Raw genomic sequence first — 72089 nt, forward strand, 5'->3', positions numbered from 1 at the left:
TTCAAACTGTGTTTTCAAACAAACCACTTCAAATCGTTTTACAAACTCTTTTACATGCAAAACTCTTTAACAAACTTATTTATATGAAAAACTCTTTATCACACTCTTTTAAACATTATACTTTTTCTAAAACATATCTATATAGATATAGTTATATAAGTAGGATTGAAAGGACTTAGGACTGACAACTCGCCTTACTTCATGTTCCTTGTCTGGTTGTGGACTTAGGGCATCGGTCGTTTGTCTGAAGGTCGTTTGAATCTTAGTTATATATTATGTATATGTATATAAGATATAAAAGTCTTTATTCGGTTCAGATCCTTTGGGTAGCAAAGGTGTTCAATCATGTTCATTCATACCAACAACATTGCTAGTAAACTATAATAGGTATAGTTTAGGAAGTCACTAATACTATTACTAGAACAATGAAACATACTAAGAGTCAGTTCATACATGAGTCAGTACATATTATAATGAGAAACAACACTTACTATAACGAGAAACAGATAGAGAATACTATAACGAGAATCAACACATACTAGAGAACATACTACATACTAGAGAACATACTACATACTAGACAGAGAGGATATTATACTAGAACATACTATAATACTAGAATACTATAACATTAATGTGAGATACTACTTCGTGGTGTGACATATACTGCGGTGACATGTTTTGTACCCAGAGTCTCCTAGAGGGAGAGCGTGAATTTGTGTATAGATCTATACGAGATTGACCATCCCACACCTTGCTGCTAGCTACAGTGGGACTTGCAGGTCTACGGGTGACGAATGTCATATCTTTTCGACGTCTCGAACGTCATGTTATACGGTTGATCGAGTATGGATACAATCATATCACAATTTACCTTAATTAAACTAACCAGTTTAAGGGTAGTTAGTACAATTAGTAGTACCGAGATAAAACTACTAGTACATCTTTATTTCCCATTTTTATTCATATTGTGATCTTCTCCATAAACGGTAATGGAAAACTATATTTTTGGTAATGATAGTCATACTTTGGGGAAAACTCACACTTTTACAAAAGAACAAACATAGAAAACAGTTGGGTCTTGGTAGAAGACCACTTTAGTAGAAAATATAGGATTTTCTAGGGAGTTACAAACATTTTCAACAAACTCTTACATCAAACATTTACAAATACTTTCTTCAACTTATACAAAAAATGACACTAAAATACTTATGAACTCACCAGCTTAAATGCTGATCTACACTTTTGAAATAACTTGTATTCTCAGGTCGTCAGTAGACAGGTACCGGTGATCAGGTTTTTGAGAATATGGAGCACATTTAAGACTCATCTTTCATTTTGTTTATACATTTTTGGTGTCATATAAACTACAGAACACACTTGTATTAGAACTATTACTATTAATGCAATGGATGATGTTGTTGCTTGTTTACTATTATGCATTGTTGTGATACTATACATGACGTCCTCCACCCCCGAACGTTCCACCATTTCGGTTTTGGGGTGTGACATATACTAGTTGTATGTTCAGTATTTTAAAAACGTTTTGAAAATTTTTGGCTATAGTTGTGGTTCTCCAAAGGAAAACCGGTATTCTTTATAACCTTCGACTCTGATACCATTTATGTCACACCCCGCTAAAGCAGAAACACGAGGTGTGGCAGTATAAAGGGTTTCATAGCAAAAGTTAAAAGACAACACCAACCATAGTATTAAAAATCTTTACAAATTTACAATGGGTTTGAACAACTTTTAAAATAAATTACAATGTAAATTGAAATACAACACATATGAATGCTCCTAAAAGTGATGTGTCCCCAAGTGTCACTTACTCGATGATTCCTGAAAAAGCATGTAAAATGAGCGCCAACTATAAAAATAGTTGGTGAGTTCACAAGTTAAAAAATAATATTGGTTTCATGAATCGAAATCAAAATTTTGATATAAGTTTCCATAGATAAAAATATATTGCTAAAATGACTAAATAAGTTTGTATAAACAAACTTCGTTGTCATCATGAGAAATAAACTATGTTGCCCAAAAGAGATGCAACGTCCATATCCTCATGGGAAATAAAGTTTGTTACTAAAATGAGTAAACAAGTTTCATTGCTACAAGGAGCAAACAAGTTTGTTACTATAAGGAGCAACCAAGTTCGTTGCTAAAACAAGTAAATAAGTATCTAGTAACAAAAGTTCGTTGTTATAATGAGATATAAAGTTTATTGCCATAATAAGTAACGAGTTTGTATGTGTATGAGCAAACAATGAGTTCCCAACCAAGCCTATGACTGATGCCCTATCAAGATCTATGCTTATCGTTCCATAGATTATATGGTATCATGCACTCCAGCAATCAGGCGAGTGAGGAGTTGTCAATTCCTAATAGCGCTATCCATAATGAACATTGGCTCAAAGAGTTAATGGTTGGAGTAAAGTGTAAAGGGAAGGGACTTAAGACGATAAGGCCTCATGTTTCGTGTTGCATACACATACATAGAGAAATATAGCAAAATATAGCAATCAAGTTTGATACAAATCAATTTAAATACAACGAACAATAAATAGTATTTTTGACATGCTTTTCCACCCCAAAACATAAAAACTGAAAATAGGGGAGTCATGAATACTCACAATGCATTGAGATGATGCAAATGGTGCCTTGAACTATGCTCCACTCGTACCACTATCGATTCCTACAATAATGGTATTCGCTAGTGAGTCTCTAATCGAAATCAACAGTAGTATAATTACTACTACTACAAAATTATGCCAATATTGTGTCAAAATTTAATATTGATAAGTTATAAACATTTTTCTGAAATGGTGAAATTTTATAACTCATGTGATTAAGACAATTTTGGATATTAATATCCAGATTTTTGTAATATTAATTGAGGGTATTTCAACACATTTAAATGTGTTTTAAGTTCTCAAAAAGCCAAAATATTATCAAACAGTTTCCAAAAATTGTCAAACTTTTCATTTTCATTCTAAATACAGTAGAGGTCTTCCATAAATTTTCCTTTGAATTTTTGATATGATTAACTATTTTTTACCATTTTGATTTCTTGAATAACCATAATATCATGAAAAATACTAAACAGTTAATAAAAATTACCAAACTTTAGATTTTGGTTCTAACTGCATTAAAAGACTTCCAAATAAATTTTCATAGATTATAGATATGTATAATCATTTTTCTTATATTTAATTCTCTAAATATATAAAAATTCATGAAAAATAGCAATCAGTTAAGAAAATTCCCCAAAACTTTTATAATACTGTCATTACACATAATTAAGCTGGTAAAAATAAAAAAAAATGATTTCTAAACTGTTTAACCCAAATTTTATGATTTTTGTGCATTTATTCTAATGAAAATGGTGATAAATAGAAAATAGTTTCCAAAATTACCCAAACTTTTTGTAATACTGTTATTAAACATTCTTAAGCTGGGAAAAATATAAAAATAGATTTCTAAATAGTTTAACCCAATTTTATGATTTTTGTGGATTTAAGTGTATTAAATCTTGGGAAAATAGAAGAAAAATAGTATACCGAAGATAAAAATCATCAACAATTTTATGTAGCATCCTAATATAGTATAAGGTGTTCTGGTAAATTTTTATGAATTTTGGATGAGCAAAACAGTTTTTCCTGTTTTTAGTCCATTATAAACACAAAAATCATGGAAAAATAGATATACATTTTGAAAAATTCCCAAAATATTTTTCTGAGTCTTCCACATAAGATAGAAGCTGCGAAAATTATTAGATAGCCTTTTTATATTCTATAAAGTGGTTTTATGATTTATTGGAGCTAAACAAAAAGAAAATTCAAAACCATACTAAACAGTAACAAAAATCGATGAAACTTCATGAGAGATGTTGATTAACTTAAAGGGTCATCCAAATTTTTCCAGAATTTATTTACAAGTATAAGTATTTTATATGCTTTAACACTCTATTTTCTTATTATTTTCATGTGAAAATAAAGAAAATATATATTGAGCTGAAAATTTCCAGAATGCATCTTCATACAATTTAATATCAATGAAAAATCGTTTTCTTATTTTTTTTGATGTCGAAAAACATGCCTAAAGGCTATATAAATTATAGAGAAAACTTGATACTTGTGATTTTGGTAAAGATTATTGATGTTACTTTGAGAATTTTTGCAACATGTTCTAAAGACTTTTGAATCAAGATCTTTTTGTACCTCTTAATACATGATGTTAAGTGCTCAAAGTAATTTTTTCCTAGATTTTTATTGAGGAATAAGACCTTTGAACATGCAATACAAAACTAGTATTCACAAAAAGGTGTTGATTGAACAATAGTTTTGTAAAAATTGCTAAAAATCGAAATATTTGAATTTTCTAGTGAGGTCAGATGGGTTTGAAAGCTAACTCGAAATATTATATTTCAGAAAAAGAATCTCGAATTTTAGTAAGAAATGAGTGAGATATGGCAGTTTAAAGTCAGGTAAAGAAATCTGGCAGATTGCATGCATGATGATTGGTTAGAAAAGTGAGTTTTCATCATTTCTTTGACTAAATCTTTTGAAATATTTTAAAGATATCATGATCCATGCATGTTATGGTCATGTTTCCAGAGATCAAAATATTAACACTTATCAAAATATATACATGCATTTATGAACAAAATTTTGTTTCTCAAAAACTCTTAACTTGAGTTTGATGTTTTAATCCTTAAAATCAATTTTTGCACTATGATCATGAACATGCAACCTTGTTTATCATACATGCATGGTGTTAAAACACATCCATGATTTTCTAAAAACCATTTTAACAAAAAGAAAACAAGTTTGAAGAAGATGAAGAAGTAGAAGAAGGAGAAGGTGTAAGAAAATAGCAAAACTTGAAGGAAAAGTGAAGTAGAATGAAAAAAAATATTGGGATTACCTTCAAGATTACTTCAAATGATGAAGATTTAGAGTTTAAGGAGTGTTTTTGGCTTCATTTTCTGGAAAATTTTCGTGGTTATAGAGAGAGGAAGAGAGAAAATGGTGTTAGGGGAATTGAAGAATGAGAGAGAGAGAGAGAGAGAGAGAGAGAGAGAGGTGAAGAAGATGGAGTGTGTAGGTTGAAGTGAATGATTGAATTTTTTGGGAAGAGGGTGCCTAGGAAAGATGGGGGACGAATTTTGAAGTGTAATACCCCCTTCTCATTCATTTTATTTTATAAAATTTAAATTCTTTTATAAAATATCTCAATTTTTATATAAAATGTGCACTAAAATCAAGTTTTTATTCATAAAACCTTGATTTTTGATTTATAATTTAAGGTTAAATGTTAATGAGTTAAATTTTATTTTCCTTGAATGCATTTTCATAATTTTAATTATTATAAGATAATATTATAAGTTTCATAATTATTTTTATTGAATTTTTAAGGTTAAATTTCATAAATTTAGGTTTTTAGGGCATTTAGGGTTTTTGAGAGTTTGTAAATCTTTGGATATCAATATAAATAGAATCTTTGATATTTCAATTTATGTTAGAGTTTCATAACTCTTTTCTAGTTAAAAATAATGTATGTAATTTATTTTTATCGATTTATTGGCATTCTATGTAGTGGTTTCGAGATTCAAGCGAAATTGAGGAATCGAGTATACTAGTCCTAGTCTTCAACTTTGACTTAAGTTTCTATGAGAGTTTGAACTAATTTCTACTTTTAAGTAAAGTGCATGATGTGTGTATATGATTCATGAAAAGGCGTTCGAGTCAAAGAGTGACCCGAATATGGATAGTCTCTACAGTTAAGTAGTTGTAGAATTCACATACCAATGTGAAATCTAAGTACACTATCCTTCGATCCTACTTGTTTCCAAGTTTCTAGTAGGTTATAACTTAGCTTCTAGTTGTTAAGTATAGTATGTGTCATGCCTATATGTGCAACTAAGTTTAGTCAAATCTAGAACCGACTCGAATTTTGACAGTTGTCACATGCACTGCTAGTGGTCATCTGCTTTTGGTGCAGAATAAATACAGGACATCATCCTGGGCACTAAACTTGTCTATTTGGGAAATGACCAGTGGTGTTTTGTCTCATTATAGACCGGAGATTCTGGTCAGGAATTGGACCTGGGAGCAAGAGCGCCAAGTGTAAGGGTCTTAGCACGTGGGCGAGGGCGAGAGTCTGGAGCTAGAACGGATTTGTGACTGTTAGCTTGGCCGTCCTAAAGATAATAATTATGTTATCTTTAACATATTCCTGGTAGGATACATTAACAAGTCCCCTAGGCTAGTAGACATATGCATTGGCCTGGCATAGTTGAGTTGTTCTAGCTTAGATCAAGATACGTGTTCCGTGAAGATGGCTCTGACATTCGCTGATGTAAGGGATCCTTCTTCACAGACGGTTTCATCATCGTAACTGATCGATTCTCCATCCTTGCATTTAAAACTTCCCTTATCAGGGACTGTTTTTCACTTTGCACTTCCCATTCTTCAACTGCTTCTACCCTTTCCTTGTTTACCCTCCCTTCATTTTTGCTCTTGCTCTCAGAGAACAATGTGGACACAACTAACTGGAATCGAGCCAACGCCGAGAGTTTGAGGCCTTGCAATCCCAATTAGAGTTATTGCCTGAACACAGGGTGAAGTATGCTAATAAGGAGCGATCATCGTCCACCAGAGGATAAGGTTGGAGTCCCCATTCTGATCTTCAAATCAGGCCTGAGAGTGCTGACAACTGACTTTTCTCACCAAGATCATGCCTCAATACGACTTCTTCGTGGATGATCTTACTCCCAAATCCGTTAACAATATCATAGTCTTTGAACTAGCCTCTCGAGCCCTTAGAGTGTTGCCTCAGTTCTGGGCGTTCAAAGCTTATTTAAACTCTTCCACCCATTCTAGCGTCCATACATTTTCTCAAAGGCGAGGCATTCATGCGTTCATCATTAACTAGAAAGCACCCAAGAAGAATGGGCAATATAAATGGTTTTGGGTGAATCGCAACATGGTTGGTTATGGCTATTTCCGGGTGATCGTTTACTCTGACCTTTCGCCCCAACTATGGGGTGCGAACCTGACTGTGGTACAGGCGTTGAGGGGTATCTGCTTCACCAAGGAAGACTGTGAGGATCATATCTTAGCTGCGGTAGGGATGAGTTCCGCTTGGAGGGCTTAAGGGATGATGCCTCAATACTTTGTGGAGAAGGACGGTAAGTTCTGTTGTCCTCCTCCCCCCCCCCCCCCCAAGGATATAATTTTTGGGGAAAGTGATTTACTCATTTCATTTAATTCTTGTATTTTCAGATATTGAGAGGATACTTCCCTTTGAAACAGTTTTGCGGGGAAAAATTAAGGGGAATCTCCACTACTGTGAGGTGCCTTTGGTGGAGATCTTCCTGCTGCCCGTTATCACTGATCGAGCCCAGGTGCTTGGTGCACCCCCTGTTGCTAGGAATGAAGAGTCTGGACCTCAATTTGATCTAGATTTAGTGAAGGCAGTCGTCGAGGATGTTTCTCACGATGACGCTAAACCTCAAAACTCTAAAGACGAGCCAGCGAAAGAAGTGGCGGTTGGCGGCGGCCGGTCAACCACCAAGCGATGGATAGCTTCGGTGGACTTATCACTTGTCGGAGACGTTGGTACAAATACTATTAATAAGTATTTTTGCAATAGACACAATGTGGAGTTCTTGCTGGTGGATTCCGATATTTTAATTACCATCCTCCGACTTTACTTCGTATCCATTAAGGGCCAATGTTGATATGGGTACTCCTCCTTCACCTCCAGTTACTTCTAGTGTCTTTCTCCCAGAGTGGACGCTCACTCTTGTGTCTCTACTTACGCAACATCTCGTTGCATATGAGTGAATTCTGTTGGATTAATGTCTAAGTCCATAACTATATTTGGTATGTACTTGACCCGACCCGGCATGGTCCATTTGGGTTGCACTTCACCGGCATAATTTATATGGATAGTCTTTTGAGAATAGTATATATATGATTTATATAAATATATTATAAGTTCTACTATATTAATATGGAATCATATTATTTAAATAGTATTGATCAAGAATTAATTTAGAATTAATTAAGTGATCAAAAAGAACTAATTAAATATGGACTCTTATATATATGGAATGGGCCAAGTTCATTTAGGTTGGGCTAAGCTTTCATGGATGGTCCATGGAGCTTTTAACCTATGGATCCTATGTAAATGACAGGTCATGGGTATTAGGGTTTACATGGATGTAACCCTAATCCTCCATAATATATAAAGGGGTCCTTGGCTCACAAAATTGGCACAAGTGTGTGAAAATAAGAGTGGGTCGATTTTAGTGTGCATACATATTCTCTCAAGTTCCTCCAAGGTGTTTTGGTGATTTGTGATTCCATTTGAGGCTTCCACACTATTGGGGCTAAGCTCTTAAAGCTTGAAGAAATCAAGCTACATCAAAAGGTATGTTATCTAACTAGAACTTTGTAGTATAGGTGCTTCATAATATGCTAGTTAGGATGAAACCTTGGAATAGTTAATATTTGCATGTATAATAGAGAAAACATAGATCCAAGGTTTATAGGGTTGCATGTACACCATAGGAGTGTTAGAATGCTCAAAACCCAACAGTGGTATCAGAGCCATGAGTTGTTTTCTGTTATATTGATGCAAATGTTTTATTTTCAAGTTGAAAAAAAAAGGAAAAAAAAACATGACGTTTGTCCAATTTTAAGATAATTACTTGTTTTTGTGAAAAACTAATTATTTGTAAAATTTGAATCATTTGCTATATGAGTTGAATTAGGTCAAATTTAGTAAAAGATAAAATGATATGATTATTTTATTAGTTTTAAAAGTTTGATCTAAAAAGTTTTTTGAAACCTCCATAAGTTATGGATATGAAAAGGTTTTTAAAAAAAATTGATTCAAAGCTTTTTATGGAGTTACAAAACTTGGTCTTAATGTTTTAAAGAATTCCATAACTTGTTCTTAAGTTATGGAACATGAAAAGTTTCATCATAAAACAAGTATTTAACTCCATAAGTTATGGAATCCAAAAGTTTTCAAGAGTTACAAAACTTGCCCTCAAGTTTTGGAATTTGGAAAAAGTTTTTTTATGATAAAAAAAAAGAATTGAATTCTAAAACTCTTGGGTTCATAACTTAAACAATTAATTAAATAGTTTTAATTTTGATTTTAATAATTGGAATTATGATGTTTTTATTGAATAATTCAATTAACTCTTATGGACTTTATTAATAGATAATTAAAGTGTTTAATTAAAAGAGAATTAATAATTTCATAATGACATGGTTTAAATTTAATTAAATTAAGAGTATAGTTTAATTAATAGATTAAACCACCAAGTATTTTAAATGTCTAAAATACACCCTTATACTATTATAATATTAAAAGTTTAATATATTATATGTATAAGAGCAAGTCGTCTTACCATTAGTAGGCCTCATTCATGAAGCCGGTCTATAAGGGGGGGTATAAGGTTATTGCCTATAAAATGGTAGTTTAATGGGTGTCCACTCTCACCCACCGCTTCCTTGACTGGTGGAGGGTCGTTAGCCGAACAGGTAGGACAAGGACTATAATTCTCCCTTCATTATAAGTATAATGATAAATACTAAGTAACTAAACACTTATAAATTCCCAATCTCAGTTACTTAGGAAAATGTGAATAAGGTGCTAATCCATGAAATTACACTTTGCACTTTGTTTAAGTTGTTAGTGGAGCGTGTGTGGTTAACCGGCACACTAACCTGGACTTAACAAGGTAGGCAAAGGGTAACTTAATGTTTATCATAGTATCGTTGGAGCGTGTGTGGTTAACCGGCACATCGATTGAGGGGTAAATATTATGGGTACCAAGTATATTTGCATGGTTACTTCACACCTTGTTTTGTGATCCTCGGCATCCCAGTCACAAAACCTGAAGGGCACACTCGAGATTGAAACATGCCATTGAAAAGTTCAATGAATCTCAAAAGAATCTAGGAGTTTCAAAACCAATTAAAACCTAATAATACATTACGTTTATCTTGGTGGAAATTGGTGAATCGTCATTCACCTACCTTCAAATATTTTATAGCTTGGATTACGGCATCCCTCTTCCAAGTTATAAAATAGTTTGTTGGGTCCTAGCCTTAATATATCATATTGGGTGTTATATTAAGGACTTAAATCAACTTTACGTGAATTTCTCCCATTGTTGATGTCTGGTTTAGACAACAATGATCTTCCCAAACCAAGCTTTCCTAATGAATATGACTTCCCGAGTTTGGCTCATGGAAGTCATACTTCTCTTCCTCCACCTCCTCCAATTATTCTCCCTAACCCACAAGTTCAAGGTCACTCAATCCCTAATGGCAAGCAAGGTCTATGTGTGATCACATCTTAGAGATGAAGTCACATATTGACAAGCCGGGAGAGTTGGGTGTCAAAGTCTTGAGAAAGTTGGATGTTCAATCACTTTCTAAGTCACATAGTGAGTTCCTTTGGGACTACTATGAAACAGACTATGACATGAACCTTAATGATCATATCTATTTGCTTGGTGCTGCTGAATCAGCAATGATTTGGAACGATAGTAAAGCAAATTTTATTAGAAGATCAACTTCCCAAAAACTTTATGGACAGTGACAATGGTGACACTGGAAATCCAGAAAAAGCATTCTCTTCCCAATGGAAAGGGATTGGCCATAGTCAACCCGGTTGACCAAATGGTAAAGAGAAAGGCTAAGTCTGAGATAGTCCCATTACCAAAGGGTCCATATGTTTATTTTGCCAAAGGAAGGGGCGTTGATTGCAAAGCTGCCAAATTTACCTAAGGATGTTAAAGTCAATAAGTTTGACTCTACATCAGGTAGAGCCCATTATCTAACTCTATTAAGTTCTATTCTGAGATCCTCATTACATGATGTGACTGGGTCACATGTTGATGTTTTAAGAATCAAAGAATACAGAGAAATCTTAAAGGAAGTATATGCTGATTCTGATCGTGAAGGTGGAAAATTGTGGAAGTATATGTTTTAAGAATCAAAGAATACAGAGAAATCTTAATTTTATTTATTTGAAGTATCCTTACAATGGCATTTGTGGAAAATTGTTGCTTATATGATTCCACTGACAGAAATATTGGAAAATGGATTTGATTCTTTCATTTGTGGTAGTGTCTAAATTTACTAAATCAGGAAAGTTCCTCATCGCCCAAGTTTCAATTGGACCGAAACTTGGAATCATGCAAGTTGAATAGTATGATGAATGAGAACTTTCAAGCATTCGAAAATCAAGACTAATTACTTGTTCACATGGATGTGTGAGTCAAGTGAAGGAGTAAAGGGATCGAGTACACATTCTTGTGCACTGGTCATGTCCACCACAAAGCTCGTTAAGACTATTTGATTTACTAAAGTTTAGTAAATATGGTTATACTTACAAGTTTAAGTATAATTCTGAAACATTGGAAAAATCTCAATGTATGGCAGAACGAATGGGAAGAATCAAATTAGGCAGAAAGATAAAAGTTTCTCAAATCTGAAAAGATGGGAGAGTACTTTAGTATCAGGTTTGTGATCATCTTAATGATTCAGAAATCATATCACAATTAGTCCTCTAAAGGTCATCTTAGTGCATTATTATGACTAAGAAGAGGAGTCATGAATTGTTGAAATGGTTAGATCAGGAAGATGAGTCATACTTCGTTCCAAAACAATTCTTAGAGTCATACTCCAAGATTGTAACTTGAGTGACATATCTTAAAGAAAGGTTTAAAACACTTGTCAAATGTAAGAGTAAAAGTGTCCTACTCTTGTACATTTGAAATTGGTAAGTTGTGATGTTTTGGATAAAACAAAGACCAACTAAGGCCAATTGTGTGAAGTGTTTGTTTTGATAAAGAATCCGCACTATATCTTGAATATTTGGCAAGATAGTCTTATATGTCAAGAGGATAGTGGGAGTCTTAAAGATCCTAAAAAGAATTTCAAGAACTAATCAAGAATAAAACCTGAGGTTCTTCACTAGCACACGACTTGAGGTTTATAACTTATCGTATTGACATATCCTGTGCCCATTCCAGTTAAAGTTGGCTTTGCATAGGAGTTCTGAAAGTTCTCAATTGGTTGCATAACAACTTGGAAGCAATGGCAGGCCCTGTACTGCCAAGTGGCAAGAAGTTAAGATTGCATAAGTTCAGTCCATATGAGTTTGGATTTGTCATTATCCTTGTCTTGTGACTATGGTTTTGACGATTCACATGGATAAGAACACATACACCATAAAATCTAAGGGTCATAAGGTTTCTCTCCGATTCATGAAAATGATGGTGAGGAAACACTTCCACCAAGTAGATTTGAAGCAGATGGCAAAAGGTCTAAACAATTGAGACTATGATTACGACATCCCTTTTCATAGTTCTGAAATTGTTTAGACACACATGCATGCTATCTAAGGAAAGGTGTATGATTTTGATAAAGTTTTATCAAAGCATCTCGTATCAGAAATCTGAACTTTGGTAAGAAAGTCAATAAAGTATTGATTTCTAGAAGTCCAGCTGATTTCTGAGTACATGTCAAAGCTAGTGGGAGCATAAGTGTTATGCTAATAATCATCATGTTAGTGGGAGCATGATAATTATTGTTAGTGTTGCAAGTTAGCAATGTTAATTATAGAAAACAAAAGTTTCAATTCGTGAGGCTGCAGGGATTGAAAAAGTTGTTTTGCTATAATTAAGGGAGAGGATATACTTCATTTCAGTTCTAAAGGCTTAGATTGAGACCTTAATCATCTTTAGTCAAGAATATATATATGAATTTCATGTTGGATTGGTTCAAATTAAGGAAATTCTATATATTGCGTTCTCAAAATTCGATTATGATTACCGCATCCCTCTTCATAGTCAAATTTTGAAAACATGGAAAATAAAAATATTGTAGCAAAAAACTGTTCTAGAATCATGTCTTTATGTGAGACATCATGAATCGTGTACCATTTGCTTTGGGTACAGGATCGATTGCATGTGCTATAATATTTGTCATTTCTAAATTTTTCCAAATGCCCAGAGGCATTAAGAAGGGAAAAGGTCTAGAATTGGATATGACTAAAATGATTAAGCAATTGTCGAGGACAATCTGAGGTTTACCAAAGATTAGTTGCTTAGGGACAGTTGGAAGTATAGTGCTAATTTTGGAAGGACCATATTGACATATTCTGAAAAAAGGCATCTCTTATTCAGAAGTGATAGTCAAAATGAGAATATGGAGTTGTCTCCATAGGTGGAAGTTATCTGTGTAAGATTAGAAAACTTAATGCAAGAAGCATATCCAAAGCAATGTACTTTTAATATGAGACTTAGTTTCCATGGAGTTGATCTCCATTGGAATACCTTATAATGAATGTTGACAAGTCTTTGTGACTTTGTACATATTCATTACAGGAGGGTCAGTGCATATAAGTTTAAAATCTAAACAGATTTCGATAAATGATAGAAATTTGAAATTCTCACATTTTTCGATAAGGATTTGGGAGTGTGAAATTAGAATCATTGAAATTATGTTCAATTGGTTTATTTCACAAAGTAAGGATCATAGACAAACATAGAGTGCTTACTTGGTGTATGGCAAACCTATTGTTTAAGAAAAACATAGTGTACATGCTTGGAGCATGGGACAACTAGTGTTTTTAATTCAAGTATAAAGTTGATAAAACCGAAACAATGAATAATGAGTAATCAGTATGGTGATAAATAAAAGTGTGTATTTATATTCATAGGGTTTGATACCATATTTGATTCATTTATTCCTGTGTTTCACTTTGCATGTTTTGACTTCCAGAATAACTAAGTCGCTCTTCCTGAATGATTAAGTTATTCAAATCATCCACAGTCGGTCATATGTTGGAAGTAGATATGAATCAAGACTGTCATGGGTTGGTTTGTAGAGGTCCAAGTTGGTGGACAAAGTGGTGCTACAACACTCATGAGTGCTCATAAGTTCTGAGTATTGGATTTAACCCGCGCTCATTTGAATCACTTCATGGATTTTATCACGAGTGATCATGAGACGATAATATCTTATATTCTTCAAACCTAGAGATATGAGTTGTTACTATGAGTTGTTTATACATTGATTGCACGAAAACGCATTTGGTAACTCGATGTTATAAAACGTGCCTTTGTGTATGATTCAACAAGTAGTAGAACAAGCCATATGAGTCGAAGTTTATCCATTCCTTTTACCTTCGGGATAAAAGCGATATCTGTGGGCCCCTCGATGATTTAGCGATGACACATGTGAGTGCTTGGCCAAGCCAGGACTGATTTGATTTGTTCAATCAGTCAGTCATCATAAATCGAAAATCGGGAAACAACAAATGGACAGAGAGAATGATTATAATCCATGTCTCAGTCCATATGATATCTAGAATGGAGGAATATATGATCCCTTATCTAATGGACAAGTCATTGACAAGGTCAGAGTTCGACAGCGGCTTTAAGAGCTACGATTGCCAGTTAGGTTTTGAAGTCATACTCAATAATAGTTTTAGACTTATCCAAGTGGGAGACTGTTGGATTAATGTCTAAGTCCATAACTATATTTGGTATGTACTTGACCCGACCCGACATTGTCCATTTGGGTTGCACTTCACCGGCACAATTTATATGGATAGTCTTTTGAGAATAGTATATTTATGATTTATATTAATATATTATAAGTTATAATATATTAATATGGAATCATATTATTTAATTAGTATTGATCAAGAATTAATTTAGAATTAATTAAGTGATCAAAAAGAACTAATTAAATATGGACTCTTATATATATAGAATGGGCCAAGTTCATTTAGGTTGGGCTAAGCTTTCATGGATGGTCCATGGAGCTTTTAACCCATGGATCCTATGGAAATGAAAGGTCATGGGTATTAGGGTTTACATGGATGTAACCCTAATCCTCCATAATATATAAAGGGGTCCTTCGCTCACAAAATTGGCACAAGTGTGTGAAAATAAGAGTGGGCCGATTTTAGTGTGCATACATATTCTCTCAAGTTCTTCAAAGGTGTTTTGGTGATTTGTGATTCCATTTGAGGCTTCCACACTATTGGGGCTAAGCTCTTAAAGCTTGAAGACATCAAGTTACATCAAAAGGTATGTCATCTAACTAGAACTTTGTAGTATAGGTGCTTCATAATATGCTAGTTAGGATGAAACCTTGGAATAGTTAATATTTGCATGTATAATAGAGAAAACGTAGATCCAAGGTTTATAGGGTTGCATGTACACCAGAGGAGTGTTAGAATGCTCAAAACCCAACAGATTCATCATGCGTTCCCTTTTGCCACGATAGAAGCATTAGCGCTCCTCTATAACTCCCACATGGATAATAGCTTGGAGTATGCAGCGGTCCAAGTGTCCCCCTACTTGATGGCGTCGGCTGGGTTCCTGTGTCACATTAGCTCGTATTTGGCGGACTTTATTGTTGTTAAGGTTGCGTGACGGACTAAAGGAGATGGTGCTTGGCCTTGAGATCGATAAGTGTAAGTTCGAGGGGCGCTACGACTTGATGTCTGGGGAGAAAGCATTTGTGGAAGAGAATGTAGCGAGTTTGGACGCGGAGGAGGAGCACTTGTTATAGCAAGTGGAGGGCTTGAAGGCGGAGAAGGAGGCAGTAGAGAGGAGAGTGAAGTTGCAGGGTGAGTAATAGGTTGTGGAGGAGTCGAAGAGGAAGGTTTTAGAGGAAGATGTGGTATGGCTCCTCCAGAAGAGCGTTATCTGTGTGGTGGACATGGATATTAAGAGCGCTAAGTTCTCACTGGGGATCAGGCGGATGAAGGTGGTGTGCATGGATACTAGTGAGGAGTATGGAAAACAGGATGTTTGTGAGCTAGTTGTCACTAGGAAGTTTACCCCTGGAGAGCTAAGAGCAATTGTGAAGCATACCCAGGCGATACATTCCTCTATGAAAGCCTTCATGGAGACGTAGTTTGCCTCCTACCTTTGTCTTGGTGAGCTAGATATGGAAGGCATTCGCCGATTATGCAGTGATTCTGACGTTGAAGGCAACCAACCTGAAGGTAGATCCTCTAGAGTCGAGCCCTCTTCTAGTCGTCTCAGTAAGTAATCCTTTCTCTTATGTTTGATTTTTAAAATACAAGTTTGAACAACATTTGGTTTCGCCTTTGGCCCTGCATGGCCTTTGTCTATGTCTGTCGAATGTCCGAAGAACAATACACTTTCACTTATGGTTTGTATGATGTGGTTGTTCTTTGTTTAATGTTTCTTTACTTGTCTCTCTAGGAGGTTTGTGTTGGACATCATGGGTTTGGATTCTTCCCAAAGGTTTGTGTGGTCCTTCGGGGTAGTTATGATTTTTTGGGTTTTTTTTGTACCAAAAAGTTATGAGTATTTGCTTTAGGAATTTACTGAGTGTAATTCCGATCTGTTTGGCATGTTTTTGGGGCCTAAAGTATGCTTTCTTTTGGTTGATGGGAGTTGTTTTTTCTTATCCGTAAGGCTTTGGCTTTAGTCCGGAAGCCCATTCAAGTTAGCTCGGGCCTCGTCCCTCTTTATAGTCATGAACATATATTTTTTAGCCAAGGCTTTGGCTAGTCTTGTCACATGAACCTTGGCTGATCCATTTTTTTATTAAGGTATTCCTTTTTTAGTATGGTTTTGCAATTACCTTTTCAAGATCTCGTTCTAAGTCTTCGGCCTAATAGATTTGCACTCTGGCCTTGGTGGTCTAAGTTAAGCCGATATCGTCACCTCGAGGCATTTAGGACTTAGGTATTTTTGTATCAATGGAAAGGTTATGAGCCTTTAAAGCCTTTCTTCATGTCATATGAAAAGGTGATAGTCCTTTAGATTAGATTGACACGTTTAGGGAAAGGATATGAGCCTTTAAAGCCTATGGTTGAATCCTTGCATTGATTTCACTCTAGTAACATGGATGATCAATCTTGGTTGTCACTTCGTAAATGTGCACAACCTCTTACTAATATGGTACCAAGCTTGGATACTAGTAAACATCAAAATTGTTTTTTTTAAATAGTCACTTTTCATCATTCCATTGATAATACTTTTGAGATATCAACTTTTTCAAATGAGAGTAACGATGACTAAACATTGGCACTAAAGTGGGTCTAAAACTAGATCTACTTGATGGAGTGTGATTATCCGCTCGGAGTTATATCACAACGCCCTCGCCCTCGGTATATCTTTTTCTGGCTTTCTCCTTGTTCTAGGAGTAAATGTGGCGCAAGTTTTGTGCATTCCAGGTTCAGGGGATGGGCCTCCCATCTTGTGGTTCTAGAAATAAGATTTGTTTCTATGTGTTTCTATAATCTAATACATGCCTTCCCATGTGACACTTAATTTTTCCTAAGGTTATGCGTGGCTAAACTCATTCTTTCTCAATACCCATTTTCATACCTTGAAGTTCTTCACTCGCACACATCGATTGTAGTAATTTTCGGTGCAGGCTGTGTAGGCTGCTTGGCAGAGCTAGGCAGTTCGTGTTTCTCGTCGAGCGTGTCTAGTTCTTGACGTCGCTCAGTTTAATTAGCATTTGCTTCAAATTCCATTACCCATGACGATCATGCTAAGATATCAAGTGCAAGAACTGCTTTTGTGCCATACATCAAACTGATGGTGCTTCTCTAATGCTGGATCTCGACGTCGTGCAATATGACGAAAGCACCATGGGCAATTCTTCTGCCCATGCCCCTTTAGACTTGATTAGATTCTTTTTAAGGCCGTTAATAAATATCTTGTTTTTTATCTTGATGTGGGCTTGGGGGTGTGCTACTGAGGTATGCCGACGATGGATTTGTATTTTTTTCACACCACTCTTTGAAGGGGCTTCCGTCCATTTGAGTGCCATTGTCATTGATCCGGACCCTTGGACTACCAAACCGCATTGGGGATGCATTTCCATATGAATTTTTGTCTCCCCGTAACAGTAGTTAAGGGCTCAACCTCAATCCATTTTGTGAAGTAATCGATAGGACCAATAGGAACTTAGCTCTGCTTGGGGTGATGGGAAATGGGCCAACAATGTCTATACCTCATTCGTTGAAAGTCCAGGGGCTATTGAGATTGGTGAGTGGCACAATGGGTTGATTTTCGAATGGAGCAAAAGTTTGACACTCAAGGCACATTTTGGTGAGCTGGGTTGCGTCCACGTAGATGTACATCCAATATAACCCAAGACAGAGAATTTTTCCGGTGAGTGCCTATGTGCCCTCATGTTCTCCGGTTTTGTCCGCGTGACTTTCTTCTAAAAGCGACTGTCCCTTGGACCTTTCTGTGTACTTCATCCATGGTTCCAAGTATCCCTCTTATACAATTGATTATCCTTTATAGTGATTTGTGGTGCTTTGATCTTGATCCTCTTAGCTGCTGTGAGATCATCTGGGAGGATCCCTTGATATAGATAATATACGAAGGGTGTGTTCCAATCTGGGGCTATCGAGATAATGTCGACCTGGTTGTTATAAATGCTTCTTTTGGTAGAATTTCCACTAGGACCTTCTTTGTTAAGTGATCAAACGATGTCGAGGTCAGGTTACTAAGGGAATCAGACCTCATATTTTCTCCCTGAAGGATCTGCTTAATCGAGAAGCTTTTAAATGATTGCACCAAGTCTGACACTGTGTTGAGGTAGTTTTGCATCCTTTGATCCTTGGCCTCGTATGTGCCATTAACCTGGTTGGTAACTAGGAGTTCTTCGTATTCGGCATCGTTATTGGAAATCTAGAAGTTGAAATGTAAAGCGTACGTGATTTCATCGACATTAGGGTTCTTGGGGATTAAGTGTAAGGTCACACCTTTTTATCTGATGAGTCAAACACTTTATATTCATACCACTAGAACTAGCGCCTCAAGACCTTATTAGCATTAACGTGAAGATAATGATATTATGTAATATTTGTATAATAGGCAGTTATACAGATCAGTTCTTATTATAGATAGATGATCCGATATCTTGGTGATAAGGATCAGTTCTTATTATGGATTAGATACAATCCCTTGATTGCAAGGACTCACTAGAATAATTTTGTATATATTAAACATTAGGGTGAAACCCTAACGCAATGTCTTGGTGACCGTCTTTGTGACCTTCGTTCTCTTGGTGAGAACACCCTTTCTTGGTGAATGATATCTTTCTGAGTACACGTGTTCTTTATTTTTCTACTTAATCTTTTTTTAGTTAGTTTGTTTTTTGTTAATTATACTTGAAGTGTATCTAATTGATACAAACCTTCAATTGGTATCATAGTAGGTTTTTGATACACTCAAGAATTATGTCGACCTCTTACAATCCTAAATCGTCTTCTTGCAAGAAGATCCCTCCTTTTGATGAACTCAACTTTATTGCTTGGAAATTAAAGGCCATGGACGTTATTGAAATCATGGACTATGACATGCTTGACATCATTAACAAGGGCCCCATTGTTGTTATGCATCAATCATACAATGATGGTGCTTCCGATAGTGAGCTAAAGAAGAAATATGTGCCAATATACAATAAGGTAGAGAAAAGGGTGCTAAATCTCGATGTAAAGGCAAGAGTTGCTATTAGAAACTCACTCACATATTATGTCTATTGTTTAGTTCAAAACTGCTCGAAAACACAAGAGATGATGTTCACACTATCATCTACTTTTTATAAACAAAATCTTTGAGATGACGAAGTTTCAAAAGGTAAGTATCTCATGGATCAGATCGTTGAATCTCATGTTGATTCACTGAATGACAACGTTGGCACTCTACGCTGATCTTTCTCAAGCTGTTGCAGACCTTAAGTCTGGCTGTGACTCGACCTCACCATGTTAGGTAAAAAATCTTGTTAACTATTATTCCATCGAAAACATCAAAAAAGTTGACACGATTGATCACTTGAATTTCGATATATCTGTTTCAAACGAATAAATATCTTCTATCAAAATTTAGTTAAAAAGTCCCAAAGAAAAACTCTCCTTTTTCGAAAAATCTCTTTCTCTTTTAAAAAATGAAAGCACTTTTATCTCACCGACCAACAATTTTCTTCTCTCTGAAAAAAAGTTGTTGATCATGCTAGATGCATTCAACTTATTTTAAAAAAATGGGTTCTTTTCTCTATAATGTCACGAGAATTATTAATGATCAGAATGCTAATCAGTGTGAGAAAATTCTTAGAGGTGACATGGAAGGTGTTGTCTCCTTAATCAAAAAGGTTGAGACTAAACAAACCTTTTATAAGGCTAACTGTATAGAGAAAGACTTTAAAAGTAGATTTTTAAGTACATGTTTTATAAAACAAAATTTAATTAATAACGATTGCGCTACTGAATCTAGTGGTAACACCAAATTTGTATCTCGTTTAACTGCTCTCTATCCTTCCTGCCAACCTCCTCATCGTGAGTATGTTTTGCCATCCACTAAGATTTTACGAAAATTTCCTATATCAAATGGTGAAGTTCATTTGTTAAACGAAATTCTTAGAATTTTTCCTCAGTGCTCTATTAGCAATTATGAATGTTGAGATCAATCAAAGTCTTCTATTTCAGATGATTCTTCAACATCTCCCGAGCCTCGTGACAAAGTGTCATCTGAGCATACCATCGATGACTTTCCTTGGTCCAAAACTAAAGCAAGAATTTTTAAATCAGATGATGAAAGTTCTTCGGATTCGACAGTTAAAAAGGAACCAAAATCTAATTTTATAAGAAAGAATATTGGAACCAGATTTTGTATCGATGTGGTGATGCTTCTCACAAAGTCAGCGAGTTCACTGTTGAGAAGAGCTCCGTTCCCGCTAACAACATCATGATTCGAAATGATAAGTGGATCAAAAAGCAAAAGTCTTTAAAATGTCTCCCTGGTTCTTGTTATCATATTTTTCATAAGTGACCCATTGCAAGATGGGCCAGTATATATTAATTGTATATTTTAATTTCAGGGTAAAAACATATTTGGTATTTAGATAGCGGTCTCTCAAGACATATGACTGGATTGAAGTCTCTTATAGAAGACTTCATAAAGAAGGATGGTCCTAGTGTTACATATGGATATAATGGCAAGGGAGCTACAAAGGGATATGGAACCATCAAGTCTATTTTATTCAAGAACGTCTCTTACATGAAAGCTCTTTAGCACAATCTAATTTCAATCACGCAATTCTGGTACGCAGGCTATGAAGTTCACCTTAACAAGAGAGAAGGAAAGGTTGTTAATCAATAGAATGCCATTGTTCTAAAGGTAAATTGATAGAATGACATTTATATTGTGGGCATGTTCTCTGCTGACAATTCCATTCGTTGTTGCTTCTTCTCTCACGCTCATTCTCATCTTAAATGGCTTTAGCACAATAGATTGTGCCATTTGAACTTCAGGAACATATCAATGATTTATGGGAATCAACTTGTAAGAGGAATTTCTAAGATGCAGTTTGTCAAAGATAAATTATGCTCAGTGTGTGAAAAGGGAAAGAAAACCAAGTCCTCCTTCAATACAAAGTCATGTTCCTCCGTTATCAAACCTTCAATTGGTTTCCTGACTTTATGATCATAAAGACCTTCCCATTGCTTAATCGTAACGCCCTGTATTGAATCGTTTCCCATTACGGGTTGTGATCAAGGAGTGGGTATTAGCAGACTTAGAACCCTTGAAGAATTTATTTTGGGCTCATTTGGAGGTGGATGATGTAGTTTGGATGATCTAGGTATTCGGTTTCTGTTTTGGAGCCCAAGTGTGACAACAGTCAAATTTGAGAGAGTTCTAGATTTGAATAAACTTAGTTGCACATATAAGCACGACACATACTAGACTTTGTAACTAGATGCTAAGTTATAACCTACTAAAAACTAGGAAACAAGTAGAATCGATGGATAGTGTACTTAGATTTCATATTGATATGTGAATTCTACAACTACTTAACTGTAGTGACTATCCATATTCAGGTCGCTCTTTGACTCGAACAACTTTTCATGAATCATATACACACATTATGCACTTGACCTAGTAGTAGAAATTAGGTCGGAGTCTCGTGGAACTTAAGTCAAAGTTGAAACTATGACTAGTATACTTCGTTCTTCAAGTTCACTTGAATCTCGGAACCACTACATATAAATGCCAATAATCCGACAAAAGGGAATTAGAAACATTATTTATAACTATAAAAGAGTTATAAGACTCAAAAATAATTTGATGCCTCCAAAATTCAATCTATCTTGATATCTAAAGTTTAGCAAAATCTGAAAAACCCTAAAAGCCCTAAAAACTCATATTTATAAACTTTAACCCTAATTTTTTTATAAAAATAGTTATGAACCTTATAATATGATTTTATAATAATTAAAATTATGAAAATGCATTCAAGGAAAATAAAATTTAACTCATTAACATTTACCCTTAATTTATAAATCAAAAATCAAGAGTTTTATGCATAAAAAGTTGGTTAAGTTGCATATTTTATAAATAGTTGATATTTTTATAAAAGATTTAAATTTTATAAATAAAAAGGAGAAAAAGATGGTAATAAACCTCTTAGAATCAGACCTCTCTCCTCTTTCTCTCTTACTTGAAAACCCTAATACTCTATTTCCCCAAAAATTTAAAACATTTATCCTTTTCTCCACACTTTACTCTCTCTCACACTCTCTAACACCACCTTCATTATCTATCTTCTCCACCCTCTAAACAACGAAATTTCCAGAGAATAGGACTCAATAACACTCCTTAAACTCAAAATCTTCACCATTTTATGGTGTTCTTGAAGGTAAAATCGATTTCTACTTCACTTTTCCTTCAAGTTTTGTTATTTTTCTTACACTTTCTTCTTCTTCTACTCCATTCTATTGTAAAATCATGAACACTTGCACCTACTCACGATTTTGATGATGATGGTGGTAGGATTTCATCCAAAAACAACATGCATGTTGTAGATGGTGAAGTCCCATGACCTAAACCTAAGTCAAAATCAAGGAAATGCACTTTTCTTCATGTTTTGGTGGAAAAACACCACATGCATCCAAAGTTTTCTTTCAAAAACGAATTTTGAACATTTCAAACTCATGAATGGTCTTCAAACCAACATGCATGTGATGAACTTCAAGCTTAGATGCTAGATGATCATAGTTTGTTCTTAAAAGCTTTTAAATATGTTCATAAAGGATTTATTCTCAAATAAATACCTAAAACTCTTTTCTGATCAAAACCGTTTTTTTTAAGAATCCCACTAATAAAATAAGATGATCTGTAAAATTTCAGAAAATAATTCATTTTTGTCGAATTATTATAATTGTTGCAATAAAATAGGACAATAAATCATATAAAATACTTTCTGAGGTCTAAAAATCCTAGGTAAATTCGTGGATGATCCCTAAAGTAAATGATGACATGTCTGTGAGTTTCATTGATTTTGGTTACTGTTTGGTATGGTTTTGAATTTTCTTTTTGTTTAATTAAGATAAATCATAAAACCACTTTAGGGAATGTGAAAAGGCTACCTAATATTTTTCGCAGATCCTACCTTATGGGGAATACTCAGAACAATATTTTCAGAATTTTTCATATTTTATACCTATTTTTCCCCGATTTTTGTATTTATAAAGGACTAATAATGGGAAAAATAGTTCTACTCATCCAAAATTTATGAAAAATTAACCAAAAGACCTTATAATATATTAAATCTCTAAATAAAAATTTAGATGATTTTTATATTCAATATGCTATTTTTCTTCTTTTTTATAAGATTAAATACATTTAAATCCACAAAATCAGATTAAAGTATATATAAAAATCACCATTGGTATTTTTCCTAGATTATGTCCACCGTAAATGAAGTTTACAAAAATTTTTGTAATTTACGTTAACTGTTTGATAATTATTCACCAATTAATGATTATTCAAGAGAATAAACTAAAGAAAAATAGAAAAACTAATTGAAAAATATCTTTTATATTTTTCAAAGCTTGTATATGTATAATAATAGTGCTAAAAAAAATTTGGGCAATTTTGAATACTGTCTTCTATTTATTTCCATTTTGGTTAGAATAAATGCTCAAAAATTATAAAATCGGGTTAAACTGTTTAGAAACCTATTTTTATATTTTTCCAAGGTTAAGTATGTTCAATGGCAATATTATAAAAAGTTTGGGAAATTTTATCATCTGGATACTATTTTTCATGAATTTATATTTTTATGAAGGCTTAAAAATTGGGAAAATAGTTAATCACATCAAAAATTCAAGGGAAAATTTCTGGAAGACCTCTATTGTATTTAGAATAAAAATCCAAAGTTTGAGAATTTTTGGAAACTGTTTGATAATATTTTGGATTTTTAGGAGTTTAAAACACCTTTAAATGTATTGAAATACCCTCAATTAATATTACAAAAATCTGGAAAATAATATCCAAAATTATCTTAATCACATGAGTTATAAAATTTCATCATTTTAGAAAATGTTTGTAACTTAACAATATTAAATTTTGACACAATATTGGCATAATTCTATTGTAGTAGCAATTATATTAGGATTAGCTTTCTATTAGACTCATTAGTGTGTAACATCGGGTAGGAATCGATAGTGGTACAAGTGGAATTTAGATCAAGGCATCATTTGCATCATCTCAATGCATCGTGAGTATTCACGACTTCCCCTATTATCGGTTTTAAATGTTTTGGGTGGAAAAGCATGTCCGAAAAACTATTTATTGTTCGTTGTATACAAATCACATGATTGCTATATTTTGCTATTTTTCTCTATTTATGTCTATGCAACACGAAATATGAGGCCTTATCGTCTTAAGTCCCTTCCCTTACACTTTACTCCAACCATTAACTCTTTGAGCCAATGGTCCTTATGGATAGCCCTATTAGGAATTGACAACTCCTCACTCACCCGATTGCTTGAGTACATGATACCATATAATCTATGGAACGATAAGCATAGATCTTGATAGGGTATGAGTCATAGGCTTGGTTGTGAACTCATTGTTTGCTCATACACATACAAACTCGCTTATTAATTATAGCAATGAAATTTGTTTCTCATTATAGCAATAAACTTTGTTTATCATTATAACAACGAACTTTTGTTACTAGAAACTTATTTACTTGTCTTAGTAACGAACTTGTTTGCTCATTGTAGCAACGAAACTTGTTTACTCGTTTTTAGTAACGGACTTTATTTCCCATGAGAATATGAACGTTGCATCTCATTTGAGCAACATACTTAATCTCTCATGATTACAACGAACTTGGTCTATGCAAACTTATTACTCATTTTTGCAATAATATTTATATTTATGGAAACTTTATTACTCGCTTTAGCAACGAACTTCTATTCATGAAAACTTATTTACTTATTTTAGCAATGAACATTCGTTTATGGAAACTGTTATCAATATTCTGATTATCATGATTTCAAACTATATTATGTTATAAACTTGTGAGTACTCACCAACTATTTTTATAGTTGACGCTCGTTTTACATGCGTTTTCAGGAATCATCGATTAAGTGGCACTTAGGGACACTTCACTTTAGGAGCATTCGCATGTGTTGTATTTCAATTTACATTGTAATTTCATTTAAAAATTTGTTTAAACTCATTGTAAATTTGTAATGATTTTTAATACTATGGTTGGTGTTATCTTTTAACTTTTGCTATGAAACCCTTTGTACTGCCATGCCCCGTATTTCGCTTTAGCGGGGTATGACACCAAGGGTCTTGGTAAAGGCGTTGGTTCGGGCCTTTTATGAATTTTAGATTTAACTTTTGGTTTGTTTTCAGAGTACATAAAGTTTATAGATGTGTAGGGCTTCTCGTTACCTTTTTGTGGATATAAAGAACGTCGAAAACGGATATGGGATGCAAAAGTTATGACTATCTGAAGTTAGATGGGCGTTGGGCCAAAACGGGTATGCATGGCGTACAATGGTGGTACGCATGGCGTACATAGGAATTTGGACGCGGGTGCATTTAGGAACACCCTGCGTTCGTCAGGCCAGATTAAAACCCTAATTTAGTGTATTGGACCCTATTTAAAGACCTTAACTCACCTCTAACCCTCATTTTCCTTTAGCCTCCATCCTCTCTAACCCTAAGAACATAATCCTAGCCTCCATTTTACTGATTCTTGAGCTTTAAAGTGATTTATGTTTGTTTTGGTGCTTAAGGAAGAAGAAGGAACTTCTTGAAGAGTCATTGCTTGACTTGGAGCTTTTGGATCCAGGATTTGTGCACCTAGATCTATCTTCTGGAGGTATAAAGTCTTAACCTTTACAACTCTTTCATGTAGATCTAGCTAAGTGGTATTGTGTCATGGTTTTGGTCCGTTTGAGGTGGTTCTTGTGAGTAGAAGTTACTCTAGAACCTTTGAGCTTCATATTTGGTCCTCATTGAGGTTATGGAGTCATAAAGTTTGGATCTTGATCGACATAAGCCTTGCAGGCGTGATTTGGTAGTCATTTGATGAAGTTTGGGACTTAGGGTTTTGATTTGGGTCCCACTGAGTTATGATAAGTCATAAAGTTGGAAACTTTATGACTTAAGAAGTCCCTTGAAATCAGATCTCGAAGTTTAGATTGAGGACTTAAGGTATTAAGAAGTTTTTAAGACATTTTTGGGGTGATTTTGACCTTTGGGGTTCATCTTTGGTGTTGGGCTTCTTTAAGCCATGTAAAGGCTTAAAGCCTTCGGCTTTATGGATCAAGTCACTTGTATTTAGCTATTATGAGGTTTTGGACGTTTGGCTTAAGGATTAAGTCATTGGAATGACTTTTGGGTGGCCGCCAGGAACGTCGTGCATAACACTGGGGAACGCTGCGCGTTTCGGTTATGATACTCGTTTTTGGACCGGCGACTTACGTCATGCGTACACATCATGTACGCTGTGTGTACGTCTGATCAGATGAGAATTGGGCTTTTGGACTTGGTCTCTTTTGGTATGGGCTTCAGTTGGGCTGTCGTTCGGGCTGATAATCATTTGAGAAGGCCTACAATAGGTTTGGGCCCAATTTGGAAAATTGGGCCATGGGTTGGGCCTTGGATGGTTGTTGGTATTTGGGACTTTTAGATTATTAGGTTTGGGCCTATGTCTTGGTCCAAACTGTTGGATAAGGTGTATAAGTCCATAACTATTTCTGGTATGTACTTGACCCGACCCGACATGGTCCATTTGGGTTGCATGGCACCATGCAATTGGATAAACTAAAATGAGAGAAATAACACTTATGGTTTATTAATATATTATAAGTTCTAATATATTAATAATATTATTTAATTAGTTTGATCAAGAATTAATTTAGAATTAATTAAGTGATCAAAAGATAACTAATTAAATATATGGGTAGATTATGTAAATCTTCCATATCTTATATAGTGGGCTAAGAGGCTCCATGGATTATCAAGTTGGGTTCCACCCATAGGATGCTCCATGGATGCTCCATGGGAGTTACAAACCCATGGGTCATGGAAATGAAGAGTCATGACACATTAGGGTTTACATGGTGTAACCCTAGATGTGTCAACACTATATAAGAAACCCATTCTCCACCAAAATTGGCTACACTAAGAAACAAGAGGGCTAGAGCCGATTTTGCAAGTGTAAGATTCTCTCAAAGTTTACTCCTTTGCATTTGGTGTTGTGTGAAGCATTTGAGGCATCACACTTGGGGTGCTAGGCTCACAAGGTTTCAAGGATCATAATCAACAACAAGGTAAGTTATTCTATCTTTCATTCAAGTTAAAAATGTTCCCCATGTATGCTAGATAGGAATATAACCTTGGAATTCAACTTTGCATGATTATTAGACAAACATAGATCCAAGGTTATTAGGGTTGCATGTACACTTAGGAAGTGTTAGAATGCTCAAAACCCATCAGTGGTATCAGAGCCTAGGTTTTTTTGTTGTTTTTTTTTTGTGTGCAAACAGCTTGAAAAAAATCGTTTTTCTGTTTTCTGCTCATATGAAAGTTTGCACATTTGTTGCTGGAAATGGACTAGAAACATTACCCTAAACTGTTTTGATGTTTTAAAGCTTGTTTTAGATGGTGTAATGTTTATGCTAATCCATTTACAATGGCAATTATTAAAATTACAAGTTTTTTTTAAGTGTAATTTTTTATTCTTGAAAGTGTTCATATTCATGTTCTTGAACTTATGAAGATTAGATGATCATAGGAATTGTTTGTAACCTTTATGGTAGTTTAATTCATGATCATAATGTGTTTTAATGGAGTCCATAACTTGTCCTCAAGTTATGGAAAACCAAAAGACTCATTTTTATTAAAGCCATTAAAAGAACACAAGAGTTATAAAAATGAAGAGTCTTCATTTTTATTACTCAATTAATTCATAAGTTATAAGAAATGAAAAGTTTTGGAAGTTTACAAAACTTGCCCTCAAGTTTTGGAACATGTAAAGTCTTGATTAAAACTTTAGTTCCAACCCTTAGAATTTTAAAAGTTAAAATTCAACCCTTATACTTTATAATATTATAAGTTACTAATATATATATGTATAACAACAAGTCGTCTTACCGCTAGTACGCCTCATTCACGAAGCCGGTCTATAAGGAGGTATAAGGTTGTTGCCTATAAAATGGAAACTTAATGGGTGTCCACTCTCACCCACCGCTTCCTTGATCGGTGGAGGGTCGTTAGCCGAACGGGTAGGACAAAGACTTATAAATTCTCATTAAAAGTATGATGAATATTATAAAGTAACTAAATGCTTTTATTAAATTCCCAATCTTAGTTACTTTAGGAAAATGTGAATAAGGTGCTAATCCATGAAATTACTCTTTACACTTTGTTTAAGTCGTTGGTGGAGCGTGTGTGGTTAACCGGCACACTAACTTGGACTTAACAAGGTAGGTAAAGGGTGACTTAAGGTTTACCATAGCATCGGTGGAGCGTGTGTGGTTTACCGGCACATCGATTGAGTGATAAACCTTGAGGGTACCAAGTGATTTGCATGGTTACTTCACACCTCGTTTTGTGATCCTCGGTATCCCAGTCACAAAACTTGGAGGGCACACTCGAGATTGAAACATGCCTTTGAAAAGTTCATTGAATCTCAAAAGAATCTAGGAATTTCTACGAACCAATTAAAAACCTAATATTTATATTTCGTTTTTCATTGTGGAAATTGGTGAATTGTCATTCACCTACCTTTCAAATATGTTATAGCTTGGATTACGGCATACCTCTTCTAAGTTATAATCTATTGTGATTGGATCCTAGCCTTAATATTAAATTTGGGTGTTTTATTAAGGACTCTCTTAATATCTAAACTAATCTTGTTCTCTTCTTTCAGATGTCTTCAAACAATGCTGCTTCTGGCTCTAATCCTAATGGCTCCTTTACCCTTATGAACTTGTGTGGGAAAGTCACTTTTGATGGATCCAACTTCAATGAATGGATCAGAAACATCAGGATGATTACCCGCTACGAGGACAAAGAATATGTCCTTGACAAGGAGCTTAAGGAGATTGATGAGACCACTGCAACTCCCCAGGAGATCGCTGACTTCCGGGAACATGAAAGGGATGCTACAAAAGTGGCATGCATCATGTTGGCCACCATGACAGCGGAACTCCAAAAGTCCTATGAGGACTTATACCCTTTTGAAATGCACCAAGATCTGATGGAAAGATACCATCAAAGTACACGACAAGAGAGGTATGAAATCATATGCTCTATCATAACAACCATGATGAAGGACGGGGAATCCGTCACGAGCCACATGCAGAAAATGCAAAGGTATGTGGATCGGTTGCTGAAGCTTAATGTGAACTTCCCTGAGGAGCTTGCAATAGATATCATTTTGCACTCCTTACCATCGTGCTATGATCAATTCCGCATGACATATCACATGAATAAGGAAGAGGTCACACTCAGCAAACTTCAGGGACTCCTCAAGACCGCAGAAACAGGTCTTAAGGGTAAGTCGGTTGTTAACACTCCTACTCCAAACTCCGCCCCGGTTTTGGCAATCGGGAAAGGTAGAAGGAAGAAGAGGAAGAGCTCTTCGAAGGGTACCAAGGCTAGGACCCTTGATGGCTCTTCTTCAAGTGGAACCAAGAAAGGTTTTGTCACTCCTTCTTCTGACCCTAAAGAGGCTGAATGCTTCTATTGCCATGAAAAGTCACATTGGAAGCGGAACTGCCCAAAGTACCAGCAAGATGTGAAGGATGGGAAAGTTAAACCCAACCATGCAGGTATTTACACTATCTTATCTAATAACTCATCCCATTCTAACTCTTGGGTCCTTGATACCGGTTGTGGTATTCATATCTGTTCTGATTTGCAGGGACTAAGAAGAAGTGAGAATGTGGAGCATGGAAGAATAAACTTAATCATGGGGAATAGGAAAGCTTTACCTGTCACCAAGATTGGAGTTTATACTTTATCGCTAAGTAGTGGGTTTAGTTTAGATTTGAATAAATGTTGTTATTCGCCAGAAATGGCAAGAAATATTATTTCCTTTCATGCATTGTATAAACAAGGTTTCACCTTTTCATTTGATAATGAAGTTGGTTCGATTAATGCTTTCTTTAATAATGTTCTTTATTTTAAAGCATTACCTTGTGATGGTGTGTATGAAACTGTATATGTGGTTGATAACTTAGGAAATAATGTATTGTGTATTGATTCTGTTAAGGATAATAACTTGGATAAAGCATCATTATGGCATTGTCGTCTTGGACATATAAGCAAGAAACGCATAGGCCAACTCCAAAAGGATGGAGTATTGGAGTCATTTGACCTAAAGTCAGATGATAGTTGCGAATCATGCTTACTTGGAAAAATGACAAAGTCACCCTTCACAGGTTCTTATGAGAGGGGTGAAGGTTTGTTGGATCTTATACACACGGATGTGTGTGGGCCCTTCAAACATGCCACAAGGGATGCTAATCGTTATTATTTGACTTTTACTGATGATTACAGTAGATATGGATATGTCTACTTAATCAAGCATAAGTCAGAGACTTTTGAGAGGTTTAAAGAGTTTAAACAGGAAGTCGGGAATCAATTGGGCAGGAACATTAAGATGCTTCGATCCGATCGAGGTGGTGAGTATCTTAGTTTAGAGTTCCTCGACTATCTTAGGGAATGTGGGATTGTCTCACAATTGACACCTCCCAGGACACCGCAGTTGAATGGTGTAGCTGAGAGGCGTAATCGAACCTTGTTGGATATGGTTTGTTCCATGATGAGTCGAGCTTCGCTACCAATCTCATTTTGGGGGTATGCCTTAGAGACTGCCGCCCATATCCTTCATCTAGTTCCCACAAAGAAAGTTGCCAAAACTCCTCATGAAATGTGGACTGGTAAAGTACCCAAACTAGACCACATTAAGATTTGGGGTTGCGAGGCTTTCGTGAGACGCGAGACTCATGATAAGCTCGAACCTCGAAGTGAGAGGTGTATTTTCATCGGCTACCCACAGAAATCCTTTGGTTACCTCTTCTACAGACCTAGTGAGAATGTGGTCTTTGTAGCTAGGAGGGCTTTCTTTCGAGAGAGAGAGTTCATAAGCCAAGGAGACAGTGGGAGGCAAGTTGACCTTGAAGAAATTCAAGAGTCAAGTGGTGAAGGAACTTCAAACCCTAGCACTCAACTTGAGGAGGAAACTTCTGTTGAGCCAATTGACAAGTCTGTACCTCTGAGGCGTTCCACAAGGGTTAGGAATGCACCTGAGCATTACTATGGATTCCGTATTACTGCGGAAGGTGATACACTTATCTGTGATGAGACACTGATAGGTCTGGATGTACCTAACAGTTACGCGGAAGCCATGGTAGGCCCTGATTCAGCCAAGTGGAAAGAGGCAATGGACAGCGAGATACAGTCCATGTATGACAATCAAGTTTGGAACTTGGTTGAGAATGTACCAGGTCGTAAGACTGTAGGGTGCAAATGGATCTTCAAGAAGAAGACCGACATGGATGGTAATGTACACACTTATAAGGCACGACTGGTTGCAAAGGGTTTCTCACAAACTCCGGGAGTTGATTATGATGAGACCTTTTCTCCAGTGGCCAAGATTAAGTCTATTAGGGTTCTGTTAGCCATAGCCGCATTTCATGACTATGAAATATGGCAAATGGATGTCAAAACCGCTTTCCTTAATGGAAAGTTGGCTGAGGATGTTTACATGAGTCAGCCAGAGGGTTTTGTCAACACAGAGTACCCTAATAGAGTGTGTAAGCTTGAGAAATCCATTTATGGGTTAAAGCAAGCACCTCGCAGATGGAATCTTTGCTTTGATGAGAAAGTCAAGGAATTTGGCTTTTCTAGGAGTGAAGATGAATCTTGTGTATATGTCAAGGCTAGTGGGAGTATAGTTAGCTTTTTGGTATTGTATGTGGATGACATACTACTCATAGGAAATGACATCCCAACTCTGCAGGAAGTTAAGTCCTGGCTTGGGAAGTGTTTCTCTATGAAGGACCTATGAGAAGCTGCCTATATTCTAGGGATAAGGATCTTGAGAGACCGGAGTAAAAGACTAATTGGACTTAGTCAGAGTACTTACTTGGATAAGGTGTTGAAGAGATTCGACATGCAGGACTCCAAGAAAGGAGAGTTACCCATCCAGAGTAATGCCAGATTGAGTAAGACACAAAGCCCTAGTACTGCGGCTAAGATAGCAGAAATGAGTCGAATACCTTATGCTTCGGCTGTAGGATCGATCATGTATGCTATGACGTGTACTCGACCTGATGTAGCCTTTGCTTTGAGCATGGTTAGCAGGTATCAGGGGAACCCTGGCAAGGCACACTGGACTGCGGTAAAAAATATCCTCATGTACCTACGGAGGACTAAGGACTGGGTCCTTACCCTCGGTGGGAGTGAAGACTTGAGAGTTGTAGGGTATAGTGATGCTAGCTTTCAGACTGATAGGGATAATTTCCGCTCTCAGTCAGGCTGGGTCTTTACCTTAAATGGAGGAGCAATTTCTTGGACGAGTTCCAAGCAAGAGACAGTGGCTGATTCAACTTGCGAATCAGAGTATATAGCAGCTAGCGAGGCAGCAAAGGAGGCGATATGGCTGAAGAACTTCATTGGAGACCTTGGAGTTGTACCAGCTATTAAAGAGCCAATGGAAATTTTCTGTGATAGTGAAAGTGCAGTTGCCTTAGCCAAGGAACCAAGGGATCACGTGAGATCCAGACACATCGACAGAAAATACCATTTCATCAGACATTGAATAGAAGAAGGACTCCTCATGGCAAAGAGGGTATCATCGGATGAGAATCCAGCAGATCCCCTCACGAAAGGACTGACTCGGGTTAAGCATCTCCAGCATGCTCGGAGCATAGGGCTGAAGGATGATATTAGATTTAGTAGTTAGATAACCTTGAAATTTGTAAAGCGTAATTGACATTAGATGATGAATAAAAGGTGTTTTATTTATGAGTAAAGTGTTGCTATCTCTTGTCGATCGTTTACTATATTTCTTTTGCATGTTTTGACTTCCAGAATAATTATGTTTGGTATATCATATTATTTGAACCTCCACAGTCGGTCATATGTCGGAAGTAGGTATGAATCAAGACTGTCATGATTGGTTGCAGAGGTCTAAGTTGTTGGACATGGCTACAACACTCATGAGTGCTCATAAGTTCTGAGCATTGGACTCAACCCACGCTCACTGGAATCACTTCATGGAATTTATCTCGAGTGATCGTGAGACGGTAATATCATATAAATCTTCAAACCTAGAGATATGATTTCTTACTTATGAGTTGGTTATGTATTGATTGTACGTTAACGCATTGGTAACTCGATGTTATAAAACATGCTTTTGTGTGTAATTCAATGAGTGGTAGAACAAACATATGAGTCGAAGTTTATCTGTTCCTTCTTGGATTAGACGCTGATATCTGGGCCCCTCGATGATTTTGTTTTGACCTATGTACCGGGCCCGGTCAGAACTAAGTTGATGTTTTTAATTAAGTTCTTTGTCAAACAAATCGGAAATCGGGAAACAAACTGCTGGACAATAAGTAAGACATTGTTCCATGTATTTGTCCGGCTGATATCTAGAACAGAGGATTATATGATCACTTATCTTAAATGGCGTATCATCATCTTCTCAGTTCCGAGAGACCTTGAAAGAGCTATGATTGCCGATCGGTTCCTGAAGTATTGCAGTTATAGTTATTAGACTTATCCAAGTGGGAGACTGTTGGATAAGGTGTATAAGTCCATAACTATTTCTGGTATGTACTTGACCCGACCCGGCATGGTCCATTTGGGTTGCATGGCACCATGCAATTGGATAAACTAAAATGAGAGAAATAACACTTATGGTTTATTAATATATTATAAGTTCTAATATATTAATAATATTATTTAATTAGTTTGATCAAGAATTAATTTAGAATTAATTAAGTGATCAAAAGATAACTAATTAAATATATGGGTAGATTATGTAAATCTTCCATATCTTATATAGTGGGCTAAGAGGCTCCATGGATTATCAAGTTGGGTTCCACCCATAGGATGCTCCATGGATGCTCCATGGGAGTTACAAACCCATGGGTCATGGAAATGAAGAGTCATGACACATTAGGGTTTACATGGTGTAACCCTAGATGTGTCAACACTATATAAGAAACCCATTCTCCACCAAAATTGGCTACACTAAGAAACAAGAGGGCTAGAGCCGATTTTGCAAGTGTAAGATTCTCTCAAAGTTTACTCCTTTGCATTTGGTGTTGTGTGAAGCATTTGAGGCATCACACTTGGGGTGCTAGGCTCACAAGGTTTCAAGGATCATAATCAACAACAAGGTAAGTTATTCTATCTTTCATTCAAGTTAAAAATGTTCCTGAAAAAGCATGTAAAACGAGCGTCAACTATAAAAATAGTTGGTGAGTACTCACAGATAAACAAAATAATATTGGTTCCATGAATTGAAATCAAAGTTTTGATAAAAGTTTCCAATAATAAAAGTATATTGTTAAAATGAGTAAATAAGTTTGTAAAAACAAAGTTCTTTGTCATCATGAGAGATAAAGTATGTTGCCCAAATAAGATGCAACATTCATATTCTCATGGAAGATAAAGTTCGTTACTCAAACGAGTAAACAGGTTTCATTGCTAAAATGAGCAATCAATTTCGTTGCTACAAGGAGCAAACAATTTCATTGCTAAAACATGTATATAAGTTTTCAGTAATAAAAGTTCGTTGTTGTAATGAGAAACAAAGTTCATTGCTATAATTAATAACAAGTTTATTGCTATAACGAGAAACGAGTTTGTATGTGTATGAGCAAACAATGAGTCTCAACCAAACCTATGACTGAAGCCCTATCAAGATCTATGCTTATCGTTCCATAGATGAATATGGTATCATGCACTCCAGCAATAGGGCGAGTGAGGAGTTGTCAATTCCTAATAGCGCTATCCATAATGACCATTGGCTCAAAGAGTTAATGGTTATAGATAAGGGAAGGGCCTTAGTATGATAAGTTCTCATGTTCCGTGTTGCATAGACATACATAGAGAGATATAGCAATAAAATAGCAATCATGTTTGATACAAATCAATTTAAATACAACATTCAAATAATAGTTTTTCGGGACATGCTTTTCCACCCCAAAACATAAAAACCGAAAATAGGGGAGTGCGTGAATACTCACTATGCATTGAGATGATGCAAATGATGCCTTGAACTACGTTCCACGTGTACCACTACCGATTCCTACAATAATGGTATTCGCTAGTGAGTCTCTAATCGAAATCTAACACTAGTATACTTACTACTACAATAGAATTATGCCAATAATGTGTCAAAATTTAATATTGATAAGTTACAAACATTTTTCTGTGGAAATTAAGTTTCAAAGAATCAATTGTTATATAACAATTTAAGTGGAAAATTTCCATTATTGAAATGTTAATATTTAACATTTTAAAGGTGTTCCAATGATTAAATATTCAAAACTAAATCAATTTAGTTCTAAACTTTCCCAAACTTTGCATTTCAGTTTTAATTGAAGTCAACGACCTTAAGATAAATTTTCTTGAATTTTTGATTTGTTTGACTATTTTTCACGATTTTAGTTCTTGAATAACCATAAAATCATGAAAAATACTAAACAGTTAATAAAAATTACCAAACTTCAGATTTTGGTTCTAAATGTACTAAAAGACTTCTAGATAAATTTTCATGGATTATGAATATGTATAACCATTTTTCATATATTTAATTATCTAAATAGATACAAATTCATGAAAAATAGAAATCAGTTTTCAAAATTACCCAAACTTTTTGTATTACTGTTATTAAACATTATTAAGCTGGGAAAAATATAAAAATTGCTTTCTAAACTGTTTAACCAAATTTTATGATTTTTGAGCATTTATTCTAATAAAAATTGAAATAAATAGGAAACAGTTTCCAAAATTGCCCAAAATTTTTGTAACACTTTTATTATACATGTAGAAGCTGTGAAAAATATAAAAGATATTTTTCAATTAGTCTTTCTATTTTTCTTTGTTTTATCCTCTTAAATAATCATTAATTGGAGAATAATTATTAAACAGTTAAAGTAAATTACCAAAATTTTTGTAAAGTTCATTTACAGTGTAAATAATCTGGGAAAAATCCCAAAGGTGGTTTTTATCTACTGGAATCCGATTTTGTGTATTTAAGTGTATTTAATCTTAGAAATAGGAGAAAAATAGTATACAGAAGAGAAAAATCATCAAAAATTTTATGTAGCCTCCTAACGTACTACAAGGTGTTCTGGTAAATTTTCATAATTTTTGGATGAGTAAAACTATTTTTCCTGTTTTTAGTCCATTATAAATACAAAAATCGGAGAAAAATAGGAATACATTATGAAAAATTCTGAAAATATTTTTCTAAGTCTTCCACAGAGAGTATAAGCTGCGAAAATTATTATATACCCTTTTCAAAGTTATCTAAAGCGGTTTTATGATTTATTGGGGCTAAACAAAAAGAAAATTCAAAACGATATTAAACAGTAACAAAAACCGATGAAATTTAATGTGGGGTCATTATTTAGAATAGGGGTCATCCACGAATTTACCTACGATTTATAGACCTAAGAAAGTATTTTATATGATTTATTGCCCTATTTTATTTCAATAATTATAATAATTCGAGAAAAATGAATTATTTTCTGAAAATTTGTTGAACATCTCATTTTGTTGGTAGAAATCTGGGAAAAATCGGATTTGGTCAGAAAAGGAGTTTTAGATATTTATTTCGAAATAAATCCTTCATGAACATATTTGAAAGCTTTTAACAACATACTTTGATGGTCTAGCATCTAAGCTTGAAGATAATCACATGCATGTTTGTTTGAAGACCATTCATGAGTTTGAAATATTCAAAAATCGTTTTTGAAAGAAAACTTAGAGTGTATGTGGTGATTTTCCACCAAAACTTGTAGAAAAGTGCATTTTCATGATCTTGACTTAGGTTTAGGTCCTTGGATTTCATCATTTACAACATGCATGTTGTTTTTGGGTGAAATCCTACCACCATCATCATCAAAACTAAAGTGAATGAACATGCACACATATTTTCTAATAGAAAGGTGTAGAAGAAGAAGGAAATGCAAGAAAAATCTTAAAAACTTGAAGGAAAATGAAAGGAAATCGTGTTCTACCTTAATGAACACCACTACATGATGAAGATTTTGTGTTTGAGGTGTGTTCTTGGACATGTTTTCTGGATAATTTTGTGGTTGAGGGAGAGAGGAAGAGAGAGTAGAGAGAAAATGAAGTGAGGGAGTGTGAGAGAGAAAGAGATGGAGTGGGTGTGTTGGGAAAGTGATTGAGTGTGTTGGGAAGAGGAGAGAGAGAGAGAGAGGGAAAGAAAAGTCCGACTTTTGATGTTATAATATCCCTCTCCCTTTCATTTGTCTTTATAAATTTTAAATATTTTATAAAAATATCAATTATTTATAAAAGATGCAACTTAACCAAGTTTGTATGCATAAAAGTGTTGATTTTTGGTTTATAAATTAAGGGTAAATGTTAATGAGTTAAATTTCATTTTCCTTGAATGCATTTTCATAATTTTAATTGTTATAAGATCATATTATAAGGTTCATGATTATTTTTATAGAATTTTTAAGGTTAAAGTTTATAAATGTGAGTTTTTAGGGCATTTAGGGTTTTTGAGAGTTTGTAAATCTTTGGATATCAAAATTACTTGAATTTTGAGACTTCAAACTATTTTAGAGTTTCATAACTCTTATTCAAATTAGAAATATTGTTTGTAATTTATTTTTAGCGGTTTATTGGCATTCTATGTAGTGATTCCGAGATTCAAACGAAATTGAGGAATCAAGTATACTAGTCCTACTCTTCAACTTTGACTTAAGTTTCTATGAGACTTTGACCTAATTTCTACTTCTAGGTCAAGTGCATAATGTGTGTATATGATTCATGAAAAGGTGTTCGAGTCAAAGAGTGACCTAAATACGGATATTCACTACAGTTAAGTAGTTGTAGAATTCACATACCAATGTGAAATCCAAGCACATAATCCATTGTTTCTAATTGTTTCCAAGTTTCTAATAGGTTATATCTTAACTTCTAGTTACTAAGTCTAGTATGTGTCGTGCTTATACGTGCAACTAAGTTTATTCAAATCTAGAACTAACTCGAAGTTTGACGATTGGCACAGTCTCCCCCGGTTTAAAGAATTTCGTCCCGAACTTCAATTTGTGACGTATTCTATTAGAACTCAGCCGAATACAATTGTATATTTGGAGAGGTGGTGACTTGAAGAGCTCTTTGATTATTTTGGGTTAATTCCTTAAGGGAAGAGCCCAACTCTTTAGCTATAATCAAATTAATGTTTCCCTAATTCGAGTTCTACAGTCTAGATTGCGAGAAATTAGGATCATGGAAATCATGATCCAACCATGGCGACCTAGTTGAAAAAGGTTATATATTTAGATATTATCTAACTTAAAAGAACGTTATAAGTTTTGCTGACGCAGCAACTGCATTGAGCGTTAAATCCGCATTGATCCTCAAGTCGCATTTTAAATTAGCACTAAGTGTAAATTCGTCACCTAATAAAGAAGAGATTAGGAACAATTTGGTCACTTTCGGGTTGGCTACTATATCTGGAAAAGATATATTCCGAAATAAGAAGGGGTATCACGAATGAAAGGGAAGCGATCGAGGTTAAGTTCCTAAAAATACGTTCTAAGGATAGGCAACGAAGTTTTGGTACATCTCCAATGTAAAGGCTATTTAAGTGTCGTCTACAAAATAAGTCACGAAATGATTGAGGATCTTCGAGGCTATAATTACTACTACGGTTACTCTTACAATAATAGAACTATATTCGAAGAATATATATATATATATATATATATATATATATATATATATATATATATATATATATATATATATATTTAGAGAGTCAATGTTGCAAATGGAGGCGATTGAATCACATTGTGTAGATAGCATTTTAAGTGTTTTAGAAGTGATAAAAATCTCACTGTTATCAAAATATGTAATAATTCCAAGATAATGAAAATACATGTTTGGCAATCCAACGAAGTAGTAAAATAGTATAAAGATTAATTAAGGTTACAGGTTTAAGTCATCAATAAGGGAATTTATACGAAAATATTTTGATTACTCTTTTGAAAAATTGTCTAATTCTCTAAGTCATGACAAATTCAAGCTTATGAGTCAGAATATTTATAAAAACAAAGTTGAGAGTTTAGGAACTCACTGAAAATTACAAAGTAGAATGCTATTTTAAGAAATGTGTAAGAATATCGATTATTGAAAATAGTGGATTCTTAATTTAGTGTTTCTACAAAAACAATCATTTAGAGAATAGATAATCGTAAAATTCAAAACTTTTTGATGTATTTAAAAAAAAGAAACATAAGGAAACATATCCTTCACATATATTTTATGGATTTAGAAAAATGATAAGAACAATGGTATTCTTCTTGTGTATTAATTGTAAGAAAAATACAATGAAAATTACATTTTAAATCAAGTTTTCGAATCTAGGACGAAAGAGCAATGTAAATAAGGATCACTTGTTTATAGAGATTTCAAAATAAAAACAAGATGTATATGATAAAAGGTGTAATTGAATATATTAGAGCTAACTAAATCAAAAGTATGCCTTACGACTATATACGTATTAATCGCTCAAAACGAAAGGGTAGACTTCTAGTCTTTATGTATACGAACATGATACCATGAGAAGCAAAATAGACAGAAACAAAGTTAGACAATGTATTATGTTAGTATGGGCGTGCGAGATCTAAAATCAAAAATAGAGCGAGAAATCAAGTTCGGGGGAAAGAAAAAGGAAGGTAGCGGCGGCAATGATTGTTATTGTTAAAATTATAAGAACAATACCTATAGGTAGATTAAAACCAGGTTGAGATATATTTCAAACTTCAATATTTGATGTATATTGATGATTAAATAGAAATGAAGAAGTTTTAAAGTGTTTTCTAAGATTTGCTAAAAATTCACGAGTTATCTATTAAGTTAAACTCCCTTTGTGAAAAAGAAGAAACACTAAAACTTGTAATTGAAAATCTGACAGTTTTGACCTTTTCGACTGGGGTCCAACAATGGTTAAAACGGATAAGGTAAAGACTTAACATATTTAGATGAATAATTGTGCATTGTCAAAAGTACGTCGCTGGAAGTTTAAAAGTGAACACTAAGTTTTGCAATGCTGTAAGTTTTATAAACACGGATTATAAAACTAATTTGAAATAAAATAAACAAATGATGTGTGTTGGAAATTTAGGAATTAGAGATATCTTAGAAACATGTGTGAAGTAGAAAGTTGTGAAAATATCATGTTGGGATTCAAGAAAACACATTTAAGTAAGGTACAATGCCTAAATGAGAAAGTGGTCAAAAGAGTCAAAACAAAAGTGGTTTGAAAGATCCGATGAAACTTTTACACGTAATATGAACTTCAATGTCATATGTCTATGTTTTATAGCATAGAATTTAAACACTTTTATAAAAGAAAATGTTTCTAAGTTTTTCGAAAACGTGTCAAAATGGTAAGCAAGGTTTAAAATGGTTTATATGCCCTTAAAAACACATCTATCCATTGAAATGGATTTGAAATAAAATTGAAATAGCAAGGTTAAAACCAATAATGGTTAAATTGAGTTTTGAAGAAAAGTGTTAAGTTAAAGCAAGTTGTCAAAAGATTTTTAGCGAGAATATTGCTTACATTGTTAAGAAATGTCTACTAAGTTGATTGAAGTGGTTATAAAATATTTTATTGATGATAAATAAAACCGATGAAGCGAAATAATTTTTCGATGGAAGATTAAGAAGTAAGGAATAAGTATATTAGTGTAGCTGATCGTACCTAAATACTAAGGCGAGTATAAGACGAGTACCGATGTCTTTTTCCCTAAGATAAAGGGAAAGAAAAATTGTTTGAAAAACGTTTTATGGTGTCAATGCAGTTTCGTGGCCTTTTATAGAGGTCAAAGGGATATCCTATGTTAAGTTTGAACCTGAAGGTGGAAACAACGTAGAGCTAAATCGTAGCATAGTAATAAGGTCTCACGTATGGGTTAAACCTCCGTATCTCCTTGTGAGTTGAATCAGGAATGCCCGCCAATGGTATCCAAGTGATTACTTAGAAACGACTCATCTACCTCCTTACGCGATGCTCCAATTTTCATCCGTGTCGGTATCGGAACGCTTTCCTAGTTGTAACTCTAGTACGAAGACGATGAAGAGGTATTGAGGAATAATTCGTATAGGTTTCGAATTATGATTATTACTAGTGTATATCTAGCTACTAACCTTACATCTAAAGTCAATAGCTACTAAGGAATACTCATTCTCAGTACTAAGTGCATTGCTCCTAGAGTGGCTAGTGATATAACTTAAGTGGTTAACCTAGCACTTGATAAGGGACAAGAATATTTCTAAATAAAGGCATTGTTATAAAAGTGCACTTAGTTTCTAAGTGTATCTAGATGAATGCCTATAATATGCAATGCCCGTACGCACACCGAAAAATTTTGTTTTTCAAAAGTTTAAGTTAAAAATCGTTTTGAACATAATTCTACTATAACCGTTTCAAGCCTCACATTAAGTTTCCTTAATTAAGCATAGTTAGCCAGGCTATACTTAATTAAAGTCTGATAATGCGTACTCGAATTAGTTATACCAGTAGTATGTTCAGTATTTTAAAAATGCTTAGAAAATTTTTGGCTATAGTTGTGGTTCTCCAAAGGAAAACCGGTATTCTCTATAACCTTCGGCTCTGATACCATTTTCTGTCACACCCCGCTAAAGCGGAAACACGAGGCGTGGCAGTATAAAGGGTTTCATAGCAAAAGTTAAAAGACAACACCAACCATAGTATTAAAAATCATTACAATTTTACAATGGGTTTGAACAACTTTTAAAAGAAATTACAATGTAAATTGAAATACAACACATGCGAATGCTCCTAAAAGTGAAGTGTCCCTAAGTGCCACTTACTCGATGATTCCTGAAAAAGCATGTAAAACGAGCGTCAACTATAAAAATAGTTGGTGAGTACTCACAGATAAACAAAATAATATTGGTTCCATGAATTGAAATCAAAGTTTTGATAAAAGTTTCCAATAATAAAAGTATATTGTTAAAATGAGTAAATAAGTTTGTAAAAACAAAGTTCTTTGTCATAATGAGAGATAAAGTATGTTGCCCAAATAAGATGCAACATTCATATTCTCATGGAAGATAAAGTTCGTTACTCAAACGAGTAAACAAGTTTCATTGCTAAAATGAGCAATCAATTTCGTTGCTACAAGGAGCAAACAATTTCATTGCTAAAACATGTATATAAGTTTTCAGTAATAAAAGTTCGTTGTTGTAATGAGAAACAAAGTTCATTGCTATAATTAATAACAAGTTTATTGCTATAACGAGAAACGAGTTTGTATGTGTATGAGCAAACAATGAGTCTCAACCAAACCTATGACTGAAGCCCTATCAAGATCTATGCTTATCGTTCCATAGATGAATATGGTATCATGCACTCCAGCAATAGGGCGAGTGAGGAGTTGTCAATTCCTAATAGCGCTATCCATAATGACCATTGGCTCAAAGAGTTAATGGTTATAGATAAGGGAAGGGCCTTAGTACGATAAGTTCTCATGTTCCGTGTTGCATAGACATACATAGAGAGATATAGCAATAAAATAGCAATCATGTTTGATACAAATCAATTTAAATACAACATTCAAATAATAGTTTTTCGGGACATGCTTTTCCACCCCAAAACATAAAAACCGAAAATAGGGGAGTGCGTGAATACTCACTATGCATTGAGATGATGCAAATGATGCCTTGAACTACGTTCCACGTGTACCACTACCGATTCCTACAATAATGGTATTCGCTAGTGAGTCTCTAATCGAAATCTAACACTAGTATACTTACTACTACAATAGAATTATGCCAATAATGTGTCAATATTTAATATTGATAAGTTACAAACATTTTTCTATGGAAATTAAGTTTCAAAGAATCAATTGTTATATAACAATTTAAGTGGAAAATTTCCATTATTGAAATGTTAATATTTAACATTTTAGAGGTGTTCCAATGATTAAATATTCAAAACTAAATCAATTTAGTTCTAAACTTTCCCAAACTTTGCATTTCAGTTTTAATTGAAGTCAACGACCTTAAGATAAATTTTCTTGAATTTTTGATTTGTCTGACTATTTTTCACGATTTTAGTTTCTTGAATAACCATAAAATCATGAAAAATACTAAACAGCTAATAAAAATTACCAAACTTCAGATTTTGGTTCTAAATGTACTAAAAGACTTCTAGATAAATTTTCATGGATTATGAATATGCATAACCATTTTTCATATATTTAATTCTCTAAATAGATACAAATTCATGAAAAATAGATATCAGTTTTCAAAATTACCCAAACTTTTTGTATTACTGTTATTAAACATTATTAAGCTGGGAAAAATATAAAAATTGATTTCTAAACTGTTTAACCAAATTTTATGATTTTTGAGCATTTATTCTAATAAAAATTGAAATAAATAGGAAACAGTTTCCAAAATTGCCCAAAATTTTTGTAACACTTTTATTATACATGTAGAAGCTGTGAAAAATATAAAATATATTTTTCAATTAGTCTTTCTATTTATCTTTGTTTTATCCTCTTAAATAATCATTAATTGGAGAATAATTATTAAACAGTTAAAGTAAATTACCAAAATTTTTGTAAAGTTCATTTACAGTGTAAATAATCTGGGAAAAATCCCAAAGGTGGTTTTTATCTACTGGAATCCGATTTTGTGTATTTAAGTGTATTTAATCTTAGAAATAGGAGAAAAATAGTATACAGAAGAGAAAAATCATCAAAAATTTTATGTAGCCTCCTACCGTACTAGAAGGTGTTCTAGTAAATTTTCATAATTTTTGGATGAGTAAAACTATCTTTCCTGTTTTTAGTCCATTATAAATACAAAAACTTGGAGAAAAATAGGAATACATTATGAAAAATTATGAAAATATTTTTCTAAGTCTTCCACAGAGAGTATAAGCTGCGAAAATTATTATATACCCTTTTCAAAGTTATCTAAAGCGGTTTTATGATTTATTGGGGCTAAACAAAAAGAAAATTCAAAACTATATTAAACAGTAACAAAAACCAATGAAATTTAATGTGGGGTCATTATTTAGCATAGGGGTCATCCACGAATTTACCTAGGATTTATAGACCTAAGAAAGTATTTTATATGATTTATTGCCCTATTTTATTTCAATAATTATAATAATTCGAGAAAAATGAATTATTTTCTGAAAATTTGTTGAACATCTCATTTTGTTGGTAGAAATCTGGGAAAAATCGGATTTGGTCAGAAAATGAGTTTTAGATATTTATTTGGAAATAAATCCTTCATGAACATATTTGAAAGCTTTTAACAACATACTTTGATGGTCTAGCATCTAAGCTTGAAGATAATCACATGCATGTTTGTTTGAAGACCATTCATGAGTTTGAAATATTCAAAAATCATTTTTGAAAGAAAACTTAGAGTGCATGTGGTGATTTTCCACCAAAACTTGTAGAAAAGTGCATTTTCATGATCTTGACTTAGGTTTAGGTCCTTGGATTTCATCATTTACAACATGCATGTTGTTTTTGGGTGAAATCCTACCACCATCATCATCAAAACTAAAGTGAATGAACATGCACACATATTTTCTAATAGAAAGGTGTAGAAGAAGAAGGAAATGCAAGAAAAATCTTAAAAACTTGAAGGAAAATGAAAGGAAATCGTGTTCTACCTTAATGAACACCACTACATGATGAAGATTTTGTGTTTGAGGTGTGTTCTTGGACATGTTTTCTGGATAATTTTGTGGTTGAGGGAGAGAGGAAGAGAGAGTAGAGAGAAAATGAAGTGAGGGAGTGTGAGAGAGAAAGAGATGGAATGGGTGTGTTGGGAAAGTGATTGAGTGTGTTGGGAAGAGGAGAGAGAGAGAGAGGGAAAGAGAAATCCGACTTTTGATGTTAGAATATCCCTCTCCCTTTCATTTGTCTTTATAAATTTTAAATATTTTATAAAAATATCAATTATTTATAAAAGATGCAACTTAACCAAGTTTGTATGCATAAAAGTGTTGATTTTTGGTTTATAAATTAAGGGTAAATGTTAATGAGTTAAATTTCATTTTCCTTGAATGAATTTTCATAATTTTAATTGTTATAAGATCATATTATAAGGTTCATGATTATTTTTATAGAATTTTTAAGGTTAAAGTTTATAAATGTGAGTTTTTAGGGCATTTAGGGTTTTTGAGAGTTTGTAAATCTTTGGATATCAAAATTACTTGAATTTTGAGACTTCAAACTATTTTAGAGTTTCATAACTCTTATTCAAATTAGAAATATTGTTTGTAATTTATTTTTAGCGGTTTATTGGCATTCTATGTAATGATTCCGAGATTCAAACGAAATTGAGGAATCAAGTATACTAGTCCTACTCTTCAACTTTGACTTAAGTTTCTATGAGACTTTGACCTAATTTCTACTTCTAGGTCAAGTGCATAATGTGTGTATATGATTCATGAAAAGGTGTTCGAGTCAAAGAGTGACCTAAATACAGATATTCACTACAGTTAAGTAGTTGTAGAACTCACATACCAATGTGAAATCCAAGCACATAATCCATTGTTTCTAACTGTTTCCAAGTTTCTAATAGGTTATATCTTAACTTCTAGTTACTAAGTCTAGTATGTGTCGTGCCTATACATGCAACTAAGTTTATTCAAATCTAGAACTAACTCGAATTTTGACGGTTGTCACAGTAAGTTATTCTATCTTTCATTCAAGTTAAAAATGTTCCCCATGTATGCTAGATAGGATTATAACCTTGGAATTCAACTTTGCATGATTATTAGACAAACATAGATCCAAGGTTGTTAGGGTTGCATGTACACTTAGGAAGTGTTAGAATGCTCAAAACCCATCACAAACTAGGTAAGGGGTAAATTAGTCATTTACCCTAGTAATGGATTTATGGTTATGGATTGGAACCCAATTGTTGATTGGGTGTTGTTTTGACTTTGTTAGTTCAGGGATCTGTCAGCCAGTAGCCAAGTATTTTCTGTTTGATTCGGTAGTGCGAGGTGAGTCTTCTCACTATATCCATGGGTCGACGGCACCAATGCCGACCCATTACGTGTTATGTGGTATGCTAGTTGTCAATGTGATGCTTGCATGGAAGACCAGGGGAGCCCATGTCACTTGGATATCAGACCATGGTGGGGAGCCCATGGCATTCCAGGTAAAGATCATGGGGGGAGCCCATGGAATTCCGGGTAAAGGCCATGGGGGGAGCCCATGGCAACTATATGTATGTCGCATGATATTATGTGGATTGTATGTTATGTGGTATTTTGGAGAAGTCACTAAGCTTTATGCTTACGGTTTTTAGTTTATGTTTCATGTACTCCAATTTTTAAATGTAAGAGCTCGGGATGGTTGCAGGGCACACACCACATGTTTCCACATTCTGGGAATTACTCTGATTTGATGATGTTTTTTCTAACTCTTGGTTATCTTGGTGTTATGAGAAATAAATGTATTAACGATTTATTAATCTAAAAACAAAAAAAAATTTGTCATGATTTTCGGGACGTTACAAGTTGGTATTAGAGCCTTGGTTTGAGGGATTCGGACATACTCTCGGTTGTGTCTGAGCTCAAACTGAGGATTTGGTAAAGTTTTCAAAAAGAAAAGTAGTTTAAGAAAAGATTTTTCTAAGATAAGAAAGGGTGTGGTGCATGCAATCAGCCGAGCTCAAGTAAGTTTTCCCAAAATACCCAAGCGTGTTATTTGATATTACTTGATATATGAATCTATGAATCGCATGCTAGTTAGGGCTAAGGATTTGCTCAGTTTATGCATGATATATTGATAGGAGAGATGCATGTGTATGTCTATTGTATGAGCTGGTAGACTTGCATGCTAGAGCTGATTAGTCTAGGATAGATTGGCTTGATATGTGATGCCTTGTAGCCTTGGGAGTATTGAATGCTATTATGAAATGGGGATATATATTGGTACCAGTAATTGCTAAGTGTATGCTTTAAAAATTGTATACGCTTAGGATCTTATAGCCCTAGAATAATTGATTTGTCCTTATTTCCTGTTCCTTGTCTAGTTGTGGTCCTAGGGTAAATTCTTTTATTCGATAGGCTATTTGATCCTGTTATGTGTATAATTTGCATGTACAAGGCAACCGACAGTAAGGGTGGATATCTAGCATGAGTTGTGGTATGTGGGTTGAATGTCCTATGATCGTTCTATGGATTGGAGTGTTACTACTCGAATGTGGCTTGCTTTGTGCTTTGTGGAACTCTTAGGTAATGGGAGTTAACTACTAAGTAAATATGAATGTATTCATGAGGTGGGTGACTGGAATTATGGGGAGTTCTTCAGCAGCTGATGGCAAAGTGAGGTCGGGAACCTAGGAAAGCCTAGGGATTGCTTCAGTTGGTTTTGTTGTGCTGTTTAGTGAGTTTGTGGGTGCATCAGATTAAGAAGGTAACTAAGAGGATTCGATATGATTCTTGAGGAAAGTATGGATAGGTGTGGAAGGTAGTATTGGGCCCGTACTAAAGAAAGCACATGATCCATACTCGAATCGAGGAGAGTCTTGGAGAATCTAAGAAGCTTGTGGGAAGAGGATTCTTGAGTATGTTATGATCTTTTGTATGTTGTATTTCAGTTTGGTGATGAGCTCCTAGGAAGGAGGTTCAGGTTCTGGTCCTGGCTTAGGTGAGGGTATTGAGCCGATTTGGAAGCAGATATGGGAAGTCATCTTGTCGGAGATTACCCGTGGTATTTTGTAGCAGACTCCTGCGATCTTTAGTTTGGTTAAGGAGGAGATTCTAGACATCTTGGATGGGCATTTAGCACGATTCATGCTGAAGGTATGGCTATAGTTTGGAACTTGCACTCTATCATTCTATGAGCGAGAGAACGATTTAGAGCACCTGGGGAAGAGGGGGCCAGATCAGTTGCAGGAGAGGAAGTGTCTCAGGAAAAGACCCAATACGTCGGATCAACGATTGGGAGTCCAGCTGGATCAGGGTCAATGTGGCACGTGTAGGAAATTGCACGATGGAGCTTGTCGTTTTAGGGGTAGGGGTTGCTACAAGTGTAGCAGGATCGATCATGATAGCAGGGATTGTCCTCGGGGGGTGGGGGGGGTGGGGGGAAGCCTGTTATGTTTTCTTTGCGATCAAGTGGGAAAACAATGAGTACACTTGCTCCGACTATTTTACGGGTCTCTGATAGTCGTGAGGATAGGGCAGGAGCCCTAACAGAGAGGAGCTGACCATTTTAGTGTCAGGCAGGAGAGGCTCGTGCTCCAATAGGTGATTTGGCAGGTATGTTATCTTTTGCGTTCTCTTCAGTTGTTATCAGTATTTTTGTGCTTGGAATTCTATATTGTTTTGGGTAAGCCTTATCTTTGTTTTAGTTCTTTCTTATTCGTGGGCTATATCCTCAAAGAATTGTTATATGCCTTTTGCATGTCGTGATCATTAGTGGGTTATTGAGGGGTTGTATCTCGTGTAGCAGGTCCTAATGTGTTCGGTTGTTATTTTGTTTTGGTCGACATCAGTTCAGGGGTATTGTGTTGAAGGTCTTTGGTCAGGATTCAGCAGGTTGGTTCTTCAGTAATCTTCAAGGTTCAACGGTTTTAGTATTTTGTTCCGATAGGAGCGGTGGATACCTATGGAAGAACTATTAGGTTCAAACACTACCGCTGGTAGGAGAGTAGCGGTTGCAAGAAGATGGTGATGTCAGTTGCATGAGTTGTTTGGTCATCAGAATGACAGGGGAGTTTCATAGTTGCTTTGCTTATAGTCGATTAGGATTCAGGGATTCTTCGAGAATGGGAGTTGGGATGAAGATTCGTCGGTTCAAGGCAAGGGTTATGCTTTTTATTCGCTAGCATAAGAACTCAGGGAAGTGGTATGGTATCATGGGAGGTGATTTGGATTATCAGACTAGCTATGCTTTCAAGAGTATTCTTCAGGATTTCAGGAGTTGGGTGATCATTGAGGTTGGCTAGTAATGGAATGTTAGTAGTGTTTAGTGCAGGGTATGAGCGGTTCATGCTAGTTGAGGGAGATAGGTCGAAGATCCATAGGGATTAAGAGGTGAGAGAGCTTCGTCGAGTCCAAGTGGGGGAGAATTAAATGACTGTTCAGATTGAGGTTGTGTTGGTGGGAGTTCAAGAAACTTCGAACCGCAGGTCGGCATCTCCATTGTGATATATAGTAGGCTGTGGGATTCGAATGCGTGACCCAAACTCATGATTTGTTGCAGGATTCAGCTCAGGATGCGTGGTATTGTGATGGTTTGAGTGTGGTAAGGATAAGGGTGGTAACCATGGTTGGTTGGAAGTCTAAGATAGGATCGTGACATTCATCGGTTCGAGGTAGACTATTACTAGGGATGGTCACGAGCATGGAAGAGGAATCAATTCGTGCCTTGGGCACGCCGACCAGGGTTGTGGAAGAATTATTCTTTGTTCTAGGTTGACGACCATTGGGGTCCGAGGCGGAGCAGGGCCTGAGGTAGGGGCTAGTAGAGGCCTTTGGGTCAGGGTTTGGATTCTGAGTTGCAGGATCAAGTGGGAGGTCAGTGTGAGATGCAGAGGGTTTATAAGTTGGGTAGCCTTGTTATTTGGTCTCTTGCGAACCTAGTGGTTGGACTAGGTACGAGACTGGTAGTCTCAAGATGGTTTGGGAATATTATTTATCAATTAAGTGAGGGGTCATCGGGAATCAGAAGGTTGTGGTGTGAAATGCAAGTACAGATTCGTGGATCTCGGGTTATGAGTTGTGTATCTAATTGGTTTTCGGTAAGATCTCGATTCGGGTATCGCGCATGATTTGTGAAGTATTTTTCTTTTAGTGGGGTAAGTATTACGGTATCTATATGTTGGATTAGATATCTAAGCCCATAACTATTATTGGTATGTACTTGACCCGAGAGTAGCATGGTCCATTTAGGGTGCATATCATCAGGAAAATTTGTTAGGATGGATTCTTGAGAGAAGGTTATATATGATTTGTTAATATATTATACAATATAATATATTAATATGAAATCATATGTTTTAATTAGTATTGATCAAGAATTAATTTTGTGATCAAAAGAGACTAATTAAATCTTTGGGGACTAATTAGTTATATTTATATGGGTTGGGCTTATGATCCATGTTGGACTAAGTTTATGTATGGATACATAAAGAGTTGGGCCACATGAACCATGGATCATAAGACCCATGGGTATGGATTTGGGTTATACCCATGACCCTTGAAATCCAACATATAAATACATGTTCTTAACCTAAAAAATGCCTACATGCATGTTCGTGGAGTTTCATGGGTGTTTTTGGGTTCATGGAATTCTCTCTCAAGTTCCACCTTTGTCCATGATGTGTTGTGATTCCATTTGAGGCTTCCACACAATTGGGGCTAAGCTTTTAAAGGCCAAATTCATCATGTTCTACAAGCTACACAAAGAGGTAAACTTCTAAGTAGTATTTTATGTAGTTGATATCATTTATATGCTAGTTGTAGGTTTAAAGCTTTGGAAACAATATTGCATTTATAATTAGAGAAAACATAGATCCAAAGCTTTTAGGCTTGTATGTGCACCATAGGATGTTGTAGTATACTAAAACCCAACAGTGGTATCAGAGCCAGGTTGTTTTCCATCATAGTTAATGCTACTTATTTTCAAAGCTTAAAAAAAATTGTTTTTTTGGATTCTGCCTGTTCACCACGAGGTGGTCAAATTTACCACGAGGTGGTGACGGGCCTGGCAGATTTTTGGATTTCTTGGCTTAATTTGGATTTGGATAATTACTATAAAATGTTTTCTTGATAAAAATTTGTTTTATGTTGTGAAAATAATTATCCTCATCCAAATAAAAGATAATTGTCATAATTTCAAGATTTGTAGTAGTTTATATGTTTATGCTAATTTCTTAAAGATTGATGATATGAATTATCTTGTTCTTATGAGTTAGTTTAGATTAATAAAAAAATTATGTGATAATTGGTTTTCGATTCAAATTGATCTAAAAGTTGTTCATAATATGAGTTTTTGTAACTTGTCCTCAAGTTATATGAAAAGTCTCATTTATGAATTTTAAAACTCATAAAATTTCCATAAGTTATGAAAATGAAGAGTCTCATTTTTAAATGTTCTTAAAGTCTTCCATAACTTCTCCTCGAGTTATGGAAGTTGAAGGGTTTTTTCATTAAACTACTTTAAACTCATAAGTTATGGAAACCAAAAGTTTTTGAATTGTTCAAAACTTGCCCTAATGTTTTGGAATTTGTAAAGTTACACCCCCCCATGTATACTTTAATTCCAACCCTTAGATATATATATATGTATAAGAGTAAGTCAGTCTTACCGTTAGTAGGCCTCATTCACGAAGCCGATCTATAAGGGGGTATAAGGTTACTGCCTATAAAATGGCAGTTTAATGGGTGTCCACTCTCACCCACCGCTTCCTTGACTGGTGGAGGGTCGTTAGCCGAACGGGTAGGACAGGACATTAATTCTCCCTTCATTAAAAGTATAATGATAAATATACAGTAACTAAACTTTATTAAATTCTCAATCTTAGTTACTTTAGGAAAATGTGAATTTGGTGCTAACCCATGAAATTACACTTTGCACCCTGTTAAGTCGTTAGTGGAGCGTGTGTGGTTAACTGGCATACTAATCTGGGACTGACAGTGCGTGGCAAAGGGTAGCTTGATGTTAATCATAGATCAATGGAGCGTGTGTGGTTAACCGGCACATTAATTAGGTGGTTGTAACATTGGGTGTACCAAGCTAATTTGCATGGTTATTCACTCCTTGTTTGTGATCCTCCGCATCCCAGTCACAAACTTGAAGGGCACAATTGAGATTTAAACATGCCATTGAATAGTTCAATGAATCTCAAAAGATCTAGGAGTTTCAATTCATTTAAAACCTAATGTTAAATTTCGTTTTTCATGGTGGAAATTGGTAAATCGTCATTTACCTACCTTCAAATATTTTATCGCTTGGATTATGGCATCCTTCTTCCAAGTTATAAAATATTGTGTTGGATCCTAGCCTTAATATTGTTGGATTAATGTCTAAGTCCATAACTATATTTGGTATGTACTTGACTCGACCCGGCATGGTCCATTTGGGTTTCACTTCACGGGCACAATTTATATGGATAGTCTTTTGAGAATAGTATATTTATGATTTATATTAATATATTATAAGTTCTAATATATTAATATGGAATCATATTATTTAATTAGTATTGATCAAGAAGTAATTTAGAATTAATTAAGTGATCAAAAAGAACTAATTAAATATGGACTCTTATATATATATGGAATGGGCCAAGTTCATTTAGGTTGGGCTAAGGTTTCATGGATGGTCCATGGAGCTTTTAACCCATGGATCCTATGTAAATGAAAGGTCATGGGTATTAGGGTTTACATGGATGTAACCCTAATCCTCCATAATATATAAAGGGGGTCCTTGGCTCACAAAATTGGCACAAGTGTGTGAAAATAAGAGTGGGAAGATTTTAGTGTGCATACATATTCTCTCAAGTTCTTCCAAGGTGTTTTGGTGATTTGTGATTCCATTTGAGGCTTCCACACGATTGGGGCTAAGCTCTTAAAGCTTGAAGACATCAAGCTACATCAAAAGGTATGTCATCTAACTAGAACTTTGTAGTATAGGTGCTTCATAATATGCTAGTTAGGATGAAACCTTGGAATAGTTAATATTTGCATGTATAATAGAGAAAACATAGATCCAAGGTTTATAGGGTTGCATGTACACCATAGGTGTGTTAGAATGCTCAAAACCCAAGAAATATTTCATATTGGGTGTTATATTAAGGACTTAAATCAACTAAACTTGAATTTCTGCCACATAGATGTCTAGTTATGACAACTATGGTCTTCCTTATCCTTTTGGATAAAGCTTTCCTAATGAAGATGATATCCTCAATGACAATCAAGGTGAAAGATTAATCCCTTTGCTTTGCATTAATGGGACTGGAAATCATACTTCACCTCCTCCACCTCCTCCAATTGTTCTCCCTAACCCACAAGTGTAAGTCCCCAATCTGCTTGTGTATCAATCAGATTCGTTTGATGGTGCGGAATCCCGATCAAACGGATGATGCCAGATCTAATAACGAAGAAGGAGAAGAAGAAGATGATGAATCTTGTATGATTTGATATGAATGAATATCCAGATACATGATTCACACACACTAACACACACTTAAGCTCCTCTCTTCTCTCTAACTTTCTCACTCTACCATATGCTCTTCTTCTCTAGCCTTACACTCTCATGCACTCCTCACCCTATATATATGAGACAGTTGGCCGTACACGGGTTTACGGCTGTAAACCCGTGTACGGCCGTACACACAACCGTAAACACATATATAGCCGTAAACACTGAGTTGTTTACGGTCCTAGACATAAAAATACATTTTCCTAGAAAAGCAAAGTATAAACCATAATTTTGACCCAACAAATTCCCCCTTGGTTTATGGCTTTATTTTCTAATTAACTCAACAAGCTCCCCCTAAAAAGTAGCTGACTTTTTTTGTTAATCTTCATTGGGAGCTTGGCTTCAACATTAATCTTCAAATTCTTTATAGCTTCAAGATGAACTTGATGAATCTTCAATGAATGACTTCATCTTGAGCAGTTGGGCTTTTCTTCAAATTTTGACTTTGAACGCTCGTTGGGTGAGAAGGCTTCTTGAAAAGATTCTTTGAAAAATAGCGCTTTCAGCTTCAGAATCTCCAGAGAGAACAATAGAGAAATCTAATCTTCTGGATCACTTCAGCAGGTACAAGATAGCAGAAATTGATTGTGGAGGCTTCAATGCAATCTGTCACATAATCTTCAAGTACAGCTTAACCCTGCTTCTAGGGTTGAAAGATTGAATGTTGAAAGAATAATCTTCGTTTCTTGCTCCTTTGAATGAAAATTCTTCGATACTCACGGATGAAGTCTTGGCTCAGAAATTTTTGATACAGTCTCCACGAGTCTCATCTACATCTAAATTCACTTTTCAAGACAAAACAAAACTAAAAGAAAATTTAGCACACAATATTTTTGGATTTTTTATATTTTCTGAAAAAATAAAACAAAAACAAAAATATTTTTGGATTTTTGATATTTCTGAACAAGAAATAAAACAGAATATAACACTATTTTTGGATTTTTAATTTTCTGATTTTTATTTGATTTTTTTTTATTTTCTGATTTTTTTGTTTGGTTTTTGCAATTTTTTTTAATTCCCCTCTTGATTTGTGCATAGAGGAAAACTATTAACGAATTTAACAAAAACAAAAAATATTTGGGATCAAATTTGTGAGACAGTCTTAACTTGTTTATCAGTACCTTCACCTTCATGAATAGATCTGGTCAATTGCCGGTATTGTGGTCCACTTAAACACGAAGGATATTGACAAACTTTTACAAATATACTATTTAGCTGACGACGACCACGGGTATTGTTGTCCACTAGAACGTGTTCCCCACTTCCCGATATACCCTGATTATCAAGAACTTCCAAAGAACTCCTTACTTTAGGTGAGCAGACAATTATTACGAGAGAAGTCAGATTTAGAATGCATATGCTATACACCCAGGTCGGAATACTTCCAATCTCGCAGACGGTGAAACATATGACTAACAAGATTTAGAGGGGTTGAGAAGTAGAATGGTGCGTATGCTGTGTACCAGGCCGGATGTATTTCAATCACGCAAAGGAGACAACATATGACTAACAGACAGGAAAAATTGCATAGATAGAAGATGCAGAGAAATAGAATTGCATATGTTGCAGTCTAGGTCGGATGTATTTCAATCACGCAGAGGAGGCAACATATGACTAACAGAAAGAAAGCAAGAAAATAATTTCCTACAGACCTACTTTATCAGAATTCCCAGTCGCCCCATCAATACCGGAATTAAGGACAGAGTTTGTACATCGAGGAAGAGTTAAACCGCAGTTATAGATATAGATTATTTAGTGTATCCGCAGATTCTCATGTATATCTCCCTGCTCAACCTATCTGAGCGTCGTATTGTCATGCTAAATGGATCTATCTAGGTCAAGATTTTTCAAGTCTCTAGATTCCTTAAGTTCATTTATGCCTAGTCAAGTCCATTTTAAATCTTTTGTGCCTACCAGCGCATTGAACACAAAGCCTAGAAAATTCAGCTTTGGTACCTTACACAGATTCAGATTGTATGTTATCACTTGTTGATATCACTTCCCAACACATCACCTGCAAGCACATTCCATTAACAACATAATTTTGGATTTTCTGATTTTCTAATGTTTTTGGATTTTTTTAAATTTCTAAGTTTTGTTTTGTTTTTATTTCTCCCCCTAAATTTGAGCATAGGAGAGAAACGAAAGTAAATGCGCAAATTTAAACTATCCTAAAACAAAAATTTGTATTTGAAGCGAATCAGCTTAAGAAAAACTCAGGAGTATCGAGAAGAAAACTCAAACCGTAAGTCACCGATTGAATTTGCATCTAGATGGTCTGAGAACAGCACGCATAATCTCAGAACAGATCCGAAAATTCTTTATGTCATTAAGCACAAACCCCATGAGTGATTCCTTCCTTTCTTCCTTTCCCGCAATGGACACATACTCTCAAACAATGTTCTGAGTGTTGTACAGTTGAGAGATGCCTCCTATCATGTTCCTGGAGCACCACTACCAACAGACTGAAGTCAGATGATATGCCTCCATAGCTGCTCCGACACAGAGCAGGATCAGTTGGCCTTTGGGACCCAATCCATTTTGAAACTTGGTTGACCTTTGTCATTTTTGCATGATACTCTCTCCCATGACATGTCATGCTTATCATAAATAGAAGATGTAGAAATATTATAATCATTAGGTGATTTGGGAGATTGAATCTTTGGTACCCATATGTAGTTGGGTTTAACCCATTTCTTTTTCGATCCGATGGGTGCCTCAATACTTGCTTTTGAACTGGAAGCCGATCGTTGAGATGACTTTGATTTTTGCTTCTTGATCGACATTCCCTTCTTGACCTGGGGAGATGGATTCTTGGCCTTGTGGGTTTGATTCTTGGCGTTCTACGCATTCCAGTCACCATTGCGTGATTGTGGCCTCGAATGATTTCTTTTGTAGAATCTCCCACTTTGCGCATTCTGCCAGCCTTGTGCGTAGTAAGGAACGTATGCACAGTTAGGACAATTTCTGGCAATATGTCCAGGTGTTCCACAGTGAAAGCAAGTCTTTTTCTTCACTGGGAAATTGTTTCTTCCTGCCCCTGGTGGCATGCCCTTGCCTTGTCTCTGATTGTTCCCACAAGCGCACTTGCAGCAAGTTGGCTGTTTCACTTGATTTGGTGGCATGTACTTCTCAACAGCAGATTGATCAGAAGCAACTGAGTTCGAAGCAACAGATTCAGAGTTCAAGGAGACATTGGTTTGTTCAATAGTTTTCTCTTTGTTCTCATCTTCCGTTACTTTACCTGCACAAGAAGTAAAAGCATTATAATCGTTCAGCTCAACACTTTCTGGCACAACCACGGCAGAATTATCAAAGATATCATCAAATATATCGAAAAAATTTAAGTCATCAGACTTTGACACAGAATCAGCACAAGACAAAGCATTAGTTTTAGAGTTAGAAACAAGAGTAACATTGTTTGAAACTAAAACATCAGACTTTGAAATAATCTTATTATCATACACACTCTCTTCAGTTGCTTGCTTGCAATGACTTAGTGGTGAATCTGCATAGGAAGTAGAAGCATTAGTATTTTCAATCTGAGGACCACTTGCTGGCACAAATAGAGCAGGTTTGCCATATTTGAGATGTGCCTCTCTATCCATTTCCTCTTTTGTCAAAGGATTATACTGATAGGTGTGATTAAAAGGAGGAGGCACTTTATCATACCCTAAACCCTTTGACTGATTATCTTTAAATCTCAAACTATGTTCTATCATGGACGCAACTACCTCACTTGACACATCAAATTTTATGAAATTAAAATCTGCATTTTAAAACTTATTTTTCAATGTGTCAAGTTCAGCAGTTAACTCAGCAAGTTGTTCTGTCACATATCTATTGTTTGCACATTTATTGCTATATTCTTCTTGTAGTTTTCGGAAGTCCTTGGTTTTGGTCTCTAATCGTTCTTTTAGGGGTTTTTGTGCCTTCCTAAGTTGATATCCATTGTACTTTAGGTCCTCATTTTCCCTTTTTAGCAAATCAATTTGTTCGCGAAGAAATTTTAATCGTAGCTTCACAAGATGGAGTATATGAAACTTCTTTAACCGGAATAGAAGAGGAGCTCATTTTTAAGAAAAATATGCCCTTTGACAAAAAAATCAAAAGTCAACCTTAAAAGTCAAATTTAAAAAAGTCAAACTTAAAAAGTCAAACCGAAAAGCTAAATTTAAAAATTTGAAGGTTAAACGAAAAAGTCAAAGTTTAAAGTCAAAGGTCAAACTTGAAGGTCAAATTCAAAATTTAAGGTCAAAAGTCAAAAATAAAAGTCAAAAATTAAAAACTAAAATTTTTGGTTGAAAATGTAATTTAAAAATAAAGAAAATTGATTTTTGGGCTGAAAGTGTAAAAAATGCGAAATTGGAATCGAAATGGAGAAGCCTTTTGAATTAAATCGCGAAGGAATGAAACATGTGGCTTCCTAGTCCAACTGGTAAGGCGCTTGGCTGATGAAGTAGATGGCACGAGTTCGAATCGTAGCAAGCCCCAAAATTTTTTTATTGAGCGTACGCTTCTGCGAGGTCTTGCACGCGTGCGAGGATGCTGGCCGAGATCGTCCGAAGCCGCTGAGCCGTGAACCCGAGGCGAGGCTGGTCGTGAACCGCGGGCCGTAAACGTCCACGGGCCGTGATCTTCGGGCCGTAAACTCCGAGAAACCCTAGCTGTAAACGCCGCCGCCGCCGAGAAACCCTAGCCGCAAACTGATTACAGTCGTAAATGGGTTTACGGCCGTAAACCCTTGAATGGCCGTAAACTGTTGATCTTCAAATGCCGTAAACACTTCGCAGATTACGTGAAAAACAACGTTTTTCACATCTTTTTGCTCCAAAACTCGATCAAAAACTCGTTTTTATGAAAAATGCAAAGAACAAACCCCCCCTATTTTGCCAAGATCTATCCAAAAACGCAGAAATCCTTCAAAAAATAAGATCAAATACGCTCCAGATCTGACAAAAATGTTTGATACAATCCAAGCTCTGATACCAATTGTAAGTCCCCAATCTGCTTGTGTATCAATCAGATCCGTTTGATGGTGCGGAATCCTGATCAAACGGATGATGCCAGATCTAATTACGAAGAAGGAGAAGAAGAAGTTGATGAATCCTGTATGATTTGATATGAATGAAGATCCAGATACAAGATTCACACACACTAACACACACTTAAGCTCCTCTCTTCTCTCTAACTTTCTCTCTCTACCATATGCTCTTCTTCTCTAGCCTTACACTCTCATACACTCCTCACCCTATATATATGAGACAGTTGGCCGTACATGGGTTTACGGCCGTAAACCCATGTACGACCGTACACACAACCGTAAACATATATATAGCCGTAAGCACTGAGTTGTTTACGGTCCTAGACATACAAATACATTTTCCTATAAAAGCAAAGTATAAACCATAATTTTGACCCAACAACAAGTTCTTGAATAGTTCAAGGTCACTCAATCCCTATTGGCAAGCAGTGTGTATATGTACTCACATCTTGGAGACGATGTCACATATTGACAAGTTGGGAGAGTTGGGTTTCGAAGTCTCGGGGAAGCTGGATGTTGACTTTGTTCTTCGGTCACTCCCTGATGACATATCACGACATGACCCTTATCAATCTTACCAAATTGCTTGTTGATGTTCTATCATAAATGATTTGGAGCACTTGTAAAGCAAATTTGATTAGAAGATCTATGTCCCAAACTTTCATGGACATTGACAATGGAAACATTAGAAGTCCAGAAAAGTCTTTTCTTCCTAATGGAAAGGGATCGGCCATAGTCAACCCGGTTGACCAAATGGTAAAGAGAAAGGCCAAGGCTGAGATAGTCCCATGTACCATTACTCAAGAGTCCATATATTTTATTGCCAAAAGAAGGGGCATCGGTTGCGAAGCTGCCTGATTTACCTGAAAGTTCACTAGGATGGTAAAAGTCAGGTAAAGTCCACTATCTAACCCTATTAAGTCCTATTTGGAGATTCTTGTTACATGATGTGACTAGGTCACATTTTCATGTTTTGTAGAGTCGAAAAAGGAGAGGAAGCTTAGAAGAAGAGTATGTTGAATCTGATCGCGAAGGTGGATTTCGATCTCATGATTCGAAGATCAGAATTTTGAGCTGCTGCTTAAGAGTTATGATAGATTGCTTAGGAATAGATAACAACATAGTTTTCATATGTATTTGCATTGTAAGGATAAGTTTTTCCGCAATTTTTTAAATAAAAGAAAAAAATTTGATTTTATTTATTTTATGTATCCTTACAATGCCATTTGTGAAAATTGTTGTTTATATGATTCCATTGATAACAATATTGGAAAATGGATTTGATTCTTTCGTTTGTGGTAGTGTCATAATTTACCAAATAAGGAAAGATTCTCATCACCAAAGTTTCAGTTGGATAGAAACTTGGAATCATGCAACATGTATTGTATGATGAATGAGAATTTTTCATCTTTGGAAATTAAGACTAATTCCTTGTTCGCATGTATATGTGAGTCAAGTGAAGGACTAGGAGATCGGGTACACTTGGTTGTGCGATGATCAGGTCCACCACAAATAACGATAAGGCTATGCGTCATGATTTACTAAAGTTTAGTAAATATGGTTGTGCTTACAAGTTTAAGTATAATTCTGAAACATTGGAAAAGTTTCAATGTGTGGCAGGACGAATGAGAAGAATCAAATTAGGCAGAAAGATAAAAGTTTCTCCAATCTGAAAAGATGGGAGAGTACTTCAGTATCATGTTTTATGATCATCCTAATGTTTATGAAAAACCATATCACAATTGATCCACTAAGGACATCTTAGTGCATTTTTTTACTAAGAAGAGGAATCGTGAATTGTTGAAATGGTTAAATCAAAAGATGAATCATACTTCATTCCAAAATTGAGTCTTAGAGTAAAACTACAAGATTGTAACTCGAGTGACATAATCTTAAGAAAGGTTTAAAGCACTTGTCAAATGTAGAGTAAAATGTTTTCTACTCTTGTACATTTGAAATTGGTAAGTTGGGATGTCTTGGATAAGACAAAGACCAACTAAGACCAATTGTGTGAAGTGTTTTGCTTGATTAGAATCAGCACTAACTCTTGAATATTTGTTTTGTCAAGGAATGGTTCTTGACTTGAGAAACATATATGTCAAGAGGTCAGTGGGAGTTTTAAAGATCTTGAAAAAATTTCAAGAAGTAATCAAGAATAAAATCTGTTGTTTATCACCAACAATTGACTTGAGGTTTGTAACCTATCGTGTTGACATATTCTTGTTTTTGTGCCCATTCCAGTTAAAGTTGACTATGCATATGGGTTCTATGCGTTCTCAATTGTTTGCATAACAACCTGGAAGCAATGGTAGGCCCTTGTGCTACCGGGTGGCAAGAAAACTAAGATTAAACAAGTTCAATCCATATGAGTTTGGATTTGTCACTAACCTTGTCTTGTGATTATGGTTATGACAAATTTACATGGATAGGAACACATACACCATAAAAATCTAAGTGTCATAAGGTTTCTCTCCGATTCATGAAAATAATGGTGAGGAAACGCTTTCACTAAGTAGATTTTAAGTAGATAGCAATTGTGATATTTGCATTCTCAAAGACGTTAGTGGAGCGTGTATGGTTAACCGACACACTAACATGGACTAGTGAGAATGGCAAAAGGTCTACACATTATGAATACACAACCCTCTTCATAAGTGTTTAGACGCACATGTGAGCTATCTAAGGAAAGGTGTGTGATTTTGATATAGTCTTATCAAAGCATCTCTTATCAGAAATCTGAACTTTGGTATGAAAGTCAATAAGTATTGATTTCTAGAAGTCCAGCTAATTTCTGGATACATGTCAAAGCTAGTGGGAGCATAAGTGTTATGCTAATAATTATCATGTTAGTGGGAGCATGATTGTTATGTTAGGTGTTGCAAGTTAGCAATGTTAATTATAGAAAACAAAAGTGTCAAATTGCAATGTTGCAGGGTTTGGAAAGTTGTTTTGCTATAATTAAGGGAGAGGAAATTATACTTCATTCCAATTCAAAAAGCTTCGATTGTGAGTCTTTAATCAAATTTAGTCATGATTACATTATTTGCGTTCTAAAATTCGATTATGATTACGGCATCCCTTTTCATAATTCGAATTATGAGAACATGGCAAATAGAAATAGAAATATTATAGCAAAAGACTGGTCTAGTATCATGTCTTTATGTGAGACATCATGAATCGTGTCCCATATGCTTTGGATATAGGATCGATTACATGTGCTATAATATTCATCCGTTCTAAATTTTACAAATGCCTAGGGCATTAAGAGGGAAAAGGACTAGAACTGGATATGACTAAAATGATTAAGCAATTGTCGAGGACAATATGAGGTTTACCAAAGATTGCTTGCTCATGGACGGTTGGAAGTATAGTGTTAATTTTTGGAAAGTCCATATTGACATATTCTGAAAAGAGGCAACTCTTGTTCAGAAGAGATAGTAAAAAATGGGAATATGGAAATTTTTCCATAGGTGGAAGTTGTTCTTCAAATCTGTCTAAGATTAGAAAACTTAATGCAAGAAGGATGTTCAAAGGAATTGCTCTCCATGGGAATACTTTGTAATGTCTGTTGCCGAGTCTTTGTGGCTTTTGTGCATAGTCATTACAAAAGGATCAATGCATATAAGTTTAGAAAGTAACAGATTTCAGTAAATGGCAAAGAATCTTGTATTCTTACATTTGCAATAAGGATTTGGAATTGTGAGATGAGTATCATTTGAAATGTTGTCAATTGATCTATTCCACAAACAAAGGACCATAGGTAAACATAGTGTGCATTCTTGGAGCATGGGATAACTATTGTTTTGATTCAAGTATAAAGTTGATTATTCGGAACATTATACAATGAATAATGAGTAATCAATATGGTGATTAAATAAAAGGTGTTTTATTTACTCTCACAAGTATTGGGGCCATATAGGATTAGTATTATTCTTGTGTTTCACTTTGCATGTTTTGACTTCCCGAATAACTAGGTTGTTCAGACCGTCCACAGTCGATCATACTTTGGAAGTAGGAATTGAGGCAAGACTGTCATGAATGGGTATGTAGTTTTTCTAGGTGGCCTAGACATAGCTGCAGTATTCATGAGTGCTCCTGGAATAGGATTCTAGTATTGGATTAAACCCACGCTCATTTGAATCACTTCATGGATTTTATCATGAGTGATCATGAGACGATAATATCTTATATTCTTCAAACGGAGACGTGTGAGTTGTAGTTGTGAGTCGGTTGCACATTCACATATGTAAACGCACCAGTAACTTGGATGTTATAAAACATATCGTTGTGTGTAATTTGATGAGTGAGTACAAGTGTGACAACCCGAAATTTTTTGCCTTGTAAATTCAAGCCAATCAACCAAAAATCAGACTTAAGTTCATTGCCTTCTAGCCTTGTTAAGGGTCATTCTAATGAGTTTTAAACCTAGTACATTCATGGAATGAGTGTTAGGAAGTACCTGCTAGAGTCACTGTACAACATTCAAGCCTTAAACACCAGCAAAAGGAGTTCACGGCCATACCTCACGAGTTTATGGCCGTAAACTCAAGGCTGGTCGTAAACTCCCCCTTAAGTCTCATTTCCTTCACTTTTATTTCATTCTTACACTTTCAACTCAAGAAACTTCCATTCTCTCTCAAGTATCATCAAGCCTTTCATCCTAGATCTTCAAAAACGTAAGTGTTCTTCCATCTTTGAGTTGTTATTCTTCTTAATCTAGTACACCCCTATGATTTCATCCATAAAATCATCTCTTTTGGTTAGATCTTCAAGATCATCAACTTTCACCAAAAACACCAAGAACACACACTTGTTCTTGGTGGTCAAAAACTACTCAAAGGCCCTCAAAAGTATGAGTATTCCATATATCATCTAGTTAGACCAGTTAAAGATTAGATCATAGTCTTGAAACGACCACCAAGGCATAAACATCAAGAGTTTACGGCCATGGAATCTCCCTTGGCCGTAAACCCATGTTTTGGTCACAAGTTGGCCGCAAACCCTTCTCATATCCTAGCATTAGACCTTGAACCCCTAATGGATGATACATATGACTTTAAACCATCTTGTGCATAATTTTCATGAGTTTACGACCGTAAATTCCTTGCTTGGCTGTAAACTCATCCATCTTGGCCGTAAACACCTTAAAGCCTTCTAAAAGGTTAGTTTTGATTATCCTCTTGTTGAGCAATAGTCCCACAAGCTTACCTATCATTCAATCACCCTTTTGTGCACATTTTACCATGAGTTTACGACCGTAAACTCCATGGCCGTAAACACCAATTGGTGGCCATAAACATCCCTTAGATGAATCACATGTGATTCTAACACTTGGTCCAAGTGTTTCCTAGTCCCTAAAGGTGTTTCCTTGCATGTGGTTGCTTCTAACCACTATATTCATGCCAATATATGTCAATATATCTCAGTTAGGACTTGTTTGTGTCTCAGGACTTCATTCGTGGAACTTCTCATCCTTATACGCATATTCGTTTGAATCACCCACATAAGGTGAGTTCATACCCATATAATCAATCTTTGAAACTGTTTTAAATGCTTTTAAAGGGGGGGATACATGTTGAACACAATGATAATTGTGTAAATGTTTGTTATAGACATCTTTCAAAAGATTACTTATGCCTTTTATAAGTGATCAAAACATTTCAAAAACTCTTTTTAAGTTATGTTACTTTATAGTTTATAAAACTCCGTTTTTAAAGTACAATACGAACTTAGTAGATAAATGAGTCTTTTCAATAACAATTCAAGTAAACATACTAGTAAACTATAGTAGGTATAGTTTAGGGGTTCAGTTCATACTAGATGCTAGAACATACTATAAAGAGAAACAGGGATGAAGATACAATACACGATAACAGAAGGAACATACTAAGATACTATAACAGAAAGAAGATACTAAATGCTATAGCAGGAGAACAATTCAGGATCTACTTATACCAATAATCACTAACTCATTGTTCTAAACAAAAGGTGATAGTAAATTGGGTATACATGATCATATAACTTTAATGTGAATTTACACGGCCTAGCAATTTGTTTGCGGAAGTCGCGTTTGGTCCCCAGAATCTCTTGCAGGGAGAGCGTATAGTATGGGTACTATCCATCATGTTATGACCTTAATAAAACACACATGTTTTAAGGTAATCAGTATGTCAGGATGTCAATTCAAAAGACAACTATGTACTTACATTTTCCCATTACTTTCATATTGTGACTGTTCCACTTGAAAGTTAATGCAAACTATTTTCGAGTTAAGATAGTTATAAACTAGGGAAAACTTACATCTTTTCAAACGACAAACAAAACAGTCAAGTCTAGTACATTCAGTAGAAAGGGGCTATAATGCTAACTTTATGATTCCTTAGTTTATACATCAGGGATATATATTAATCGGATCTGACAGGTAGTAGGATGTGTGCTTTCCGCTTCATTTCCTGTTCCTTGTTTGGTTGTGGGCTTAGAGCAGATTCACCCAGTCTACTATTTATTCGATCTTAGCTATATATATATTCCGTATACACCAAGTAATCATAAGGGGTACCAGGTATAGGCCAGGTTATAGGACACTAATTCAATGCACATTTTTCTAGTACAAAATATACTTTTCAAATAGAACATTTGGTATTCAAAACTAGAAACTTACCAGTAAAGGGTTTAATCCATTTTATTAAACCGGTATAACTTAAAGGACCTTAGGCGGTTAATTCTATAATACCTTAGTTTATACATCAGGGTTATATATAATTAATACCCGATAGGTACTTGGATGTGTGCTTTCCGCCTCATTTCCAGTTCCTTGTTTGGTTGTGGGCTTAGGGCAGATTCACACAATTAACTATCTGTTCGATATTATATTATATATAGCTAGTATAAACTAAGTGATTATAGAAGGAACCATTGTGGTTACCATTTTTACTAAAAGAAATAAGGGTTTTCTTAAAGAATGTTTATATCAAATTAAAGGAACTATTACATTTAACTCCGTGAGTACCAAGTGAATACACCAGGGTTATATACAACAAGGATCTAACAACCAATGGGATGTGTGCCTTCCGCCTCATTTCCTGTTCCTTGTTTGGTTGTGGGCTTAGGGCAGATACACACAACCAATTGTTTGTTTACTCTGGGTTTTATATAACTTGTATCCATTTAGTACTCATAGAAAGGATTGTAAAGTCATTTTTACTTATCTTTCATCAAAGCAGGAAATATAGGATTTTCTGGAGGAACAGGTGAACTTTTCTAAAAAGAACTTACAACTAACTTACATCACTAAAATCTTATGAAATCACCAGCTTAAATGCTGATCTACTCTTTCAAAATAACTTGTATTTCCATGTAACTAGTAGACAGGTACGCGCACTGGGATTCAGAAGATGGAGCATAATAGCTTCATGTCTTGTTTTGTTATTTGCTTATATAGTCTATGTTTTGTGAACCACATACTTTGTAAACACTTTCTTTCTAATGAAATGGATGTTTATTACTTTGATTACTATGATGCATGTCTTGTGATACTAAACATGACGTCCTCCACCCCCGAACGTTTCCGCCGTTCCAGTTTTGGGGTGTGACAACAAGCAAGCATTTGGGTCGAAATTTATCCGTTCCTTTTACCCCATGTGGATAAAAGCGATATTTATGGGCCTATCGATGATTTAGTGATGACAAACGTAAGTGCTCGGCCGGGCCTGAACTGATTTGATTTGTTCAATTACTCGGTCGTCATAAATCGGAAATCGGGAAACAACAGATGGATAGAGAGTATGATTATAATCCATGTCTCAGTCCATATGGTATCTAGAATCGAGGATATATGATCCCTTATCTAATGGGCACGTCATTGACTAGGTTAGAGTTCGATAGCGGCTTTTAAGAGCTATGATTGCTAGTCGGGTTTTGGATTCGTACTTGCAATAATAGTTTTAGACTTATCCAAGTGGGAGACTTTTGGATTACATGTCTAAGCCCATAACTATTATTGGTATGTACTTGACCCGAGAGTAGCATGGTCCATTTGGGTTGCCTATCATCAGGACAATTTGTTAGGATGGATTCATGAGAGAAGGTTATATATGAATTGTTAATATATTATAAGTTATAATATATTAATATGAAATCATATGTTTTAATTAGTATTCATCAAGAATTAATTTGGAATTAATTTTGTGATCAAAAGAGACTAATTAAATCTATGGGAACTAATTAGTTATATTTATATGGGTTGGGCTTATGATCCATGTTGGACTAAGTTTATGTATGGATACATAAAGAGTTGGGCCACATGAACCATGGATCATAAGACCCATGGGTATGGATTTGGGTTATACCCATGACCCTTGAAATCCAACATATAAATACATGTTCTTAACCTAAATAACCCCTACATGCATGTTCTTGGAGTTCATGGGTGTTTTTGGGTGCATGGAATTCTCTCTCAAGTTCCACCTTTGTCCATGATGTGTTGTGATTCCATTTGAGGCTTCCACACTATTGGGGCTAAGCTTTTAAAGGCCAAATTCATCATGTTCTACAAGCTACACAAAGAGGTAAACTTCTAACTAGTATTTTATGTAGTTTATATGATTTATATGCTAGTTGTAGGTTTAAAGCTTTGGAAACAATATTGCATGTATAATTAGAGAAAACATAGATCCAAAGCTTTTAGGGTTGTATGTGCACCATAGGATGTTGTAGTATACTAAAACCCAACACTATATGCCAAGGGCATCAATCGCAGGGTTCAAGGGTAATGAATGAGTTTATTTTTGATGACAGATCGAGCCATTATGTTCTTTCTTGGGATGGTTCTATCTTTCGGAGGGCCACATCATGTTCGGGAATCAGAAGAAGGTAGGTCGTTGGAGACCGGGTATGATATAAGTCTACAGTTGGTCTTGTGGTATTCTTATAGCAGTAGGTTTAGTGGTGAGGTGGTTTGGGCAATTATCGCCAGATAAGGTTCCTCTCCGGACTCGCGTGGGGCTACTATGTGTTTTTGCATCTTTTTGCTTAGCATTCGGGTAGGGGTTTGGTTTTTGAGTCATTGGCAGACAAGTTCGGACCAGGGAGGTCTTGGCTGCTTTTGGAAAGCATCTAGGTGGCAGCAAGATGAGTCGGAGTGCTTTCAGTGATTTATGATTCGTGTGTGGAGTCGCTTGTGATTTGGGGAATATGCTAAGTCTCTTGCAGTTGGATTAAATAATCTCAGAGTGGTTGATTGGTACCTGTTGTGCAGCTCTTGTATGAGTCTAACCGTTGCAAGGAGCAATCTTCTACTCGAAGGATTATTCGAGCCTTCTGTCGAGTGTAAGTGTTCTACACTCGTTATGATTAGTAATTTTATTCATATGGAAGCATCAAGATAATAAGGGTTGTAAGTATTTTGTTTAACCGAGAATTCATAGTGGAATGTGAATGGTAGTGGTTCAGTGTGGGCGGTCTGTCAGGGAGTCAGACCATCTCGATACTCCACATTTCAAATTGAGTGGATGTGGCTATTTTGTAGGGTATTATTTCCGGGTGGTGAGAGGATCTGTTCGTCTTCAGGTTGGAGAGCCCTGCTAGGGTTGGTTTCGGTTGCCTTGGGAAGGCTATGGTATGCTCCGGGTCGTGGTCGAGTTGCTCAGGTTGTTTAGCGTGGCGAGGATGGTAAGGAATGATTTCGAGGAAAAAATCTAAGTTAAGTGGGGAAGGGTTGTAACGCCCTGTTTCGAATTGTTTCCTATTGCAGGGTGGTGATCAAGGAGTGGGTATTAGCAGACTTACAACCCTTGAAGAATTGATTTTGGGGTCATTTGGAGGTGGATGATGTAGTTTGGATGATCCGGGTATTCGGTTTGTGTTTTGGAGCCCAAGGGTATCGATAAAGGCGTTGGTTCGGGCCTTTTATGAATTTTGGATTTAATTTCGGTTGGTTTTTTAGACTAAAGAAAGTTTATATATGTGTAGGGCTTCTCGTTACCTTTTCATGGATATAAAGAACGTCGAAAACGGATAAGGGATGCAAAAGTTATGACCATTTGAAGTTAGAGGGGTGTTTGGCCAAAACGGGTACGCATGGCGTACAAGGGTGGTATGCATGGCGTACACAGGAACTTGGACATGGGTGAATTTGGGAACGCGTTGCGTTCGTCAGGCCAGATTAAAACCCTAATTTAGGTTCTTGGACCCTATTTAGAGACCCTAACTCACCTCCAACCCTCATTTTCCTTCATCCTCCATCCTCTCTAACCCTAAGAATGAAACCTTAGCCTCCATTTGAGTGATTCTTGAGATTCAAAGTGATTTATGTGTGTTTTGGTGGTTGAGGAAGAAGAATGAACTTCTGGAAGAGTCATTGCTTGACTTGGAGCTTTTGGATCCAAGTTTTGTGCACCTAGATCTATCTTCTGGAGGTATAAAGTCTTAACATTGACAACTCTTTCATGTAGATCTAGCTAAGTGGTAGTTTGTTATGGTTTTAGTCCCTTTGAGGTGGTTCTTTTAAGTAGAAGTTACTCTAGAACCTTTGAGCTTCATATTTGGTCCTTGTTGAGGTTATGGAGTCATAAAGTTTGGATCTTGATGGGTATAAGCCTTCCATGCATGATTTGGTAGTCATTTGATGAAGTTTGGGACTTAGGGTTTTGATTTAGGTCCCATAATAAGATAAGTCATAAAGTTGGAAACTTTATGACTTAAGAAGTCCCTTGAAATCAGATCTGAAAGTTTTGATTGAGGACTTAAGGTACTAACAAGTTTTTAAGACATTTTTGGGGTGATTTTGACCTTTGGGGTTTATCTTTGGTGTTGGGATTTATTAAGCCATGCAAAGGCTTAAAGCCTTTGACTTTATGGATGAAGTCACTTGTATTTAGCTATTCTGATGTTTTGGAAGTTTGGGTTAAGGATTAAGTCACTCGAATGACTTTTGGGTGGTCGTCGGGAATGTCATGCGTAACACTGGGGAACATCGCGCGTTCTGGCTATGATACCCGTTTTGGACTGGCGACGTACGCCGTGCATACACGTCATGTACGACGTTCGTACATCTGATCAGATAGGAATTGAGCTTTTTGGACTTGGACTCTTTTGGTATGACTTCGGTTGGGCTGAGTTGTTTCGTTTGGGCTGATAATTATTTTGAGAAGGCCTACAATGGGTTTGGGCCCAATTTGGAAAATTAGGCCATGGGTTGGGCCTTGGATGGTTGTTGGTGTTTTGGCCTTTTAGATTATTAGGTTTGGGCCTAAGTCTTGGTCCAAACTAGGTAAGGGGTAAATTGGCAATTTACCCTGGTAATGGATTTATGGTTATGGATTGGAACCGAATTGTTGATTGGGTGTTGTTTTGACTTTATTAGTTTGGGGACGTATCAGCCAGTAGCCTAGGATTTTCTGTTTGATTCGACAATGCGAGGTGAGTCTTCTCACTATATCCATGGGTCGAAGGCACCAATACCGGCCCATTACGTGTTATGTGGTATGCTAGTTGTCTCTATGATGCTTGCATGGAAGACCATGGGGGGAGCCCATGGCTTTCCAGGTAAAGACTATAGGGGAGCCCATGGCATTCCGGGTAAAGACCATGGGGGAGCCCATGGCAACTATTTGTATCTCGCATGATATTATGTAGATTGTCTGTTATGTGGTATTTTGGGGAAGTCACTAAGCTTTGTGCTTACGGTTTTTAGTTTATGTTTCAGGTACTTCGGTTTTCAAATGAAAGAGCTCGGGATGGTTGCAAGGCATACACAACATGTTTCCTCATTCTGTGAATTACTCTGTTTTGATGATATTTTTGCTAACTCTTGGTTACCTTGGTTTTATGAGAAAGAAATATCATAACAATTTATTAATCTAAAAAAAAAAATTATGTCATGATTTTCGAGAAGTTACATTAATGAGTGAAAAGATTTCATTAGTATCATGACTCTTCTTCCTTAAAAAGACTACCCAGGTAAACCTTTTCATCTTCTCCACATCGACCTTTTTGGACTAGTCCCGATTAAGACAAGGGTTGGGAAGAAGTATACTCTCGTTATTATAAATGAATTCTCAAGATTTACCTGGGTAGTCTTTCTAATGAAGAAGATTCATGTTGTTGATGAAATCAGTTCACTCATTAAGCAATGGGAATTCCTTTATGATCATAAAGTCAGGCAATTACGTAGTGATCATGGAACTGAATTTAGAAATTCCTCCCTAAAAGACTTTTGCTCAATCCCAGGAATCTCCCAAAAATTCTTAGCTATTAGAACTCCCCAAGAAAATGGCATTGCTGAAAGAAGAAATCGAACTCTCATTGAAGCTGGAAGAACTATGGTCGTTGAAGCTGGTCCTCCTCTATCATTTTGGGCTGCAGCTGTCAACACAACATTTTATACCCAAAACTGCACTATCATTTTTAAGCATCATGGGAAGACTACTTATGATTTACTTAAGGGAAGAAAACCTAACATCTCTTACTTTCATGTGTTTAGATGTGTTTGCTACATTTTGAATCAAAGAAATCAACGATCCAAGTTCGAAGCCAAAGTTAATGAAGGAGTGTTTTTGGTTTACTCTTGTGTATCCAAGGCTTTAAATCATGATTGGATTGATCATCCCTCATCCATTCTGAATGAACTCACCTTCAGTCCATCAGACCCTGATTCACAATTCATACTAAATGATATTGAGCCTGTTGTTCCCAATGTTGATCATATTACCAGCTCTCAATCTAACTTTGAAGATCAGCATGTCATCTCTGAAGAAACTGAGCCATCTAATCAGGAAGATTCTTTTCCAAATAATTCGAATGAATGTACTAATCCTAGAATTCTTCGAGATCATCCTGAATCTCAAAACATTGGAGATGTAAATTCTGCGATTCTCACTCGTAGTATAGTTAACAGCAACTTCTGCATGTATGTGAATTTTGTCTCAATGATTGAACCAAAGAATGTTGTTGATGCACTGAAGGAAGCTGATTGGATCAAGGCTATGTAGGATGATCTGAATGAATTTGAACATCATCGTGTGTGAACTCTTATTCCCAAACCTCAAGGAAAAAATTTCATTCACTACAAATAAAATGACATTTAGTGGAATAGAAAAAGTGCCCCTAAAAACTAAAAAAGCGCCACTGAAGGCACCCTTGGCAATCAGCGGCACAAAAAAAAGTG

Source organism: Lactuca virosa, chromosome 4 (genome assembly GCF_052849685.1).
Source record: "Lactuca virosa cultivar CGN04683 chromosome 4, Lactuca_virosa_CGN04683_v6, whole genome shotgun sequence".
In the NCBI taxonomy this organism is placed as follows: Eukaryota; Viridiplantae; Streptophyta; class Magnoliopsida; order Asterales; family Asteraceae; genus Lactuca; species Lactuca virosa.